Here is a 72,089-nt window from a genome sequence, read left to right as displayed (position 1 = left end):
TATAATATATTTTACATGGGTAAAAATACTTCCTTAAATCCTTGATAAAATAAATATAAATGTGGATGCGTGCCTTTTAGGCCATTCATTACGTCACCACTCATGATTGGCGTTTCCTCAGCTTCTTAATATTCATAATACTAAATTACCTCATAGAATCGTTTATATGATATCATGTCTAAAATCTAGTACCCGGATGAAGCTCTGTCAATAGCAGCTGATAGTTCAGCATGTTCCAGTAAATAGAATATTACAGGTTCATTATATTACAGAATTTTCCTCCTAAAACGAACATAAAGTCAGCTTGTGTCCATTTAGATATCTTACGGCGTTCGGTTTAGCACCCGTAAAGGTCCATAGAAACATAGGTGAGGTAACGAATTCGAATGTAAATGTAAATATATGCTGAATCACAGTACAGCGATAGATTAATTAGTCAATCACGAGGTGTATACTTTGATCCTTTTTTTTATCGAAAAAAAATACAATTTACGTTTACAATCACACGTCACTGGCATGGTCGTCATTGTCTCTCATTCTGATCTCTTAACCCAATTCTTGTGTCTGTACATGTGTCGTTCTCTTACCCTTCTGTCTGTCGCTCCCATATTGTTACCTGCCTCTCCTCTGCTCTCGTTTTGCATGTGTGTAATTATCTCGACATTCATATGTACAGCGGCTGTTTACCAAGACCCTGCCGTCTATTTCGTTCTCATAGGTGTGACTGGCAAGACAATGGATACTGTTTCTTTGTGGACATGTACTGTAATAATGCAATTTGCTGTTTTGATATTCAAGGTCCCTTATTAGGTATGCATGGCACATTGTATTCATATAGGACGCTACCTATTGTGATGTTATTCTTGTGAGAATTATAATGGAGGTAGAATCAGAGCCATAAGGTGCCCCCTTCTTTGTTAATATGCAAACAAAAGATGCACATTTCGAGACAATGTTAACTCTCTTTTAATATGTGGCCCTGTGGCTCTCGGTTGTGACTGTAGATTTAATCGGGTCATTGAACTAAGAATCGTGCAAACTCAAATCCTTATGTTCTACTATGAATGGCTACGATACTTATATGTATGTTACGTCCAAGGCTACAATAAGACACTAGTGTAGGGTTTGATCTCTGTACGACCATGGAAGTATAACCCACGGGTTATACTTCCATGGTACGACCATGCAGGTTGGTAATGCGACGTCATTACGTAACCTTCCCGAAATGAAGCAAGAATAATCAAAACATATTTTCAAAAAAAAAAGACATATGGAGTTTTGCTTTAAAAAGCTACCTTGGATCGCAAAGCCGAGGGCTTGCATAGGGATTGTGAACAGAGGCACCGTCCTTCGCCGTTTTTTGTTCGGTATATCCTTCCCACTTTCCTGAAGTATCACCACATGTCCATGGTCACACGTATTCAAATCAGAATAACTTGCCAACTTGTATTATTTATACCAGCTGATATGTTAACTGGTCAATTATAACAATTCTAGACTGAGCAAGAAAACGAGAGTACTGTCTACAATAGCTTACCTGAGTAGTTTCAGTATATCAACGATGAATGTAGGCCCAGCTTGCAGACACGAATGTTAAGTGTGAACCTGTAACAGCAATGCTTAATGTAGGCCCTGTGCACTATATCTGGCTATATGCCATATGTTTACATATACTTACCAATAAGATATGCCTCCTATAAGTACAGGTTGTTCAGACCCCGGGGACAAAGATCGAGTTGTTTATCAATTTGATATTTGGACTTTGAAAGCTATTTTTAGTAAAGTACAAAACACTGATGATGTTGAAATGATGACATACATTCAATGGAGAGAATACACCTACGTTCTTTTCTGATAACGTCACGTACGCGTCCTAATATGTTTGGGGGCATAATTGTGTAGTGTTTGTGTATGTATGTATGTATGTATGTATGTATGTATGTATGTATGTATGTATGTATGTATGTATGTATGCAAGTATGTATGTATGCGTGTATATATAAATATGTATATATATATATATATATATATATATATATATATATATATATATATATATATATATATATGAGTGTGTGTGTGTGAGTATGTGCGTGCGTGCGTGCGTGTGTGTGTGTGCGTGTGTGTGTGTGGTCTTTTTCGGGCCCATCACGCATGGATAATTGAATTATATAGGTCGACGATTTAAATATGTGAACTCTGGTATGTGTGTATGGGTGAGGGGGTTGGTGGTTTGATAAGTAAGTAAGCATGTATGTATGTATGTATGTATGTATGTATGTATGTATGTATTTATTTATTTGCGTTTTCATGTGTGCGCGCACGCACGTGTGTACATGTGTTTGTGTTTGTACGTGCATTGAATTGCAATGAACCTAGTCGCTATACCCGTATTTCGTGATCATACAATTTGCTGTCACGCTATCTAAAGGAACGTATATGACTTTATCTCCTATATTCCATTCTCAAATAATTGCGTCGATACTAATCATGTCTCACTACTGATATACATGTTTCAACTTTTATTTGTTTCTTTCAACGGAGCTCAGCTTGTGCTTGAAACGTTAAAGTCTCTGCCTGCAGGAATAATTGACTTGCTGCAGTTGACCTCAATTCAGACCCTACAGAAATGGCGTTTTCAAGTCAATATTGTTGGACCCGAGTCAATCAGTGCTATAGTAGTGAAGGTACACTCGAAACAGAAGAGCAAGAAGGAAATTAAATTTTTCTCAAGCAAATGTTACCATGGAAACAAGGTTTTAAGCATTTGCTGTCATGACAACTTCTCTCTAGCTAATTAGCTCTTCAATTCGACACAGCACATAAATTGAATGATCTGACCTCGGCTCCACTGCCTGTTTCAAGATTTCTAGACAATTATACAGTCTAATAACTCAGTTTAAATGGATTCAAAACAATACAGTTTCAAGACATTTATACAGACGAGTTTATGATTTTCAAAACGCCGCTCAAATAAAAAATTAATAAGTTAAGAATGCCTATACACATCAAAATAACAATAACAATAGGAAAACTACTATCAGTATCATTATCGAAATAGAGATGTCTTATTTATACCACATGCTTTGTAAAATACTGGATCAGATATTGATTTTTTAAACTACCTGTTCACTTTCGCACGAGGCGTTATAAATGTTTTCATTTACAATTTGCAATTAAGCATGCTCAAATACAAAAACCTGTAGGATTCATTGTGATTTTATACTATGGTCTAATCAGGGGTGATAAGAGGATACCACTGCTGCTATGATATACATATATTACTATTATTTATGGCAACAAATATATTTGACAAATTAAACTTTGTCATATTTTCTTTTGAATAGTAAATGTTATTTTGGGGTTCGCCATCTTGTTTACAAGGAAGCCAACCTACCGAGGTCGTAGTGGCACATCATTTGGCCGCCATATTTGATTCTAAAATGGCTAGAATTTGCATTGTGACATGACGTGATCTCTTTTTTGTGTGAAAAATTGTAAGATAGCGCCTTCTTTTTGGAGTATCTTAACTATGAATTAGGTCGAGATTTGATGAAAAAAGGTAACAGGAAAATTTTACCAACTACATTTCTAAGGCATGCATATGATATATGCACCGCTCAAGATATTCAAGAACGCTATAGCAGATTGTTCCTATATTATTTGGCAATACCGATAAGAAACTCCAAAATGCCAATCTAACCACCCTTTCAGTTCGTCTGTCATCATTTTCTTGACATGCCATGGCTTAACTTGGGATGTTATCGCTCTTCCAACGTATGCTATCTTGCCATCATTGATGATGAAAACGCGATCGGGAAGACTGTTGTAGGCGATTGTGAAGTCGTTGTTCATGTTATCGACGACCAGTCGGACTTTTGACTCATCACGAGGGTCAGTGGTGAAAGTATTGAAATTATCCACTTCCATCAGTGCCCTGGTTGAACAAAAAAAGAGTGAAATATATGAGTTCGACATATATATTCAGCAAAGTAAACAGTTCAGACATACTTTTGCATGATGACATTTCACACATCAGCCAACCCTTTTTTTCAGGAGTAGACGTATTTCACTGTCTGCTGTAAACTCAGTAAAAAATCCGACTCAAGATTGTGATTTTAACGATTCCAAGTTCTACCATGACAACACGATCTTCGCGCCAAGTTACTTATGTCACGTGCGAGATAATTGAATTGTTCGAACAGAGAGTGTGGGATTTATAGCCTTGCCATATATACTACACTACCATTGTGACAATGCACGTCGACGTGCTAATATGGGGACAATCTAAACCACGTTCTATATCCAAATCACTTTCTTTATCCTTTGTTCTGCATATGCTATGTTCTACTTTCTATGTTTTGCGTTGTATGTTATGTCCTTGTCATTGTTTCTGAAGAGTTGAAAATATGATGAGAATCAAAACGTCAGTACTTTGCCCACCTTTCCCTAAATTATTCATGTCTTGGCATATAATTATTTACCCTTCAGCCATAAAATAGCCACGAGATATTAGAAGTTGTCGCTTCTCGTCTTCGAAGCTTGTAGCTACAACTTCATGCAAGTTCTCCATGACAGTCGCATTTCCCTTGGCTGAACGAAGAACAATACATGGATCAACATTAACCAGACATATGTCTAAACGTTCCCAACATCTCTCACCTTGCCGAATCTGCTCTCTCCTCAGTACTTGTGTGTTGATTCATGAAACTATAATGTGTGCCTAAACTCCAACTGTCAGCCGGGTGAGCTTCTTTTTGATAGACCATTAGGAAATCGGCTTTGTCTTTATAGTCTTTGAACAATTTGAATAACGAGCCACTGTGAACAATGGCCTGTATGACGTAAGAAATAATACAAAGCAAACTGTCAATGTTATCACTTCTTATTTTGCCATGTCATTCTGATTTCCCCCCAGAAATAGTTAAGTAACCGGAAGTGGTTTAATCAGAAAAACCGGAAGGAGTAGTGACGTAACAGGAAGTGGGGACATACCTTATTTGTGGACTCTCAATGACAACTTCGAAAGCACAACTACCCTATTGCTGAATCAAAATTTAGTACGAGGACCAGAGTGGGCAGTCGTAAATTTCAGAAAACAATCTTATATGTGAAGCAAAAGTTTACTGACTATTTGGTACACTAATTTACCAATACAGATTCTTTTTCATTGGCAGTGATTGACTATGATTTGTGATGAGTCTAGACAGTGCAGGTTATGAACTGGCAAACATAGGGCGGGAAATTCTCAGAATGAAATGAATACATTAGTGGTAATTTGAACTAAGTAACTAACAAATTATTCCCTTTTACAGTCAAAGAATGTACATGTGTATATCAATGATACTTTGGCGAGCCATGATAAGCCATAGACAGTGGAGAAGAAATCAACACTTACTCTGAACGGTGGTCAGGATAAAGACGAACCAACAATCACTAGGGGGCGCTCTTTATGCAAATGAAGTTCGGACAGAGCGATTTCCTGATTTGAATCAATGGTCATTAACTTGACGTCTGGCATTGGCTCACCGACTTCAACACCTCTATGGATATCTGATTGAATGTAAGATTTCCAATATTTCATGACCTGATGAGAAGATAAATTTATCAATATTAATAAAGACTACAGTCTAAAAGGGAATTCGTATTTACATGAAGGAGTCGTTATTGTGAGGTTGTTGCTGCAATTCTGTATGCTTAGGGACCGGTCAGTTTCTCCAGTCTGGGGGGGGGGGGGCGATGGATTCTTAATTCGGGCCGACAAAAAGTCACTGACCACCCCTATCTGTAAAACCAAAAACAGGCTGCCCCCCCCCCATCACTTAATTCTAAAACATGATGAACCCCCCCCCCCCCCCATGTATAATATTCACATGACAGGTATTTTTTTATCATGACTCATCAGTGTGGACTGCTTGACTGTCTTGCATCTACTTTATAAGGTCCCGGGTTAGCACTATCATAATTATAATTATTGACTGACTACACAGGGTGAATATATTCCAAAAGGAGTTTAATAACATCTTGACAGTGAAAGATGTGGGAAAGCTTGTGCAGGGAATATGTATATCTCTTATGGGGAGGGGGGTTCTAGGGGGTCTCCCCTATAAGCCCTGGAGGTTCTTTACTCTTAAAGCCAATATTGAAGCTATTCAGACCCTTTCAAGCAATAACTCCGGATCCATCCATGCTTTACAAGACAGCACCATCAAGTATCAGAAACTATTCTTTATAACTTACATAGGGTTAAAATATGTTCTTAAAAAGTTAAATGGCACCATTATATACATGTTGTAAAGGTCAGCACATCTAATGGTAGTGTCATTGGTACGAGAGATTTGGAGTTTATGGCAATTTTAGACTACCTTGGCAATAATTTCACATCATTAAAATACAATATCATCTCAAATTAGAATAGGGTGAAAATATTTAAGAAAAGTTTAATACCATTATGACAGTAAAAAGGTTGTTGGTGCATCTGATTGTTGGTTGAAAGTATGAGTGACCTCCGGGGTGAGGGAGTCCTTGGGGTTTTCCCCCTGGCATATTTGCAGTTTTTTGTTTCTGCAATGTTTAGGTTATTTATAGCCTTTGAGTTAATATTTCCAAGCTTCTAATAGCTTACGTAAATGTAAGTTTTAAATGAGTTTCCCATGTCACATAAAAATGGGCCCGTAAAATTGGTATAGGGGCATCACCGGTATGTTAGAGAACGTTAGGTGGTCATACTTAGTGTATAATAAAAACTGGAATCTGATGAGATGTGGTGATTTGTAGTGTCAATAACATATGGTGTCCAAACTAGAAAGTGTATTAATCCCTTCTGACAAGTTCATAGTGACGAGTAGAACAATTTAGATTAACTTCTTTTATAAACTATTTATGAAGATTACCATTTCGAAACCTTCAAGTGATTCACTTTTGCCCCAAAGTGCAATATAAGTGAAGCACTGAGTGTGAAACAGCCAAGCATTTACATGACATGTTCTGTAACTAGTGTGGTAGCTAGGTAATACATGTATATGTATATGTATAGTTATGTTTGAACTAATAAGTAATACTAAAGAATCCATGTAAGAAACAGGGATAAGAACACATATTTACATGTACCACATTTGAGACAAGGCTATAAGAAAAATGATTTTTTTCTTCCATCACAATCCAAAACACAATGACCCCCCCCCCTATCCACAATTTTGAAAACAGCATGACCCCCCTACTGCCAATTTCGAAAACAGGGTGACCCCGCAACAAATCCACCCCCAGGCCGAAGAAACTGACCGGTCCCTTAGATGACCCAGAAAATTCACGTTAACCAATTCTACACTGCAGAACCTCTCCAAAATAGATTTGTGGAACTTGTCAAATCTGGTTTAGGCGAGGCTATGTGTAAACGATATAGTGAAATAAAGTTAACATGTCTAGACCTCTTCAAACAATAGCACAAGCCTTGATATTGCTAGGACATGGTTAAAGAGGTATACGGTTCTTATTACTATGAGTACAGCAAGTCTCTGCATAGGTAGCCTGATTTGCTAATTTTCATAGCTTTATTTTAGGGAGATCGCGCGAGGAAAGGCTGGTGAAAATGACTTTAAGAGGTCCCCAAGCATAGAGCAATGCAATGTTGCCAAGAGTTTTTTTTCTTTAGAAGAGAATGTGTATAGCGACCCAGTTTGTGTGCAAAGATACAGATAAAATCTGAGATGATAGACAAATAGAGTCAATAAACCGTGACTGAACTTTATTTATCAAGATCTCGTTGGACAAAGTTCAACAAGGACAGCATATGTCATATTTTGCACCGGTTGTTATATTCGCATGTAATGTAATGTATGTATGTATGTATGTATGTATGTATGTATGTATGTATGTATGTATGTATGTATGTATGATAATTTTGTTCAATACGAATGTGTGATTTCTAATGTGTTAAAAGGTCTGATGTTTGGTTGTTGTTGTTTATGTTGTTGACCTTGCAAATCTCTTCGACATCCATTTTCAACTATGATCTCAATAAAGCCATTTTACCAAGAAAACAAATGAAAATCATACAATCCAAGCAAACCGCAACGTTTCACGAACTATACAATCTCGCTCATAAACGCCACCATCAACATATCAAATATAATTCGTGTCTTTAACAGTTACACCAGACCCCCCCCCCCCCTTCAGTATTTTTCTATCGTATGATATGGTCGCCAATGGCAAAATGAAAAAAAAAATCCGATATCAAAAACTCCTGACCTCCTCGTCATCTGAGTATAATTCCGTAATAACATTCTTCGAAGAGAAGCCTTTAGCTAGAAGTAACCTCCAAATACTAATTCCATGCTCCTGAAGTGTTGATTTAAAAATTCCCATGTGTATTTTGGCTGTATTGGTGACCAACATGGCGGCGTTTTCTTCACTTGGCATCAAATCGCTGTCGTATTGTTTCATGAGGTCTTCGTCTAAAAACCGTTCATTCAAACGTTTCCCGATACGAATAACCAAATCTCGGTCTTTGAAGGCCTCCATAATTGTATCTAATGCAAGGGGTCAGTGAAATTACGAGAATGGACGATTTCAATCCTGCTAGCTTAACGATTTTAATAGTGACGTAAAGCTATCATTTGATCGTGACGTATCCAGTATCTGGCAACATCTCGAACTTTGGACTTACATTTAATATCTAATCTCTTTTTTGTGTGGTATGTAATGTTTTTTGGTGTATGGTAACAGGGCCCAGGTGGAAATCAGCTTCTGTTGTTTCCTGGTTACCCTGTGCTTAAATAAATTTTACTACTACTACGTATACTACTACTACTACTACTACTACTACCTACTACTACTACTACTACTACTACTACTACTACTACTACTGGTTTGGTAGTATGTAGTCCCAAGAGCTTTCGCATTTAGATCGCCTGACTGATTAATAATCACTAGCACTCACTCTCATTTTACATAAGAGAACACGGTTGTGTTTTATGAATTTATTTTATTGACGTCACGGTAAAGAATGGAAAGGCCATTAAGTAAGTCTGTTTGTATTGTATTGTATTGTATTGTATTGTATTGTATTGTATTGTATTGTATTGCATTGTATTGTTTATGTTGTATTGTGTTGTATTGTATTGTTACGTAGTGCACTGTATATTGTGTTGTGTTTTGTTTGAATTTTAAACGTAAGGGAGCCTTCAGTAATTACGAGGGGGTGGGGGTGGGGAAAGGTCATGTTTAAGAGCATTTTACGTTGAGTCATTTTATGACCTACCTGGATTGTACTTGTTACCATACAGTGAGAAGATAAACTTCTTGTAAAATGCACTCTGCACTATTTCAAACAAAGTCTACAATTCTGAGAGAAACAACACACATCCCTTCAAACTGAGAGTAGTATATAAACTGATGGAATCCCACACATTTCCCTATACACCATAAAAGCCCGTTTGTGCCATCTACAAAAGCAAAGAAATAAAAAATATCTCGTGCGCTCACGATAATAAGTTGTGCACTCGAGATAACATCTCTGTTATGTCGTGCGCACGACTTGTTATCTCGAGTGTGAAGGTAAATTCCCCCTTAGTCAATTCTCGTATTGATTTTAATACCTGGAATATCCCTTGATAAGCATCGATACGTCTATAATTATATCCACATCATACGATAACAATATAAAGGGAGGCACAGGATTGGCGGCAAAGGCGAAGGTGCCCGTTTTATGAACACCACTGGGACTTTGTTGGCAAGAATATGGCCACACGTAACGAAGTTGCCACCAAACCTATGTGTCACTGCTGACTACAAGGTAGCTGTAATTGTAGCGTTTGTTGTGTTTTTAAGTTTTCATTTGTTTTGTGCTGCTTTCGTTTTGTTCTGTCCTTTGAATATTCAAAATTACGCTTTAATATACATTGATACATAAACGTAGTCTCGGTTCCCCAGACTTGCCGTTGAGGGCTCCGCCACCCACAGGGTTGGTACCCTCAATGGTAAGAGTCTGGATAGCCGAGACTAATATAAGTTGCGGCAAAGGTCAGTGAATGTTGGTGCAAAATATTAGGTCAGATGACGGGTGGATTTCCATCATTGGATGTTAATCTACCATTTATACTCACTTCTTTTGTATGCAATGTAACAAATAGGTTTTGATTTCTACTTGTCTACTACACACTCTTAGTCTATGACACATTGTAAATGCGTATACTCCATGTGAGCAGTAATTCAAATTGATAATTAATGACTGCCACGAGAGATATCAGTTAAACGCTTTGGAGTATTTATCATAGACGTTTATAAAGATATAAAAGATATAAAACCTACAAAATATTCATCTCTCGATGAGGCAAAGCAGACACGGTACAAACGGCGAGAAAACATCACTTCCCCAGAGAAGACAGGGTAACTAAGAAAGACAACCCATACACACCCTCTTCAGCTAGAGATACGATATTAGGTGTAGGATTGCTTTATTGATCAAAACAACAATAATGTCAAATATAATTGTTGTTGCTGTTGATAAAAATAACTAACAAGACAAAAGTGAACATAATGTCTAGAATACAACACGATACTAACAATAGAATACATTACAGTATAGTGCAGTGAAGTACAGTGCAGTGCAGTATAGTGCAACACAGTATAGTACAGTACACTGCGATACAGTAAAATAGGACGCACTCTTGTGATATGGCAAAAGCAGACCAATTTTCTACATGGTGACACGTTAAGTCTTGTTCATTTTATTTAGATAAAATGTAACAAGATATTCTAGCCATTCAGTCTTGCTAAAGTGTAGCATGTGCAGTTTGTTATTGATTTCTGGCATGGTTGTATTAAAGTGACAGAGATTGAAGGAATAGATAGTCAAAGAGTTCGGGAGGGCTATGAGCCAATAAAGGAAGGGGAGTAGCCCCGAGTTTATGGCACATAACCCTACCGAACGAGTTGTCTATCTTACTTATACTACAGCTCAAACGGATCTTTTGCAAAATTTTGTGTAATTTGTTGCATGCAAATTGAGTGCTGAGCGTAATATGTCTAACCCATAAGAAAGAGTGTGTTATGGCTCTATATAACCAACCGAAATCAAGGCCTCTGGTTGGCCAAGTCGGTCTAGCCGTAGTATATGTGCTGAGCGTAGGTCACACCGCTTAGAAAGAGTGGGTTATGACTCCATATAACCAACCGAAATCAAGGCCTCTGATTGGCCAAGTCGGTCTAGCCGTAGCATAATTACCTGCAACACGCTGTAAAACACATACACCATACTGGACGTTACATACAACAATAATTATAACTTTATTTACACTTTTAAAGGTAATACGAGGTGAAAGTTCTACATATATTTTCAAATCCAAATTTACAACCAAAATGTCTTCGTCGTTCAAAGACATGGATAGGTACAAAGACTAAATATCAAGGACCTACACGTAAGTATCTGTCTAAGGTTATAACATAGCAACATCTACTGACAACATTAAATGTAATATTAACTAACCCACTACAACACAGGACGTCTTAGTCAGAACTAGACTGGAGGCGTCGTGAAGTTTCGCCCTCAACGGCCTCCTGTGTTAAGGGGTTGCCAGATGTTTGAGGGCGCCCCGTCACGGCGTACCTTACAGACTAAGTCAGATCTGACTTCAAATCTTTTTTTCCTCGTAATACTGGTGTAGGCATTTCCAAAGTGTCTTGATCAGTGAATTACAATGTATCTTTTTAAAGTGAGGGTGAGAACTTTTGAATGTCTTCTCTATTTACATTCGTCATGTAGACGAAAATGATAAATGTCTTGCGACAAACATGGCCGCGCAAGTCAGTTTGCTCGGCATTTGTGCCAGGTCTGGTTGAAAAAAAATGAGTTGTTGTTGCAAGGGATTTGACTGTATACGGTATAGGAGTGAACTCTCCTGACAATAATCGCTTAGGATTTAATAGAATATTGGACTATAAAAGTTATGGAATATAGATGTTTTTATTCTCGATTTTGTAATGTTGTTTAAAACTCCTTAAAATATTGGAATGGTAAGATGAATGTGTCATTCCATAATTAAGAGCGGATGAACTACTTGTATATAGGATATCGTAGGTATAGATATATAGAGAGTTTTATAATAGTAAAATAGAAATTTATATTGGACTCTATCAGACTCAAGTAGTGGCGATAAAGTTTCATTTTTTGGAATCTACTATGAAGCGACTCCGTCTAGCTTTCGTTCAAACCACTCTGATGACGTCATTAGCAGAATTAATGGTGTTAACCATCTCACTCGACTCGGAGCCATCTCGGGAACACAGAACACCCCCTCGACCGTGACTGTGGTTGTCTGAGAACTGTTCGCTGTCTGATAACTCTACTAAGGGGTCACTTGACCATATGCCTTAACATGGTTACTTTGATGACATCTGAGTGATTTGATGAAGGCCACTTAGTTTCTTCAAAAAAGGATTCCAAAAATGTAACTATCTCTACGGGATATTTTTTATATATGTTTATATTTCTATTGACTGTCTTTTAGTTCTGTTGTCAAAACAAGATATGAAAGTTGTAAGACAAAATACTGCTGTAATAGGACTCGTCCTTGAATTAGTGCTATCGGTGGCTCATCAATCACCAATCAGTGATTGATCGTTTTGAATGGAAATCGTAAATATGTGAGATAGAGAATTATTCCAGTTTTCATCGAAAGTACATTACATAACAAACAAAAATATGCCATCATTAATCTGTAACAGAATCTTTTTTAAAATTCGAATTTTTTTTTTAAACTCCAGAGACAGAACACAGATGGATGTTGTGTTTGTTTGATTGATTGATTGATTGATTGATTGATTGATTGATTGATTGATTGACTGACTGACTGACTGACTGATTCTTTGACTGACTGACTGACTGACTGACTGATTGATTGACTGACTGACTGACTGACTGAATGACTGATTCTTTGACTGACTGACTGACTGACTGATTGATTGACCGACTGACTGACTGACTGACTGACTGACTGACTGTCAAACAAGTAGGCAGACAGACAAGACTAAAGGCGAACAGTCAGACAGCTACAAGGATAGATATTTATAGACGACACAAAAATACACTTGACTTTTTAAATCTTCGTTTCAAAATATAGTAATTACTTTTTTTCATGGCGTGTAAAATGCCACAGGGCGAAGAGAATCTAAATGAAGTGAGGAAACCATTCCAATATGAGTGAATAAATTTGGAACAGTCACATACTGCTGTAACGATGAGATTCTGGCAAAGTCATTTAAAGCAAAGTCGACTGGATACTTGGGGTCAAAGTTCGTTTCAATCAGGTACTTAATTATGTCAGGGATAACAGCGGAAGGATACAACACTGCAGCTGTGCAACAATTCGACCCCGGACGGATTTCGTAAAACCATTTCGACATTCCGCGCAGTAAGAGGAAATACTGACGACTAATCAACAACAACAATATCAAAAAATAAACAAAACTTGTTATAAAAACATAGTATGCGGAAAAAATATAGTACTTTTGGTTTTGGCAATGAAAAAGACAGTAAACAAATGTCACTATGGTTGCTGCTATAAGTGACATAGATACACCTTCAAGGAAAAAACTCCAGTCTGCATCAAAACTGGCAAGATAAAGAGGAAAGTTTAATTTGATGTATGCCCATTTTCCATCAGCCATAACAATGTCGTCCCGAACTACACGCTTCTCGAGTTTATTTTCCAATAAATCATGTAATATTTCGTAATATCCCTCGTTTGGTATGGCATCATCCTGGACAATCATAACATACTTTGATTTATACGTCATTGCATGATTCAAACAAAACGCATAATCGTCTTTTTCTTTCGTTAACTTTGTACGGTCATCTTTGACGTTGGTGGCGCTGTCGTCTATCATTGGGAAATACTTTGATAATTCCAAAGCCTCTGAATGCTTACTTGGGTCGGGATTCACATTACATATAAATAGTTTGTTGATATGTTCTGGCTTGTGTAGCTGTATGCTCCTGTCGATATCAGCCAATACTTGAGTTAGGTATTTTTGACTGGAGTCAACTTTGTGATGTTTTGTCCTATCCAGTGTGATGACGCCAAAAACGATGTGTATATTTTCTTCGACGTCAGCGTTATTACGTAGTGTTCTTTCAGGATTGAGAGTTTGAAAATAGGTCTCAGCTTCGACTATCCTTTCCTCATTCCATTGGATAGCTGCTTCAAAGTCTCTGTCCCAATCTGCCTTGAAATAAAAGGAGTAAGGTAGACTCCTACAACACAGTGGTAGTACAATAAAGAATGTCACGACAAAAATGACGAGTGTGATAATGATATACTGCCATGATCGGAAAGTCAATGCTCGCCATAGTCTCGTAGTACAGTCTATGCATAAACTGTAGATATATCGATTCTTTGAACGTGAAGTGTGAATTCCATTTGTAAGTTTATACTTGCCATTTGATACAATAGAGTTATATTGCTTCATCACACTGCAGGTATGTATTGACGTACCGATGATCTCTGTAAGATAAACGGAATATATATAAAAGATGTGCATTTTATGAATACTACCTCCAATGACACTAACATATTTTGTCTGTCTGTCTGTCTGTCTGTCTGTCTGTCTGTATGTCTGTCTGTATGTCTGTCTGTCTCCCTGCCTGTCTGCCTGCCGGTCTGCCTGCCTGTCTGTCTGTCTGTCTGTCTGTCTGTCTGTCTGCCTGTCTGCTTGTCTGTTCGTCTACTGCCTGCCTGCTTGACAGACAGACAGACAGACAGACATGTGCCTCCAAAAAAGTATATCTGAAGTCATCCGGAGAAATGAAATTGCATTGCACGGTGTCTAAAGTAAACAATACAAGAAAAGTACATCTCGGTATACACGTAGATAAATGAAACAAATTACAATAGTAAATGAGCACAGTCCATTGACATGTCGTGTTAGTTCATATATGTTTATGTTTTGAGACGTCATGAGTAGTTCACACTCCATTGTCTCCTAACGACACTGAGACAAGGAACTATGCTGAGAACAAACAAAACAAGCAAACAAACAAACAAACAAACAAACAAACAAACAAACAAAAATAAACACATGGGTAGATAAATATAGAGACAGAAAGACGACAAACGGACACATAAATATATCAGATAAACCAGAGACTGATACCTAGATAGATAAAAATAAACACACGCACGCAAACAAACTATACATGAGTAAATAAAATGCCCAAAACTGTGTGTGTGTTTATATATGGAATTTTCGCATTTTGATTTGGAACTCCATAGAACTGTACCGTTAGCCGTCTGATGATTGCAACAGAGTGAAACACTGTGTAACGGCTCCTATGTATCTTACTTGATACCGTGTTATTTCGCTCTAAATACATATGTATTGAGCACTGTTAACTCCAGCATATAGATTTTACATATACTCGCTCGCCAACTATAGAAGTAAACCCCCCGTAAGGAATAGTTTAGTCCGACCACCTTGTTAAGCAATATATACATACAAACATTAAGTGACCTTGACAAAACCAATTTAGTTGTCTGAAGATCGCTTCGAGCGTGAAACTCTGAGTAACGACTTATTGCAACCTTATTCTTTTGAATTAAGTATATATATATATATATATATATATATATATATATATATATAGGAAGTCAGTGGTAAGATTTGTCCGTAGTACAGTGCTCGATACGTCTGCACGCAGAGCGGAGTATATGTTGAGGGTAGAAGAAAATCAAGTCGGGTTTTTCGTCTCTACAAGCCTGTTTCGTGAGTAAATCACTCGTCAGGACATCAACATCTCCTGACGAGTGATTTACTCACGTAACAGGCTTGTAGAGACGATTTACATAAATTAATCATAGGTTATTGACCCGAATGAACTACACTCACACACATCACTGACTAGTTAGCTAGCTAGCTGAAGTGTGGATGTTTCAGGGATAACAGCGTTTTGTAATAACCTTTTTCGGGCCTCATCTTTAAGCTTGACATTTTCCTGTTTTACGAGTAATAAACCAAAAAAATAATATATATACATGTATATACATATATACTCATTGCTTGCTAACACGGTGCCATCTGTTGCCCATCCAATTCAATAACATTCAGACAGACTGAACAACAAATGATTTCAATTTCAGCAGATAGGGGTCTGCGTGTCCTGTAGGTACAAAGGATTGGCGAGTAATTTCAAATAACAGCTGCCATACGTATTACCTATTATTGGCGGAGAAAATAACCATGTACATGAAAGAGTTCGCTTTTTACGAATTCCACTTCATGTTATTCACTGTGCTACCTTTATGTTTCGTATGCTATTTACATGTACTACTATCGCTATACATATACGTATATGACTGGACACATCAGCCATTGTGGGCGCGTCTAATCTCCATTTCCCCAACGCAGGCTGATAAGTCCGGACCGATGACGTCATTACAGTCTAATATACATACTACAATGAAAGCTATCATCTAAACAGAACAGAAGGTCGCATGACACAACAGTCTTCAACATTGTCACATTCTACTATCTCAGTCAAAACAATGAACTGATAATATTACTACATTTCACCAACTGTGAAATACTCCTTTACTAAGAGGTCGACACCATATCACCATGTACAGTGTAACAATTTGTTGAGATACATGTTATCCGAATCGTATGTGTCATGTAAAAAATGTAACAATACCAAATCCCTCCAGACTTAATGTAACAATTTTGAGATTAAGTGTACAATGAAAGTCAGACTGTTACCAAACCAGCCAATGAAATGATAGTCAGACTGTTACCAAACCAGCCAATGAAATGCAGTAAATTTAAGATTTTTGCCAAGCCAGACAACAACATTTTGCAGTGCACACGTACGATTGTTGTTTAGACAGCTAGACAGCACTCTGTTTCAGCTGACATGGTTTCCATAAGTTGAGTGCAAGGCGTTTGATCACTATACCTTTATGTAAACATGATGGTCCGTGTACTACGTAATACCCCATCTTTATATTATTATTTTTATTTTATAAATATCATTCTATTTTCAACATTTTTACGTCATTTCCTTGATAGTATTTGATACTAAGTTACCAATACGTATTATTTTCAATTACTCCAAACCAAAATGAAATTAAAACGAGATTATTTTTCCAAAAGTGAATAATTTTGACTAAAATTATGGCGGGAAATATCTAGGTCACAGTTCAGTCGATGCTCATAGAGTATCCACTCCAGCGTTAACTGAGGTCAGTTACACACGGTTCGTCATTTATACGTCGTGTTGTTTGTAAGTGGCAGTGATCGTTAGTATGTGATCAAAATTAACAATGTTAAGTGACAATGAAAAAAAAAACCATTGATAGTTTTTGAATTGTAAGATAACAAATTGAAAACATATATTATTCACAGGTCACTATCACCTTGTCTCGAGTTCAATGTTATGCATCCTGTCACTAATGAATCAACGAAATGACCTACACAACTCGTGGCATAGCTTGGTAGAAATGAATAGACAGTAGATAAGACATAAGTTATGTAGCTGTTGCTGTTGCTTTCGTGGTCTATGTTGCCCTTGTTGGTTGTACATGTTGTTGTTGTTAGTGGTAGTGGTGGTGGTGGTGGTGGTGGTGGTGGTGGTGTACAAACAATTATTACGAGAAAGCAGACGTTGAGATATCCGAAACCGAGAAGTATCGAGTGAAACCCGATCTAATGCCTGGTGGCCTCCAGCTGGTGAGCTTAGCAGGGATGCTGAATGCATGTTGTCTGCCTCTAACTGAACCATGATTCAAATATATGTACAGTCTGTCTACGTCCCAGAATCTGTGTTTACGTTCTGCCCCTGATAATATTCTACAGTATTATCAGCGCTATCATACCCACAGATCCACCGACGTAGACAGGCTAACACAATGCAGCATCCCACCCTCTCCATCCCCGCACACATGTAACGTATACATATGAGAAGTGAAAGTGGACCTACAAATCATTTCATTGTTTTCATTTCAATAAGAGTATGTATATGGCGAAACCAAAGCGATTGTATTGAACCGGATCGGAGTTTGAATGACTACGACAATCACTGAATATGAAAGTCGATAGGGACTTTTGTGATGAGGATCAGTTCTTAATTATATTTGAATAACATAAATCTAAACTTTGTGTCATTTATAGGTGTTTATGTTCCGCTGTAGTATGGATTTGTAACTGTGTTTTACAGCTTACCTCGCACAATGAACATACCAACGCATCTAGACGGGTAGTGTTTCTTAGATTGATTCCTTGTCGACAGGTTAAATATAACGTTTTGACTTGACTATATCTCCCCTACTTCTATGGAAAGAACACCAATTGTCTTATTAGTGTAGAGCGTATATTGATGCATTTGTTGTAGCAGGATTCGTAAAACAACAATCTATGCAATAATACGCGTTCCTGTGCCAACATATACGTTACTGAGCAACGACTATTGCAATAAAATGATAGTAATTCGCCATGAATTCATAAAGAAGGCGTTATAAAAATTGTTATAGTCATGCATAGCCTATACAAAAGCTGGCATTTGTTCTGCCAAGGTGGAATTTATAGCATCACTGGTTTGTTTTGTTTATATACACTATACGGCCATTTTTTAGCCTTGGGCGGCTAGAATGATGTCGGATCACAGGGGCACGCATTGTTGCTGAGATGAGATGATGATCACACGAATCCTGCTGCTACAAATGTATCAGTTTTACTCTACACTATAAGATTAACTATATATTATAAATCAGAACGTAATTGCCATGAACCTTATCAGTTCAGTTGTGCTAAAAAACAACAACAATGTAATACTGTGTGGCCATATGCTTGACAGGCAATACGTCATTGAGTCTGTGGCCCTGAGTTTGACTTTTGCAGAACAAAGGCCGAATGAAGAGAGTACCCTGTGCCCTCGATTGCACCTTTCCGGTGCAAATTTAAGCGAGCTATGCCTTTGTAGTCAGGGCGCCAAGGCTGAAATCTTGTCTGTTGTGTTTAGTAGATTTCTTCCCTTGCAGTAATAAGTCGTTTCTCAGATATGTTTGACTCTTTATTTACCCATACCGGGTGATTAATTTCAAGTTTACAACGATATCTGATAGGATTTGAGATGTACCTTCCTCAGCGGTGATATGCCAGTACTAAACATTTTCATATTCTTGCATGAATCATAATAAGTATGTATATATATGTTTGGGGAGACGGAGATTATGATTATAGCACTTCTGGAGCCTGAGATATGACGTTTTTTAACGTTTAGCGTCCTTCAAAATTATGTCACCGTTACCATGGAAACTGCCTCCTGTGGGTTTGCGCAAGAGAGTCCAGTGGGGCAACATCAGTTTTCTGAAGATCCAGATATTACTCTAACCAAATATGATGTAAAAAATTGCACTTCAAACCGTGTAAGGTAACTTGACTTTGTCGTCCTGACTAAACAAGAGTCTAACAGCTAGGGAACCGTGAGGTACAAGTGAAATCAGTTGGCTTATAACACAGATAATCGTCTAGTTCGACGGAAATCTTACGAACATTACTATCAAATCAGAGTGACGAGAGTTTGAATTAGGAGTCACGATTTGTACGTGTCTCGTACAAGTTAATAATATGACACATTTGGTAACCCTTCGTTATTGATCTGACCTTATGTGAGTGAGACCTCGCCATTGTCTTCCACTGTTACACATTACATAGCTCGAAACGTAGCACAGTCAAACGTATGACAAAAAATATATTGAAATACTGAACCTACCAATGAAGAAGGAAATATGTCGTCTACTTCATCGCCCGGACCCGGGCTTCATAGATACTTGTTGGTGTAGAACCTAAATGTAGTATCGCGCGTTGTGCACTGCAGTGTATCAACATATGAAGACATGTCTTTCCTCTTTATGTTGATGGATTCACTGACCTATCACCGACTGCTCCACTGTCGGTTTCATATCACGTGATCGTTGGAGGCGGAATGGAATGTGGCAGCTATCGGCATGGCACCAGCCACGTTGCTAGCTTGTGTGTACAACATATTCCTTGTGTTCATCATATAATAGGCCTAACGCTCATCTAGAAACGAAAGCTCTGATATTTCAAGGATAACCACTTTCGATATAATATACAATTTTTCCTATGTTTCACATTCCTATCATATCCTTTATCAGTAAAGGAGCTGGCGCACAGGCACTTGTTTACCCAAGATATGTATCAGAATATTTCTATCAGAATACAATAAAATATCCATAATATCGATAATATTGACGTGTTTAGCCAATTCTTTATGAAAGGGATAAAATAAATGTTTCTATGATCGTTATTAAACTATAACACACAAACATCCATTATACTACGCCTAGGCCAATCAGAGGCCTTGATTTCGGTTGGTTAAAATGGAGCCATGACCCACTCTTTCTTAGGGTGTGTGACCTATATTACGCTCAGCACTCAATTTGTATGCAACAAATTACACAAAATTTTGAAAAAAGATCCGTTTGAGCCAATCACGCCGTAGTATAAGTAAGATAGACAACTCGTTCGGCAGGGTTATGTGCCAAAAACTCGGGCTACTCCCCCTCGTTTATTGACACATAACCCTCCCGAACGAGTTGACTATATATTACTTAGGGTGACCTTTTTCGTTTCTCATCTCCAGTGGAATAGTCAGGCGGGGCGGGCGGGCGAAATAAAAAAAAAAGGGGGGGGGGGCAAGGAAAAAAATCTGTATTTTTTCAGTTCTATTCTCTGTCCTTTCTGTCCTGCCAGTCTCTCTACAACTTGTTTTCTCTTCTCTTTATTGAATTCCTTGTTACAGGTCTCTTTCCTTCATTGTAGCAAGATTGACAAGTCCGTAGAACAACTTTGTAAGAAGATGAATACTTATCATCCTGATGGGTGTATATCTGTAGCAATGAACTATTGTATGATTTTATCAGGAGTACTAATACATTCGTCCTATTAATCAAAGTGGCATTGACACCGCTAGCAATTTTTTCAAGTTATCCGGATCCAATTTGAAATTTAGTATGTAACTTTTTGAAACACTTGCGTGATTGTCATCAGTGTGCTAGAGGAATTTTCATTTTTATAAATCATTACTTCTATGAAAGATTTTTCTTCAGTGTGAACTTGACACCAGAAAACATGTAAACATTTGTAGAACTCAGTATTACTACTTCTTTGGGATTTACTACTGTATAAAAGTAATAATGTAAACATCGGTAACATGCCATGCAAGTCTTGGTTGACCTTGCAGTACAGTATACATTACGCGTCGTCTGTAACTTGTAAGTGTAGTGTTACTATATAAATGTTAGCAATAGGCAATAGCACTGAAGACGTTGTTGCATAGCGTCGACACCGACAAATTTACATTCAAACATTCCAATGCTGAAACTATTTAAATGATCAACTATCACTTCTCCTTTTGAGTCATTTTGTACAATTTTTGTAAAATCTATGACACAATTGAAGCTTGTAAGTTGTAACAAACATTGTGAGCCTTTGCTACGTGAAACTGTGATAATTTCATTTATTGCACATGCGCAATGAACAAAGAGCGTCTTCCAAGGTCATGCATGTCATGGGTCATGATGCCTAAAACCTGTGTTTATGACACAATTGAAGCTTCATCGTGCGCCTATGCTACGTGGGGCTGTGATAATTTCATTTATTGCACATGCGCAAAAACTGGTCAAAAAATTGTTTTTGTGAGGAATGCAATATGCCTTTTACCAATTTTAAGCATAATTTTGAAAATGATAGAAATATTCTGAGCTATTACCGCGCGACGGCATTAATTTCGAGCCCTGTCCCTCAAACCTCAACGAATTCAGCCATGAAAAACACATGCTGCTCCGACGCATAGGGGAGGGGTGGGTGGGTGGGTGGGTGGGGGGGGGGGGGGTAGACGCCATGAGGAACGCTTGATGTTCGTTCGAAGTTCGAACCTTAACAATCTTGCTGTGTTGAACTCTGAGGTCGGTCGCACATTCATTTGTTTCCCGAGTTATGTCTCAGAATATTTCTCTATCAGAATACAGTGAAATGTCAATAATATCGTTGATATTGACGTATTTAGCCAACTATATATGAAAGGGGTAAAATTACACTTGTTTCTGTGATCGCGGAGGTTCACTCACCGCGAAAGAAGACTTTCTTGTTACATTTGTATTTGTTGCGAAATACTGAGCAGACAATGTGTATGTGAGTGCACGTGCGTGTATGTATACAAGTAATATTGCTATGGTGCATACTGTATATATGTATCTCCCTAGGGCCATCTGAGTACACATACACAAACCCGAGGAAAAAGTACTGGATTCAATACCATAAAGTTTATATTTTCTTGACATAGATCTAGAGAGAGGTAGTAATTTTTCGTACGAGTAATCTGTTTATCCAACCACCATACAAACAAAGTAACAGTGTACATGTACATTGTTTGTATTCGTACTACACTACTACAAAACAGAGGTGGGGGGGGGGGGTGTATCGACAACACTGAAGCAATATATATCCAGAGCTATATCCTTGGTAGCCACTTGTACTTAAGCTTGTCAACAAGATTTACTCTGTCACGGCGGAGTTTGTGAATTCATCTTCCGACCGCAAGGGGGCGGGCTTCAATATAAATTATCTTCCCGCTCGAGGATTGTGAACGGGCGAACCATTCATTGACAAGACAGTAAAGATGGTGTGGACTGTTTCAACCAAAGTATGGAATTAAAACTATATGATTGCTCTGTAGTCATGACAACGTTGCAACGCGCACGTGTCTACATCACATATACATATACATTATTCTCCGTCATTCGCCAGGGATATGCTCGATCGTTTACTAAGGGGTTGTTGTCACTTGGCATCTTTGCCTCCAATCTGATTAAAATCTGACGTGGTGAATACAGCTCGATTTCATTACTTGCCTCAATCAATTTACCTCGTTTTTCCCTGCGGTTTTTTTTGTGTGTTTTTTTCGGCGATCACACCCGGAACAAACAACACGAAAGAAACGACAATAAACGAAGGAAATTGAGGTAAATAAAGAAATCGAGCCGTATTCACTACATTAAAAAAATTAATCAAATTGCTTATGACTCGTAATGACAAATGTCATTCATAAGAATCGATCTCGGGTATATTCCTCAACTGAACTAGGAAAAGTATTTGGGGTGGGGATTGTCTAATCGACTACATTGGACACAAAAAATCAAAATACTAAAATACTAAAAGATCGCATATTCACCAGTATATTTACTATTTAAAATTCCATATGGGGACATATATACCATACTGTTAACGTTGCCCAAGGCGCACGAATGATATCCATATGTTCTGCGGTACGTACGAGTGCATTGCACGTACATACTCGATACTGTGATTTGAAAGGCTTTATGTTCTGAGTCAAAAAGCAACTGATTTTCGTCGAGAAAAATTTAAATTCAAACTTATTTTTCTTACCTGGATAATTTCCTTACTGTATTCCGCTGTATTTAATTGTATAACCGTCTTCTATATTATTCAAAAATGATCAATAATTTCGCCGCTTTCGCTAACTCGTTCGATTCCGTAATCAAACACTCTGGGTGCGTTTAGGCGCGCTGTTCCTGACGCAAGAACACGACCCTCGTCTGCACTGGGCACACACAGGAATAAGATAGCGGAAAATGAAGGTGTGGAATCCAAAATGTGAGATTTTTGGACAAAGTTCTCTAAATCACGATTCAAGGATAAGTTGATTACAAAGACGTTCAAGTTTTACTTAGCGTACCTTGACCTGCGTTTTGATTTTTTTTGACGGACATGCCCTCTACAAGTAGATACAAAGTATCGCTATGAAAATGTCCTCTTTGTTTTGTTTGTACATTGTATCGATCTCAGACTGATGGCAAAAGTCAACACCATAAAATATAAAAAAATATGTAATAGATAGTCAACGAGTTCGGGAGGGGTATTTGCCAATAAACGAAGGGGCGAAGCCCCGAGTTTTTAGCACATAACCCTACCGAACGAGTTGTCTATCTTACTTATACTACGGCGTGATTGGCTCAAACGGATCTTTTTTCAAAATTTTGTGTAATTTGTTGCATACAAATTGAGTGCTGAGCATAATATAGGTCACACCCCTCAGAAAGAGTGGGTCATGGGTCTATATAACCAACTGAAAGCAAGGCCTCTGATTGGCTAAGTCGGTCTAGCCGCTAGCCGTAGTATATATTTCGATGATATGAATCCAAGACCTACAGATATTTACTTGACATGATGCATGTGATGTGGCCTTCAAATAATGTTCTATCCGCGTCTCACTTTTATTTGACGTTTGGGCTACGACTGTTGAATCCTCACTTTAACTCGAACCCTCGGCAGCAGCTATTATTACGTCAAGAACAGTTCACGCGTATACGAAGACCGCGTGCTCGCCGGACCCCCCGGCCCCCGGCCCCAGGACGCAATCTCGTGCCCAAATCACAAAGATATTTAAGAAGAGCTGGTATTTGCTATGATGATAATGAGAAGAAAAGTTTAAATTACACAAGAAGTGTGGAATTTCGTTGATATTTGTCACCACTTTCTCACTTACAGCTTTCCGGCCATGAAATAATATACAATGCACAAGAAAATGTCGTTCAACTTGAAATGTATGACCATGACTTGGCAAATAGTAAGAACTGAAAGACTGCACCACGCGCGCTCCGTAGATACCAAAATCCAAAATGCAATGGATTAACACATATACAGCTATTACTACAGCTCTTTGACCATCTATCAATATATTCATCGTGGTGGTGGTGGTGGTGGTGGTGGTGGTGGTGGTGGTGGTGGTGGTGGTGGTGGTGGTGGTGGTGGTGGTAGTATTGGTCGTAATTATATAATAAACTCGTAGCGCCGACTCGATCATATATTCGATATTAATTCAGATCAGAAGAAAACATCGCCTCAACCATTATGGAACCTATCTAGCAAGGGACTATATGTAAGGCTATATTTTATAATAGATATACATTTTAATCAATCAGGGAAAAAAGGTTTGCTTTCTCGTTTGAAACACTTCAGATAATAAATTTATACCGCCATATAAACCTCACACGTAGTGAAAACGTGTAGGATACTGAATGACATCATTTATCTTCCGGTTGTTGGGGCCTCGACGGAAAAAACAAACGATTGTATAGTTTGGACGCTAGGAGCGCTGTTTAAAAACTAAAAAGCTGTAAGGTTGTACTTTTCTTTTTCGTGCCATATAATATTAGAGTTTGACGTGTGGTGACTAAGTGATTATGTGTGTAGTCGCTGCATTAATTGTTTTTCGTTTTTGGATGGCATAGATAATAATAAAATTCACTTATTCAGGGTAGCTTAATACGTGTTACAGTACTGAAGTAAATGAAACACTTCTTTCCATTGAGTCCCTCAAATAGACAGCTGAAGGCCAGAACTCGCAAAGACTAGATGGGAGCACTCCATTATGTCGGAACTGAGTGAAATTAACGTTGGTTTGTCGGTCTGTGGCCTGATTCTGATTCTCCGTTAGCCCATCAGTATTTCAAGCTGATGGTCCTTATGACAGATTGAAATTGAACAGAAATTAAAAAAAAAACAATAAAATAAAAAAAAACAAATAAAAAAAACTAAAAAAAACCAAAAAAACATTTAAATATTTACAGTTTTCATATTTTACCAAATCCCATTGGTTAATTAATATATTGTTTTTCAAGAGAAAAACTTAAACATTATATTGTTATGTTTCATTCAGTACATATCAACATGAGCCAATACCTATGTGAACACATTAACCTTTATAAACTACATTGTATATCGTGAAATATCTAGAAGTACACTGATTAACTTTATAACCAGTATATTGGAGCCGCGCCCTCACCAGCCTACTGTTTCCAATGGTTACCTATATATATAATCCTGGAATTATCCGGCAAAATTCTCTGGTTTCCGTGATAACACCATCTATTTCGTAAAAGGAACCTGTCACTAAAGTGATTTGAAATTAGTTACACATTCAGAACGAATTTTACACACTCGGGTCACATTTGAGTAGGTTTGTTTTCTTATATAAAAACAATTGACACAGTAGCAGTCACTCTCAAAATTCACAGTACAAAATTCGTGTTTATGTCCGCTTTTATACTGTTGCCTGTACGTGCACTATAAATTGCTTCGTCAAGACTACAACAAGTCTGATAAAGCTTGACAAGGAATCCAGTTGAAAGATAGATCTATTAATTTATTGATAACCAGGAATTTATATAAATAAAAACTGACATCTATTTATTTAAATAGCAATGCAAATATTACATGAATGTTATGTTGTGACACATACTTGTATTACTAGGAGTGTTAACGTAAGAAGGCGGTGTCATCGTGAAATTAATATAATTTAATGTGGTAGTGTCTTTCTTACTGTTCTGACTGAGTACTATACTAAATTCCACTTCTACAGAAAGCCCTCATTTTGAAAACACTATAATATTAACGCGATGTAACAAATAAAACAAACATTGTAACATAGTAGTGATTTGTCTGTCACTAATTACAATGATTTCAATCAGAAATATGTAGACCGATTTAAACTAAGATTGAAAAGAAATCATTACATATAGACAGTGTTACATGTTTATATGTTGAAATGCTTCAGACAAACTTCAAAACTGTGTTACTTTGCCTATTACAAGACGGCAATTATTACTTTAATTATACATATTCTTGTCGAAGTAAAATGAATGTCTCTTAATAAAATACATGTTAAAACAATCTGATTGGATAGTAAAATATGCTAGCAAAGGCATAGTAGGATGGATGGTCCTACGTCATAACTTCAAACTCATGGTTTAGCCTTATATGCAGTTGCAAAATAAAGCATTTAACGACTGGTGTTAGTCCAGTCAACCTAGTGAAAATATTGGCCGAATCTTGAATTAGTTGCAACATAAATAATTGTTAGTGCATTTTAACAATATACATCAAAAGTCTAGAAACAATCAAAGTGGTAGAACATGGTGTAAAATGAGTTTTCAATAATTAGCAGAATTAGTAGAAATTGAATTTTCATGCAATACTGTTGTTGCAAACACAACCGCCGGTAACATATCTACGATAATTCTGAGGATGCGCAATCAATCTAGTACGATCCTGAGATCGTGAAACGTCTTCCATTTAATATGAACATGCTCAATTGTTTTTGCACAAACTGGTGTAATTAACATAAATACAATAATGTTTCAAACACACATTCACGCAATATGTGTACCAGTATGTATTAAGAGATATGGCAATTTCGCAACAGTTTATCAGCTTATAGGAAATTTGATGTGACATGTCCGAACATTATCATTAAAAGTTTAGTGTAACACCTCTAAACAAAAAGTATACATGCATATAGAATATATATACTAAATAACCCTCCATACTCAAATGTGCATTAGTCATTTCTGATTTGATCCAACTAGGAAACCATTCCTATGTCACATAGCTATGGCCAGTGGGTTATAATAATAATAATAATAATAATAATAATAATAATAATAATAATAATAACAATAATAATAATGTTGTATCGCTTTCCAACGCCGGGCTTAAAGCGCTTTACAATTATCACCACTGGTTCGGATCAGAACGGCACAACGGCTCTTTTTTAGTCCTCGTCAACTTCACATTGCAACCTACATCCTACCAGCTCCCCAATTATACAGCTGGGTTGACTGAGGCATAGTTGTGGTTCAAATCTTGCCCAAGGACTTTAGCCACTCAGACTCAGAACAAACAGCAGGCAGCGACAAGGCTCGAACCTGTAACCTGTAGATTCTAAACCGGTCACGCTAAAAAATTCATTACTTTAAAGTTTGTCACATTGCTCCCTGCCTGTATCTTTCCATATGTTGTCTTCGGACTCCTTACTTTCCAAGTGTTCACTTTGCTCCCTGCCTGTATCTTTCCATATGTTGTCTTCGGACTCCTTACTTTCCAAGTGTTCACTTTGCTCCCTGCCTGTATCTTTCCATATGTTGTCTTCGGACTCCTTACTTTCCAAGTGTTCACTTTGCTCCCTGCCTGTATCTTTCCATATGTTGTCTTCGGACTCCTTACTTTCCAAGTGTTCACATTGCTCACTGCCTGTATCGTTCTCATGGTTGGACTCACATTCCTTACTTTGTAGGTGTTCATATTGCTTCCTGCCTGAACCTTTCTCTCTGTTTACTTCAGGTTCCTTTCTTCCCATGTTTTCTGAATCCTCGGTGTACGTATCATTTCCTTCGATAGCCCCAGATTGTGAGTTTTGTAAGTCGTCAGACATTTTCATATGTGTACTACTCGCTTCGATGACTCCAGGTTTCTCATTTTCCGCATCTTCGGGTTGTTTCTTGTCGATGGCCTCCGTGTTCTTGTTTTGCAGGTTTTGTGATTTATTTACAGTTGCATCTTTTTCTTTACTGGGTTTTGACTCTTTACTTTTTGTATTACTTGAATCATTCTTCGATGGTCTTTTCTTTGGGTATTCACACATCAAGAATGCACCATAACACGTTTTCTAAGAAAAGCAAATTTGTCAATAGTATAATCCATGATCACTGAATGAGGATGGCCTTCTTAACATGTTAGAGTAAACGTATATGTAATGTCAGACCCATATTTAATCTAAGAGACCATGTGTGGTTCACAATGTATTAACTAGTATATAAGCAGGCAGGAGCAACACAAACTTCTTAAACAAAGGTGTTACAAATATATCAATAACCATAGAAGGAAATAGTTGTTCTGTTATGCAATTATGTTCGAAATTATATTGATTTTGGCAATAGCTTGAAAGAAGATTTCTGTACATATAGGCCAACTGAACTGTATGAACTTCTAAATTGTAAGTATTAGATTAACTGGAACGGAAGAGAGTATCGGTTTTGTTCACACCCTCATGGTTTTAATTTGCGACACATAAACTTGATTGCATTTGAAAGATATGCCCTATGGAGACAATGCTGACTCGAGTAATTTATCATGATCATCAATAACAGTCGATGACTTAAATGTTTGTCTGGATTAAACATCTGAACAAAAGCAGTATCTGGACAGCAATTACAATAGCAATAGCAACAACAACAACAACAACAACAACAACAACAACACAAACATCATTATTATCAACATCAGAAATGAAATTACTTATACAATAGAATATTTCTGATACAGTATTGCAATTTAACTAAAATGCCAAACAAAACATACGTCAGTCGTATCAATCATGACATCCTCGTTTTTTATGTTTCCATGACAACAGTTGGATTTATGAAGTGATGTTAGAGCTGTATGTAGATCATCTGTTACTCTTCGACTGTCTTCTTCCAGAAATGCATCCCATTCGATGAATGCACTTAGTTGAGTCATCGATATCTCATTAAAATTTTGAAAGACTGGTTTCCAACAAAGTCTAGATGTTTTCGTCATATACACCTGCTCCCTTTTGAATTGTTTCTCTAATACTTTTGAACAACAATGGTATTGATTAGGAAAACGCCAGGAATGATGGTATTTTCATAATATTATTTCACTCGATTGAAACATCAAGAAAACATCAAATTGGAACTCTTCTTCACCTTCATTGTTCTACTCTTGCCTTATGAAGTCGTGCAGACCTATTTATGATTATTTATCTGTAAGTTATAAGCTCTTGGGAGTTTTTGAGTATTCAGAGAACAGCTCATAAATATTCTTGTATGCTAAGTCCCATGATACAACAGTGTAACACTACAAGAATAATGCAGGTGGAATAGAACTAACATTTTCTGTTTGGAAATACCAAGAAATGTATGTGATACGAAATCATGAAATTATTCTGAATCTCAATGTTTATGAAAAATACCTTTATTTGTGGAGTTTCCCTTTAAGACCTAATGAATTGTCATTTGAAAAGAACTTATTTTATAGAAAGTAATTCATGAAGCTTCATTGTGTATGCTGAGCTCTGTGGGTGGCTCTATAGTGTCTTGATGTGTTATGTTTTAATACAATATTATTTTGCCAATTTGTGCAGCTAACAAGGATTTCGTTGTATCTGGCAAGGAATTGTTGCTGTGACATGAGCAATCTTTAATAAAGATTGTGTCCACTCAATTGTATCATAAATGAAAAGCAGTGTGTACGAAGCAACGTATTAAAATGAAAAAGAAGGGAAGAGGCACAAATGTTAAACACCTCAACTCTTTGAATACCTAACTATCTATCCTTCTTGTGTACAAATATATCGCGTTTTGGTACTCGAGAGGAGAAACAAAATAGCATGTTTTCTGTCAATTTACGTCATGAAATAAAATTGCGATATGAGGACAAAGAAAAATATCTAACTCTTGATTATTATTTTGGGTTCATATCGAGACTTCAGTGATATAACTAACACATTAGTAGTACTAACAGTAGTTTTTACAAAACATTCCATGTAATAAAGTTTCCATACCTCCTTCTTCTCTCTTTCTTAACATCGCTTGTGTCTTCTTCACTATTCCCTTGATGTCTATAAATTTATATTTTTCGGTTGAAAAGTGAAAGAGAAAAGGATGAGCCAATGAACTTAGTGGTAGAACAGTAACTGCTATCCATGCATACACGACGCCTGACAATTTGATTCCGGCAATACCCATGAAGGTTACAGAGACAATGGGTAACCAAACTAGAAGATCTGCACCAATTATACACAACACCATGACTATCATCTTCTTCTGAACACGAGAACGCCTGTTTTCACTAGCTTTTTTGCTACTCTTGTTCTTACTAACCAATATGATAATATAGCATGTCGATATTATTATAAGGTACAGTACTTCGAGCATGGTAAACATCACAAACGAGTACTCCCAGCCAGGAGGTTTGTCATGCCGAAGTTTGAATGGCAAACAAACAGAATTATCGCCATAGAAGTGTTCTCCAAAATAGTTGATGGGACAGACGGGTAGTATGGCTAATATCAAATGAATGGTTATGCCGACTGCTATAATTGAACCAGCCCGCTTGCGACTCACACGGATCATCTTCAACGGATTAGCAAGAACTACGCACCTTATTACGGTCATGACAGTCAATACATAGAGTGATATCTGACTTGACATACTGGCTAAAATTCCCACAAATTTGCAGAAAATACTACTACGCCATATTATATCATGAAGTAAATAGTCGTCTCTGTAGAATCCGTCAACACTGCCAATGATTATCAAATATACACATTTTAGAAGATCAGTTATTGTAATAATTAGTATCATCATTGTGTCAACTGATTTGAGCTCAGGTCGCTGTTCCTTCTTGAGTCGCCATGCTAAACAATGTAGGTTTAGTAAAAAAGACAATGTACCAATCAACCAAGTGGAGACACGTACTGCAGTGTTTGGTAGTAAATCATTACAAGAACGAAATACGTTGGCTTCAGGCAAGCATTCTCGAATCCCATCTTCTGGAGTACCAGCAATACAGCAAAGGGCATACACATCAGAATATCTTGAAGAAGAAAACTAACCTTTAGGATTTATCGACTCACATCAACACTCTAAAAGTTGTGTTTGCATTTGGTTTCATTTATTACAGCTAAAACTAATTAATTAATTCAGCGTCTCAATAAAAATATTTGCAATACTTTCACCTTTTCGCGAGAATTATGTTATTTGCGTCATGTACACTATATCAACTTTATATTCCAGATGAAGGTACCTTTAGATATGTAAAATCGTACGTCGAATACATTATTTTTACTGGCCTTATTAAACCCAGGCGGGGGGGGGGGGGGAAGCTGATATCGGAAAAGTACCCTTTGATATTTGTTTGATGAATATATCATGAAACAAATATAGTTTTATCTCTTGAGGTAATTATAAATGAACGAATTCTAGATAAATAGCTAGAATAATTTAGATGTAGAAGTAGAAAATACTAGTAGCTTTTCCTTTCCATATCTTGTCAGTGCTCAACTTTCAATCATTGTAATTTTCTGTTTCCTATCAAAATTATGACAAGGATCAAGGTCAGAGTTGTGGTGAAACTGAAAATTACGGTTACGTTCACAAAGCGTAAATTCTGTGTTAATGGTGTGTGAAAAACTTATGTGTATATAACACTCGTTATTATTATTTGATATCAACATAAACTCATTAACTAAGTTCTTGCTGATAACGACACATGAGTTAAATACTAGGAATCAAACAACTTACAGTATTTGTAGATTGGTTAAATCTGAAAACAGATCTCTCTCGAAATAAATAATTTGATTGTTTCGAAGATCACTGCAAAATAAAATCATATTTAAATATATTATTCTGTATGTACCAGAGATTAATTGCATTAGTGCGCGTGCTTACTAGTGATAGTTGCACTACAGTGCAACCTCGAAAACATAATGCATAGGCCAAATAAAAAAGTAGTTTGGTTCCGGTTACCCGACCCCACCTTGTTTTTCACATAGTTTTTTAGGCAACATCTGTATACAAATTATATGCAAATGATACCGCTAGCGTTCTTTGTACTTGAAAACGTGATTACACAGTGTCATTTTTACGGAATTTTCAATTTCGGATAAATATATGTACCAATAACAGAACCCCAAGCTTTGTGAGTGACAATGTAGATTACATTGTTAATATAAGATTTACACATGTTATAAGGCACAAGCAGTTTTCGATCTGTCGTGGTAGACAATGTGATCAGCATGACAAATTCCATAGCTACAGCTTACCACCAGATGGTAGAATGGTGATAGTCATTACTTAGGCAAAATTATAATTTAAAAAATCTTGTTTCCATTAACATGGCTTCAGAAAATAGTGTAGGTAGATCGAAGTTAAACTATAAGGTTATTCTATAAACGTGTGTGAAATTGTTTAAATCATAAGACAAGATACTCGTTGGTCACAGTACTTTTGTGACAGTTTGATGAGATTTAGTAGAAGTGAAGGAAGACAATTACACGTGAAGTAGACCAACACAATATGCAGATTTTACTAAATATTTTTCACTTATATTTTTAAAACGAGATTATATGTCCCTGGAATGTATTTCTTTAAACAGATTTAAACTGAATGCCTTCCATAAGGGTATTATTGAGCCTTTTGTTCCTACACATAATAATTGCTGGAATCCAACAATCTTTGTTATAGTAGGCTTATTAGTACATGCTATATTCCTGAATTGGCAAAAAGGTGTGCCAAACTATAAGACATCTGAAAGTACTTTTTGATATCAATCTATGTATGTACATGTAGTGGAACAGGTGTAATGGCTTTTGAAATCAAATTATTCAAATATACAAGGATACACATATATCCGACATGCATACAGACATACGTACATTTACCCATGCATACCGAACAAATGTATGGATTGCTTATTGGTATGATTTGAACATAACGAAATTTAGCGCTGTATCTGTGATTTTTAAAGTATCAGTAAAAGTTAGTTGTCGAAAAAGTTATTCAAATGTCCGCAACTTATTCTCAATACAGGAAAGCTTGACTCGACTTTGAACACTCCGATTTTCGCGTTCATCTACATAACCGGGATATGTACACTCGATTCCACGGCAACTAATAAACAAAATTCAAACCGGATATTGCAATAGTACGCATCAGAAAGTTTACATGCTTTATGGTAAGCATGATACCGCTCTATACTTTGATTCTCGTTTATGGCAATATGCCCTTTATGTAACACTCAGTTCAAGAATTTCGCGATGCAAGCGACAATGGGGTGAATTCTCATGGCTCTCAAGTTCGTTTGGTTTCTCAAAATATAAAATTCAGATCTTGACAGAAACGTATGGATATATATTTCAATATACATACCGTTCAATACAAGCAACCCGAATGCTTTGAACGGTCTTAGAACAAAGCCAATCAATGTCGAACAATTGGGGAAAATTGACCTAATTAAACCACTTAGTACACTGCCCAACATTGCAACACAGTAACAACATTTAGTTTTGTCATTTGCATTGTTGTGATAATATGTTCTTTTTTACCAATAAATGCATGCATTCTGGCAGCAAATACTCACCCTTACTATCGAATGATTTATATTAAAACAAAAAGAGAAGATTTTCAATTTTGATCGAAGAAAAGTTAGTATGGATGCAAGAATTTTCGGTAGAAAGCTGGTGATTTCACCCGGAAGTTGAAGCTGACCTGGTTTGACCCGAAGATCCTCCCCATGCATGCTTTCAGAAACCCAAATGCGTGAGTATCAAACAAAGTAAAAACAAGATTTTAAATTTTGAAATAGTGAAGAGATCGTTTGATTGCCTGCAGATACGATTTTATGGCCAACTACAACATGTATGTGAGCTTTTATAGAAGTTTATAGTAGGATTTTTAATAAAGGCCAACAAAAGAGAAGGAATTGTTACTGGTCACTGCGCATCACTGAAATATCTTTCCCTGTATTCTTCCAGCCAATGCAGTCTGCGGATCCATGGGAAAACATAAAATAGCTCTACCTATGTTAATTGCTACTTCAGTAAAAAGAACTGAAGAACTAATCATGAACAATTAAAAAAAAAATTCGCATCGAATTTGGACAACATTTCCTGACCAGAAACAATGCTTTTCTTTTTTGTGGCCACTGCATCTAATTACCGAAATATGCCAATAACTGACAGCTACATCAATAATATTTTCAGGACCGATGAACTTAGGTATTGCAAATGTATGTACCAAATTACAGTGAATTTGAAGCGTGCATTCCTGATATATAGCCTCATTACCGAAAACCACTAATTACACAAATTGCTCATTAGTGTTCATGGAATGTTTACCAAAACTAATCAGTTCTTGCCATTACCCTACGGAATACATCTTCAAAATTTCGTTTCAATTGAGCCAGCAGTTTTGGCGGAAACGATGACACAGACAGACAGACAGACAGACACACAGACACACACACACACACCCAGAATTTTCACCCACTAATACATATCCTCCTTATGGAAGGAAAAAGGAAAATAAATGAGCAAAGATACTTTGGCAAGAATGTTAATAGATGTAAATTTCCATTGTCCTTAAAGGGAGCCTTCAGTATTTAGAAGGGGGGGGGGTGCGGGGGAAATCACACAAGGTCTGTTAAGAAAAACATGACCCTCCCCCATTCTCCATTTGTAAAAAGTGACCCTCCCCTTTTTCCCATTTTGTAAAACATGACCCTCTCCATGATAACTGCATATACTGAACGTTAATAAATATTCCCATTATATGTATACAGACAAATTAAATGATTTTAAATGATTAGAAAGCAATATCTGTACATATAAAGTGATAAACAGTAAAAAAAATGGCTAGTGACCTGTCTCTTATAATCATACACAATCTAGTTAGTATCTAAAACGTGCTTTCCATGTTGTGCATACTCTGTCTGATCTGGTCACATGTAAAAGTTCCCTGATATCATTGTCATCATCATCATCATCATCATCATCATCATCATCATCATCATCATCATCATCATCATATTTTAACAACAATATTCACGGACAATGAGTGATAAGGTGAGATGGTACACTCAACAAAAAGCATCGTTTTATTAAACAGTGAACTTACAATATATGTATTTCTATTTTTGTATTTTGGCATGTAAAGTACTCGTACAAAAGCATGTTGTGCTCATCTCACCTTTACATCTCAAAACACACAACTGACAATAATTGAATCTTCAATTTAGTCACAAAACTACGAATTGTAAAATGTTACCCTCCCCAAATATTGTAATGCAAAATATGACCCTCCCCAAGAACAGGTTTGTAAAGGTGACACATCCCCTGATTCCTCCGGCCCTCCTCCTTATAAATACTGAAGGCTCCCTTACCTTTTTGAATATACAGATATGTTTAGGGTTGGAGACATAACATAGGGTTGGCTGGGTTACGTCATTGCTTTTACATTAATTTTGCCTTTAGACAGTTATAGCTATGACAATTGTCATTCTGATGAGGTTCGTTGAACAAGACAGATTGTATGTGCTATGCTACATAACTTTGCACTCATTATGCATTATAACATGGATCATTTAATCTACGAAGCTGATGAATATTTTGGACATTCTGATATAAATAGCAAACATATTTTTAAAACTGGGTCAACTTACAATGCTGTCAAACCTTGTTCACATTTTCCAACATGTGCTTATGTGATACATTACACTGTAATTTATCTAAAGGTTGTTGTATATAACATTTGAAGATTATCATATATAACGGATTATTAATTCATAATGTATTTTTCTTCCTACTCCCGCTTTTATGCTACACCAAAAGTCTATTTTACCCACCTTTACCCAACGTTTACCCTACCTGTGACCCACCAAACCACCATCTCTGTCCATAGGTAGTACGAGATGCAGTACCACTTTTGATTGTCTACAGCCCCAGGGGAGAGATGGCCATGGGTACTTTAAGTTGGAAAGTCGTCCCATACTCACCATACTTACACATTCTCTGCTCAAGCTTTACTTCAGGTGGAAAGACATGGTTAAATATGATAGTGTTAAAAACAAAATATACTCACAGGAAAAGTAATCTTTTCAGTCCAGACAAGCTCTCACGTGTCAGTTTATTCAGCCTGTTTTCTGATAGGATTCTTGAAATAATAAGAAGAGCCTTACAATTCAAAAGTGTTTCACCATTAGAATTAAAATAAGGAATACTTAACAGCATAACATCATATACCATTTTTAAAATGAATGCCTTACATAACTGTAAAGTCTTAAACCTTTTGTTCCTATACGCAATTATTGTTGGAATGCAACATAACATACGTGATTAACTATATGTGTGGTATGTACCAAGATATAGCCTGATCACTGAAAATCGTTAATTATGCAAATGACTCTTTAACATTAAAAGCTACATCACCAAGCTTCTCGCAACATGTATGAGTAGTTATTTGTTTGAAGTATGTAGCCAATTATGTTGAAGTATGCATTCTTAAGACATAGCCTAATTACTGAAAGTCATTAATCATGCAAATCAGTCATTAAAACTAAGTTACATCAGTAAGCTTTATGATACATGTACATCCTGGTATCATGAATGTATGTACTAGCTTATATAGGTTTCAGGTTTTCATAACTTGTCCATTATTATGTTTGAGGTACGTACCAACTTATATTTAATTTGAAGAGTTCATTCTTAAGAAATAGCCTAATTACCGAAGACTATTTATTATGCAAATTGATCATTAACATCCATTAATATAGTATGTGTACCAAAGTTCATTTGAATTGAGCCAGCCGTTTTTGGGAAAACAAAGACACAGACAGGCACGCACACACTTTTCATCCCTAATATATAACTTTCCGTACGGAATGTAATAAATGGTATGTACATCTGTACTTACAAATACAGCAGATTTCTAAGGCCATTGAATAGATTCACTGGTAAGTTGTGGATTGAATTATCCGACACGTCACTGACGTCAAAAAGATAGCAGTAGTGAAGCAAAGACGTGGAATAAAAAAAACGTTATATACACATTTTAGTCATTTACAATATTGCGATTTCAGTTTCATTTAATATCGTTATGATTTATTAATTCATTATGTATTTATGTCAGCCTGAGTGCCTGCCGGCCGGCCGGCTACCCTGCCTGCCAATCTGCATCCGTGTATGTATGTATGTATGTATGTATGTATGTATGTATGTATGTATGTATGCATGTATGCATGCATGCATGCATGCGTGGGTGGATGTATGTATGTATGTATGTATGTATGTATGTATGTATGTATGTATGCATGCATGCGCGTGTGCATGCATGTGTATGCATCTGTATGTATGTTTGTATATATAATGCAATATGTATGTACACACAGCAACGTGTGGTAGTGTGCATGTCTCAGTCGTTTCATATTTATGCATGGACAGAGAGACGTATTTGTATCTATCTGTCTGTCTGTCTGTCTGTCTCTGTCTCTGTCTGTCTCTCTGTCTGTCTCTGTCTCTGTCTGTCTCTGTCTGTCTCTCTCTCTCTCTCTCTCTCTCTCTCTCTCTCTCTCTCTCTCTCTCTCTCTCTCTCTCTCTCTCTCTCTCTCTCTCTCTCTCTCTCTCTCAATTTACTAACCGATATGTGTAAATCTGACGACCGTAAAGTTACAATCTACTTACAGATATCCCAAAAATGTAAGATGATTCAGTGTGAAATTAAAGGCTTCCATCACAAAATACCGTCGGTTAAACGATCTGAAAATATAACACATCAAGTATGTACTATATTAACAATTGTGACACATTTAATGGACAATTGAGATACATTTAACATTATATGAAAACAGCATTTTCATAGTTGTTAATATTATTTACACTTACAGGCTTCTCACTTCAGGACTCAAGTCATACAAGCCATTCAATGACGTATTGAGACATTTGGCTTCAAGGTTGCTGCACCGACAACCAGCTGGGCACACCACGTCTTTTGAAATTAAATGTAAAAGTTAGAAATATTTGTATATCATCTCTCGGTATTTCGAAAGAGGTCAATATCATGTCTGCCGTATTTTCCAAGTCGATGCATGAGGAGGAATATAGATACTGGCCTAAGGAATCACGAGTCCGACATGACATCATATGATGTGACTAACAAATGCCAGGAGGGTATTTTACATATATAGACCCACTCAGGTTGAAATTTGGAATTCATTCATAAGTCAAAATGTTTTCAAAATCTAGGGTGAGCGTGTATTAATTTTATGAAGTCAAGGTGTTATAGCACTCGACTGTTCATTCGAGCTTTATATGCACTCGGCGCCTAGCGCCCTCACTATATCTGAGTACTACTACATTACACCTTGACATTATATCAGTACAATCACACATTTGATGTCCAGATAAGAATATATTAAGTGTCATATTGACCTACAGCAATCCGACAGAAATAGTGCATTGGAGATAGTCCCCCAGAGGATAAAGAGATAAATCAAAGTGTTATTGTAAACGACCTCTTGGCAATTGTGAGATTATTGCAGTTTAGTTAAGATATGGGAAAGAATGGCCGGACAGGATATCAGTAGCGACATTTTTAAATTTGATTTTAGTCCTCCATTTTATCTATTATCATGTTGCTTTTGAAACTAATAATGCATAAAACTAATAAAAAAGTGCACTTACCACAGTAGAGCTCATCATCGCCATGGACACAATGGCGAATACCATCACATACATATTGCAAGCTAACACATAATTTGTTATCTCTGCATTTGTATGACCCAATAGGGCATTTCAAATCAGCTAATATGAAAACAGGAAACATAATAAAGAAGTTTAAAACCAGATTTAAACTGAATGCCTCCCGTAAGGGAATCACTAATTATGCAAATAACTCATGAAACTAAAAAAAAAATGGTAACAGGCTTTATTTTTGGACAAGCGTGCTTTCTTAGGTTAATGTATGTGCCAAATTATACGGAATTTGAAGAGTGCATGATATTGCTTAATTACTGAATATCGTTCATTATTCAAAATACTCATTAAAGGTAAAAGTTGTAGGAACAAACTTCTCAGGACATGTGCGTATTATTATGGTTGATATATGTACCATATTATGCGAAATTTGAAGCTTGCATTTTTAAGATACAACCTATTAATAATTATGCAATTTTTTTCATTAAAACTGACTGTAAGCTATATATCAAATATTTTATAGGACCTATCCACTTTGTTATGGTTAATGTATGAAGTAAATTATATTGACATTGAAGTATGCAGTCTTAAGATATAGCCTAATTACCGAAAATAATTAATTATGCAAATTATTCATTAAATCTTCAAACGAAATTAACAACTTATATAGGAGATATGCACTCTGTTATGTTTAACGTATGTAATCAATTGTATTGAAATTGAAGTATACATTTATAGCCTAATTACCGAAAATCATTAATTATGCAAATTATCAGGTCTAGCCATTACCCTAAAGATTATATATTACAAATTTCATTACAATTGAGCCAGCCGATTTTTAGAAAATGATGACACAGACACACACACACGGACAGCCAGACAGACACACACACACACACAGAGACAGACATTCCCCTGTTAATACCTCCCATACCCTTACGGGAGGTAAACACACTGAATTAGGATTACACAAATTGTTTGATATAATATTAGTAATTATGTTTTGTATGTATAAATGTATATATTCTATGGATAGTAAATTATTTAAATACTTTAGATACACCCATTCATTATTTGGCACTATACTATTCAAAAAAGATACATTCTGTTCATGCTTTCATTCTTGTATGTTGATCAGAATGTATGTGTATTGACCAACAATAACCATATAGAATTCCACGTATGTTACAGAATAATGAGCAATGTGGTGTCAGTTATCAAAGGGCTTTCACAAATTAATTAATCCTAAAAAAAAAACGAGTCAGCGCAAACATTTACTTTCTGGTACTAAAGCCTTGGAAACAAGATTTTTTAGCTAAACAGATACTGAACAGATTAAAATATTAATCACTCGCACATTTAAAGATTGCTCATCTGTTAGGCAGATCTTGAACTTTATTCTTAATCTTTGTATTATGATATTTTGACAGAAAGAAATATTTATTTGAGATCAAACAGCTCATGAATATCAATTGTCTCGTGTCAAAAATAAATTGTAAATTGAACCAAACGTCTACATTTTTGTAGAAACAAAATCAGATACCATAGGAAGTTGTTGCATCGTTCGCAAAGGAACTAAAAATCAAGCGGATCATTGATCATTTAGATAGATTTTAAGCATCTTCTTTAACGCTAATTTATAGTCTGCAATGGCCTGATTGTAGGCAGAATTGTACATTTGTTTCCTAGGGTGTTTCTCTTCGTTCTTTTTTTTTAAAGTTTTCATTGTCTTGCCTTATTCCCTCGTTTGCTGTTGTCGTTTATATTTCTTTGGGAAATTGTAATAAATATATATATTTTCAAAGTACATATATGATAACAAATATGGATATCACTTAGCATTAAAGACAATTAAAATTACAACAACAACAACAACAACAACAACAACAACAACAACAACAACAACAACGACAGCAACTACTACAAAGTGAAATAATCTCACTACAAGTTTGTTGGTCCTCGTCTTCCTTATCTGGACAGTCTACCTTACCATTGCATACTCTATGCAGTGGGATACAATAACTTCCCGGGCATCTGTATGTATAGTCCGGGCATATGAATTCATCTAGGAATGATAAAATACACATGATGTTATGTAAAAATACCTGTAATGCCCAATTTTATTTCACCTTATAACTGGTGTACATACAAATTTTTCCTTCCGTAGGGAAGGATATATATTAGGGTGAAAATTCTCTCCGTGTGTATGTCTGTGTCTCTGTCTGTCTGTCCGTGTCTGTATCACCATTTTCTTTAAAAAGGCCAGCTCAATTCAAACGAAATTTAGTAAATATGTTCCATAGGGTAATGGCAAGAACTGACTAAGTTTTGGTAAACATTCCATGAATATTAATGAGCACTTAATTAATGGTTTTCAGTAATTTAAGTATGCACTCTTCACATTCATTACACTCATTTGTGATACCAAAGCGCATCTGTCCTGAAAATATTACTGATTTAGCTTTTATTTTGAATAAGTTATTGGCATATTTTCCACATATTGGATGTGGAAGCCGCACTGAAGAAAGTTGTTGTTTCTGGTCATGTTGCCTAAAGTGATGTGACGACGCGAATATTTTTGTTTTAATTGTTCTTTAGTTCTGCAGTTGTCCTCCCTGAAGTAGCCATTAATGTAGGGAGAGTGATTTTGTGTTTTCCCTTGAACCCACAGTCTGCATTGGCTGGACAAATACGAGAATAAAGAAGATCAAAGTGGGGTATTTAAGTGATGCACACTCACCAGAAACGATTTTTCCATGGCATTAAAAAACTCCTACCGTGAGATCTATGCTACAACTTTCTATAAAAGCATTGCCTTATTACATGTTGTGGTTGGTTGTAAGATCGCATCTACAGACACTCATGATGGAGATTTCGCCTGCATAAGTTCAAACAATCTCTTCACTATTTTAAAATTAAAAAATCTTGTTTTTACTTCAGTCGATACTCCAGTGTCCGAGCAGCCTAATAAAAATTACCGTTGAAAATGTGCCACTACAGCTGAATTCATAAAGATCGACATTCAGCAGGTGACATTCTAAATTTAAAGATTTATAAATAGTGAAATTTCATATTTACCAGTATTTTACCAGCAATTTTGATGGTCGCACTTGCAAGTAATTTATACATCGCAGTGTAGACAAAGTATCCTGACTGAATACTCTGACTCCAATGTAAGAAAACTAATTTCATAGCTTTGTTGCTGTGCATTGCTATGTCGGCAAGCTTTCCTGTGCTGGGACAATCACAGATGTAGAGCTAAACTTGCATAAATCATGAAATTGCAAGACTATGCTTACGAAAGGCAATCAGTTTAAATCTGGCATTATTTATTTTATCACAGCGTACAGGAGGAACATAGCGAACATTCACACACGTATTCCACTACTGTATATTCAGTAAAGTTGACACTATGAAAATTTAGCGTAATTTATTCACAGTTTATATTTAGTAGTTATCAGCTAGATCACTAACTGTACACATAACATGTGGATTGCTCAACCACACACTGCTCCCTTGTGTAAACATTTGACATCTGGCTTATGGTATGGTCGTCCTACTCCCCATAAGCTAGGCGGTGGGTGTTTACAGCAGGAATAGAGGTTTGCCAGGGCAATCGACACCTTGTGTGTATTCCCGGTGCAGATATAAACTCATTGGCAATAATTAAAACATAAACAGTGGAGTATTATCTTTATTGAAAATACAGGTAGTCAAAAACACCACAGTATTTTCTTTTTTTTCGGTTGAAATATGTTACCATTGTCACAGTATGCAGAGTTCTACAATAACGTTATTTTTTAAAGTCTATTTTGTGTGGGATCCTCGACATGTGTGTCCATTTTTGAATCTTTATCAATATCACAAATGTAGCTATACGCCTGTGATGTTATGTTTGAAAAAAACAAGTAAGTAAACATATAAAGAAATCAAACAAATGTTTGCACACACCACAATCACGTAAATGTGAACCATCTCGACATCCAAATCTATAACCAAACTGATCGAAATCATACAAACACCAGTACTTCGAAGCAATACAAATACCACTCTGGCATTTTCTTTCGGTTACTAGACAGGGGTTGTCGTTATCTGAAAGACAAGTATATATTTGTGTTATGAACACGTTGTCATTGTACTCTTTCGATTAAGTTACAATGCATTGAGATTAGTAAATATTTATATAATTTAAGGAAGCGATATATTATACAGGAACAATAAACTATTTCTATGACAACAGTAGGAGTAAGATTCATACCACAACCAACTTCGTCTTCAGACACTCCATAATCACAATATACACAGTCTGTAATTCCATCACATCGCAGAGATGGTGCTAGGCATGTGTCATCAAGACATTTGATAGCATTACAAATATCTACATAAAGAAACAATTCAGGAGAAAATTGATACTTTATTTGGGATGATATCAGGAATTTAATCCATTTAGTCTTTAGAAGATTGAAAAGCAAAGTGATATACTTGGGAACCAGCTTTAAACTGAATGCCTTCCGTAAGGTATTCTTTAGATATTCGTTCGTGCACACAACATGTGTTTAAACGTAACAGAACATATGGAATTAGCAAATGAAGTGTTTGTACTACAGTTATTGAATTTCAAGAGTGCAATATTAAGATAAAGCCTAATACTGGAAAAATCATCAATTATGAAAATGACACCTTAAGGAGGCCTGCTTGTTTTATGTAAACCGTAGATTCCAAACAAAACTGTGCCTGTGTATAGAATACATAGCAATTAATTCATATCTGACAAGAAAAAAAAGTGGCCACTCTATTCCCCAAAAACCAGAAATCGCCAAAAAAATAGTAAATGCATATATTCTGAAATCCATGCATATGATTATAAAAAAACAAAACATTTTTTCTCATTTTTTCACCCTATTTTGTTGCGTAAACCTAATGGATTTAATAATGTTGTCGAAAATACTGTTTCTAGTTCTTATGAGTGTATATAGATGCAATTGTCGTTCACAATTTTGTGTCTATAGAGTATTGGACACTATATACTAAATTAACCATATATTCTTATCTATGCTTTCTGCAAAGGGTCCTGCTAGCTTTATGCATTCAATAAATAGATAAAAAGCATATGGTCACCATATTACTATTCACCCCACAAAGAGAGATGTCCTTATTTTAGATTTTTAAAAAGTTTTCTTATGCACATACGGATTGTACATGTCGTGATTGACTTTTGACAATATTAGGTGGTCATAGTACACTTGTTTTATCCTGTCAGATTTTGTTAACAAACTTTCATCCCAATCATCCTAAAATAAGTAGAATAATGACAACATAACATGACAGACTTATTCATTGCAAAGAATGAAAAAGATTGTTTAATATGTTCATCGACCTTCACAATTTGCAAAGGGCTTTCATTTGCTATTCGTTTTCCATTCTAGGGGCAAATGATTTAACCTACTAACTTAAAATCAATAATTATGCAAATGAGTCATTAAAACAAAAAGCTACATTACCAAATTTTACATGGCATATCGACTTAGTTAACATCAATTTATGTTGTGTTTGCAGGTTGTATTCTTAAGATACAGCCTAATTACTGCAAATTAATACTTATGCGAATTAATCATTAACAGGCATGGTATATTTAACAAAACCGAATCAGTTAAAAATAATTTCCCTAAATTTACTTTAAATTGAGCCGGCTTTTTTTAAAGAAAAGAACAACACAGACAAACAAACAAACAAACAAACAAACAGTCAGACACACACACACACACACCCACATTCCCCCCCCCCTAAACTATAACCAACCCTTACAGAGGGTAAAAATTGAAAGAAGAATGAACTTACCAATATCGGTACAATTGACTTCATCAGTACCATCTAAACAGTCAATGGTTAAATCACAATGTTTATTTCCATCAATGCATTGCCCACTAGAACAAGAAAACTGATTGGTTCCATGGCATACAGAGGTATCTAAGGGTTTAAACATATTCCAAGGGCACATTTTGTAAAATTAACATGTTATGTCTATTCCAAAATTGTGTAAATTACTTTTATAATATGGACTCCTTCAGCTGATGTTGACATGGACTATATTATCTACACCAACAGCGGTATTAATAAATATCAATGTGTATTTTCAACAGCATGGCAAGTTACATATTATATCATACCCATATATTGATGGTGCAAATCGAGAGATATTATTGGTCAAGACAACAACACACACATCTAAAATAGTGATAATGCACAATTAGGGCGACTCTAAGTGCCACTATATGAGAATAGTATACTCATGTTTGGATCGATGTCGTCTCCATCCATCATGGCCGCCAAATCCATACCGTCGATCTCCTGCACAACAAAAAGTCTTTGAAGCCAAACATTAATAGTTGGGGTAAATGAAGATTTCCAAAGCCCTAGAATTGCCTGACGTTTCCTCAAAATTACCACCTTAGAGCAGCTCAGCATAACTGCATAAGCCTACACCTTTGTTCTTGGCCCTATCTAAAACTCAGACACGGAGGCAGATCAGGGGGCAGATCATGTACGTAAGGCCGTCACAAAACGAGTCTACGTTCAACCCATTTCCAAATGATGTTACTACTGTACAGACTATGCAAACTTCATATATACGTTGTACATTATTAAACTGTTCATTGTTCATTGTTCATTGTTTAATGATAAATTTAGTGAAGTTGTCCTTGATGTCATATCATGAAATCGTCGCCGTAGTAGATGGAATGACAACTAAAATGAAAATTACCTCAACTTCATTCCGAAGTGTAGATTGTTTTACCGTTTTCTTTAATAGATTACTTTGCAAATTGCAATATACTGGTATGATATAATAGCAATAAACCACCCCCTGCCTATGGTATACCCCGAGGATTGGCCAGTTAACGACACATACGCATGAGTGTCAGTCAACGCGTATATAGTGCGTATACGGAGTCAAATGGTCAAAAACAAAGAGTATACCCTACCCAGGGGATGGTTTATTGCTGAATTGTTATATAAATGTCGATTTCTCAAATATGTGTAAAACTAACCACAGTCATTTTCATCAGATCCATCAAGGCAGTCTTTGTGAAAATCACAGTACTTAGTAAATGGTATGCGTCCACTACCATAGCACGTAAACCAATCAGCTGAGGAATTACCTTAAAGAAGGTCATAATCCGTAATGATACATAATACAATTTATTATTTTTCTTAACCCTTCCAACCCATTTGTTTGCAATGTACACTGGTGAACCTACAGAAATCACACTGTTCTTCAATATCAAAAAAGCATCAAATGATTTATAAATATTTTCATAACATGTAAGTATCTGGACATAAAAACTTGTTTTTATTAATATTATATAACTAGATTACATTTGTATGGAATTCAGAAAATGAAAGTATCATATTACTGGGCTGCTTGCGTCCAAACTGCCTAGGTTTGAGCAGGTATAACCGTATATTTTTTTAGATTCAACACATTACAATGATCCAACTACAATGATTACTAAAGTATTCAGAATGGCCACCAATATCTTTAAGGTATACATTGTTAACATTTACTTTATTTGTAATTGTGAAATTGTATCATTCTCGTGGGAGGAAATTGATTTTTTCGCCAATTATTGTAGTCATTTTCAAATGCACTTAGCAGACTTACACTTACCACACACTGGCCGTATACTAGTATCATAGCAAGTTGACGTGCCATCACATATATCACTTTGGTGAATACATTCCCGGCTCGCACATTGGAACATATATTCAGGACATGTGATGTTATCTTTCAGGATGAATATCACACAATAGATAATAATGAACCCATTTTGTTTGAATAAAGGGTCAAATTACATTACAAGTAATAATATAAGGTAATACCTTTTATATTATCTGAACAGTAAAATTGTGTTGCTTTATGGCTCCTGATTTCAAGCATATAATTAATGCAGCAAAGGTTACAGCATCATTAAAGAAAATCGATTGTCTTTTAAACAATGTAGAAATCATAAACGCCTCGATTAAAATAATATAGGACGTCAACACTAATGTTGTTCATCATTCCGTACAATTCAGGAACTTGTTGCCTTATTAACGCCGTATGGAGACATCAAGAAAGGCAAGAGAAACGCCAGTTGGGCAGCATCGCCATAAAATATGATTCTGCTAGAGTGACCGTTATTGATATTGACCTAACGTTGTTTCTATGTTGTTCCATGACACATTTTTCAACATGACATGACACACAATAAGTTACTATAAGGAATATAAACTACCTGATGGTAATATTCCTGTTGAGATGTTTAAATATGGTGACTCTCTTGTATCTGAACCTGTAAAATTACATTTAGATATTTGTTAAGTATTATGTTCAAGAATAATCATTTTTACTTCAATGTACTGAACAAAGATAAATGCACCTAATTTTATCCAAACTAAAGTGAATTGCAACAGTTAAGTTTTTAAAATGTTCAAACAAGAAATAATAAAGTTTAAATGCTTTAAATTTCCCAAAACAAGAAAACAAGAAAACTGTTGATGAACAAATATATACTTACGATTCATTAGATTAACTTTACAGATGTAGATGCTGATTGTATAAGATTTTATCAAAGTATCATTTAATGTTACTCTAATCCTTATTACACTATTAATAACCATGATAGATAATACAGATTTACACCTGTCCTGTTCTATATGAGACAGGTGCAGCGTTAGTGAAGTTATGTGATAATACCAATTATCTTGTATCAATGTATGTTAGGCTTTTGACGTAGGCGTTATGTATTCAAGGGTACACATGCTTCTCATAAAAAAATGATAAGTGATCATTCTTCACTGAAATGAATTACCTATGATTACTGCTATAACTCTAAAAATACGTAAGAATTATTGTTAATACTTACTTATGTTAGAGTTATGAATAGCTTCTTGTTTGCAAAGAAACAGAGAGGACAGATTTGCATCACATAGAATGTCATACCAGTGGTTATGTGAATGTAAATTTTCAATGTACATGGCAGTACAATCTTGATGAATACTTCCATCTGGCTGTGATCTAAATTAAGGTAAATTTTATCAATTGGTATAATTTTATATATACACCCATATACATGTTTAAATGGTCATGTTTTAATTCCGAATCAATGCATTATGAGGTACGTACTCCTCCAAGTAAACATTCGTTTTGAATAAATTTGTACGTATTTAAATATTAATACTTTATCAGACAAGAGTTTCATAAGTGACCTCTTGGCGCGTAACACGCGTTCAATGTCATTTGTTATAAAGATAATCGTCATCATCCAACCCCTATATCTACAGATGATGTAAACGCTTTAACTTCAAATACAGAGAGACATGTGTATATGTTTTTAACTGTAAACGCATGAAATAGAGGCATGTGTAGTTCAATTTGTGGGCGACAGTTAAATTGGTTGGTTGTTCCTGAGAAGAGAACATTCCAATAAAGATTACAATCTAATATTAATACTATATGGTACACTTAGTATCTATGAACATATGATTTTGGCAAACATTTTTTCGTTGGCTATTCAAACTGGAGAAAGATAACCAGCTAAGAATAATTCTGTAATATATTAACACAAATAAAACACCGGGTTTTACTGAAAAAGCAGGAAGACAAGTCTTATCCACGAATCAAAAGTCAGAGAAAATGAATAAAAACCACGTTACAACATAGTAATATAAAAGGAAGTTTTTAAATCTACCATACCCTGTTATACTCCAATCAGAATACAAAAATGGTTTCCCATCTGTCCAACTGTATTTCCCTTCCTTATCCACATCTGTTAAACCTATACGGAAAATAACGCGTTGCAGTTTACTGTTCCAGCCACACAGAAACCAGGCAATTCATGTTACGCTTCAAGAGAGCAAGATGGGAATTTCTTGCTACGTATAGCCTGGGTGAAATAAACCATCTAAAGACACTATAACTGGGTGCAGACACATTATACATAATATAGCAAGTAACTATATTCATTCAATCGTGCATAATTATGTGGGCCGTCGCAGGCAGAAAGGGCCCTTATGTCGATTTTTGCTACATTTTAAGTTAAAAGTTAGACGCGTTCAAACATTGTATCACTTTTCGTTACCCGTGAGTTCGAAAGTGCGAATGACCTTGATGACTCTCGGCATGATGTTTGATCGTTTTGGGTTAATATTTCTTTCTTCTCGAAAAAATGTTGCTCATTTTCGATGAAAATGAATAAAAATAAATAAATTGATAAAGGTTTTAGCATTTCTACGATATTTTTCCGACTCCAAACGAAGTTCGATGCTGCACATTCCCGCCAGATCTCACACGTGACCACTAACTTCCGAAATCAAACTCAACATTTCAAAGCGTAAGCAAACCTCTTCTTAGAAATCCCAATTTGTCGTGAAATAGACCCGGAACTACGCGCGTTACTTGAAAATCGACAGGATGACATCGCCGAAACATTTAGCCCACCGCAATCGACATCCAATTCGCAGATTTCCCAAGATGAAAATACCACTAGTACTAGTAATATTATTGTTCAACGCGATTCAGCCGAAGCAGAAGGTAATTCCGAAGACGAAGACCACCAACTCAACCCAGAAGAAATAGCAAGATTATTTTCAATATCAGACGACTTATCAGCAGACGAAGGGCCCCGGGATGATTTAGCCAAGAGTGCAGTAGAGTTAGCGATGAAAGACGGATGTGGATGTAAGAATGAGTGTTTTACCAGTTTGAGTGTCGACCGAGTATGGGAATACCGTTTAAACGTAGCAGAGTTTCCAAGGGACCAGTTAGATGTACTTATATTATCAAAATTAGAACAGAGTGAAGTCTTAGGTGAAACTATTCGTGGAGGCAAGAGGGAGCGACAATACTTCAACTACACCTTTGTTGGACAATCTGTCTGTGAAAAAGCGTGGCGTTACATTCATAGTATAGGTGAGTATTTTTGTTTTCGTACTTTTATTAATTGTTGATTTTCCCTATGTCGACATGTCGTCGCTGCTTTTAAAATTCACCAATTGCAGTTTTAAATGAAAGTCTGAAAGCCAGGTGGAGGGTCTATGGCCTGACGTAGTAATAATAGATGTTCATACCTTAAACATCGATGTCAAATAAGCCCGAAGCATAGAAGAGGGGGAAATGACGACGCTGGAGTCGATATTTATTTGTGTCAGTTGCAATGAACGCCCGGTCGGTGAGGTGACCGACTTTATTTTAGCGGTACAGGTATCAAACTGGGATCATGGTGGTACTTTCATGCTGGATGTTGTAAACTGAACGGTTTATGTACAGGGGAGGGAAAATCATTATTGATGGCAGAAATGGGATGGTTACGTTTTTCAGAGAATACATTTGTAAACTTGTTCTTGGTAATCGAATGTAATCGATGAGTACAAAATATGCCATCGGTCAAATTGTGTAAATAACTTACTACTACCCATACAGCGTCAACACGTACCTGAAATTTGTATCTACAGTTTGCTTACTGGAAGTTTGATTTGATTGTGCTGAAACAATATGATGTAACGTTATAACTTATACAGTGCCACGTTATATTATACAGTGCCATTCAAGCTATTGTTATTGTATTGGTAATTCACTACAAATCGAATTTATACAATTGTATAATTACTTATGTAGTTTGAGTCATTCACCTAGTCCTATCACTTGTATACAATTGCCATGATTTTGTTGATTTTGTCAAAATTGTTTTTTGTTAAGGTCATTACAACTAGTCTTTGATATTCGTTAAACCTCTGTATTAAACCTATTACTAATAATAGTAATAAGTATCAGTATTTTAAGATATATTGTGACATTAGTTAATCTTTTCTTCATTGCTAATAGGAGAAAAAAGATTTAAGAATATAAAGAGTCATTACAAGATGTATGGTGTTGTCCCAAGAAATCATGGTCTGAAAGGCAAGAGACCAGTTAATGCATATTCATTTGAGGTAAGTCATTAGTTAGTATTGCTGAGTTTATCTATATATAACACTTGTTGCTAGGTAAAGCCATCCCATTTCTAATATTAAAGTATACTTTCTGTTCATCGAAAATACTCACCTTTATTATACTACTATTGGGTTACCCTTTTGCTTTTAGCCTAACTTCGCAAAATAAAGTCGTGACCCCTGACCCACCTGTGGCTATCCCATGATGCCCCTTTTCCCCCCAGTACTAAATTTTGCGAGCGAAAGAAGACGTACACTTTCTTCGCTCACGACAAATTAGCCTTTTCAAGCCTTGGTGGATTGTTATAGCTGACTTCTGTGGCACCCAGTCCCTGGAAACCCCAGCTGAGTCCTTTCTTTTATTCTTTTCATTCAATTGTGCTTGTTTTAAGCTTCGCTTTTCTTTATTTGTTCTGTTTGTATTGAGCGGTCGTCTGTTGTGTTCCGTTACACGACCGTTTCAATTTTTTCCGCTTTTCACTATTGTTTAAAGCGTATTTTTCAAACCATGCTTCCGAACCAAAAGAAGGGGTCTTGTGGACATGTTTTCCACATGGAGGACCTCCACAAATTTTGCCCTTCTTGTCGGAAGTGTTCCCGTACTTCACCATGCAAAACCGTATGCGGTCATTGGGTAGACGATCAATGGCAAGAATTCGATAAACCTATTGAATCGTCACGTAAACCTAAATCAAAGCAGAGTAAGCGGACCTCCGCTGCTCCGAGCACCGATTTAGATAAATTTTCAGGTAAGTCTTGTGTAAGTGTGGGTTCTCCCACGACAAAACGCCCTTCTGAGGGCGAGGTCTTAACCACAACGGGTTCTGAAGTACGGGTTTCTCGTGGACCTATGCAGGACTCGTCCGATAAGGGACGTCCTGATACGGGTATTGTTAGTGGAGAGTGTCCTGTTATTACAGACAGCCCCTCTTCCTACAAACCTGATTCTCGTTCTCCGTCTCCGACACCTCAATATAGCGGTCGGTTTCGAGAACCTCCCAGGCGAACTGACGTAAACCCTTCGAGCCGTCCACATACCGTTCAAGGGTCGTTCAGTGAACGACAAACCATGCCGTCGAATATGCTAGATCCTTCGCGTGGGGTAATACCGGAAGTCAAAAGACGCACTTCCCGCCCTACTGCTAGCGGATCACGTGATCAGTCACCTGATCCTAGGTCGATACCATGGCCTCCTACGGGGACGCTACCATATCCATTCAATGCTATGGGCTACCCACAAGGTGAAACTTCCACAGATTTGGATCCAAGACAAAATCCATTTCCTTGGACTGCCTTTGGCCAACCTACAGGGTTTTGGCCTCCACCTAATTATTGGTCACCTTATGGTTACCCCCCCACCATGGATACCCATCAGTCTAGGGGTCCCTGGGGAGGAGGGGATAGAGGAAGAGAGAGGTCACGGTCGCCTTATGACCGTTCCCAGTGCCACCGTCGTTCACGCAGTTCGCCGGAACGTGACGTAGGGGTACTTCGATTTCGCAGAGATCGCTCTCGTTCCCCACGCCGCTCGCACAGTCCACCGAGGCGCGGGGATCGTAGATCATCGACTTCACCGAGACGTTCTTCCAGACCACGCATTCCGGTAACGCGTGAAGAGTGTTCTCCCTCGTCTTCACCGACACGTTTCTGCCGCTTACAGGGCGAACGTTTCGGACCTCTATGGAGACGCGATCCCGATGAAATGTCCTTAACGGCCCCAGAGGATCGCGACCTTATTGGGGGCGCTGGCCATTCGGATGACGATCGGATTAGACCGCCGCCCTCTGAATCAGAGGGGAGAGCGCCCTCTCCGGAACGCTTTTCTGATATTCCATTTAGTCAATGCGTTGAATGGGTTTATCAACAGTTCCCAGATAAATGTACCCGTCCCACTGCAGCGAATTCGGTACAGTCTGAGACAAGCTTAGCGTTGGAGGGCCAACTCGACCAGACGGAGTATCAACCTGCTACACTCCCCCTCTCAGCTATGGTCACTTCAGTACAGGGTAAAGTGTCCTCAGAGGTTTGTGGCAAGGGTCCAGGTCAGCCGCCAATGCGAATGAATAGGTACCCTTGGTTCCGCTATCCAGGGAAACCTTATCGTACCCACGCAACCGATCAACGTGTCAACTTTCCAGAGCTGGACACTGATGCTGATGCTGTTGACCAAGATCGTGATGGCTTTAAGAATACTACCATTGATAATAAGCACTTATCACGGTTAGGAGAAGGATACGCATTATCCCTTCGGATATTCTCCTCTATCGATTGGTTCCTTGCTACTACGGTGTCAGAGATGAGGTCCGCCCATCCTGACTCACAGAAGATATTTCGTCTGATGCAGGAAGTTAATAAAGCACTTAGCCACGTGACTGAGCAGACGACTAGATCACGTGCTGCCTTGTTACTCCTTCAGCGAGATGCTTTTCTTCGTCGTAACTCAATTGTGTTGCCAACAGAATTAAGACAGGAAGTTCGTGCAGCACCGATTGATGCACCTTCTCTATTTGCTGGCACTTTAACTTCTATAGCTAACCGTGCCAGCGAAGCAAAGCAGCGGGAGCGTTTGATTTTTGACACTCCCCGTTCGAAACCGCGTACAAACTTCAAACAGTCCCCAGTCAGTAGTAAGTCCCCTGTGACAAACATCTCGCGAGGTTCACAGAGGGGACGAGGACGGGGTAGACAGACTTCCCGAGGCCGTGGTAGAGGCAAGCCTCAGTGGTCTGTGACGAACAAAGACAGCAAACCCGGACCACCCTCAGGGAGGGGTTCAGGTGGTTTCGCGCAACATTCCTGACGGTGCTCCCGTCTTTACCGCCCCTACTACACCCTCTCAATCAAGCGTAGGGCCAGTAGGGGGAAGGCTCCTGTCATTCGCCAAAGAATGGCAGCTGATTACCGACGATTCCTTGGTTCTTTCAATAGTAAGAGAGGGTTATCGCCTAGAGTTCGAACGTCACCCACCACTTACAATGTCTCCCTTTGTCACAGTGCTTCCAGACAACAAGCAAAAAAGAGAAGCTCTGTTAGAAGCAATTCAGACCTTAGTCAAAAAAGGGGTAGTCAGACAGGTGAACGCTACCAATGCAGGTCCAGGGTTTTACAACCACCTGTTTTTGGTGCCAAAAAAATCGGGGGGGTGGCGCCCGATTCTGAACCTAACAGCACTGAATCAATTCATGACCGTGTCCAAGTTCAAGATGGAGACCACGCGATCCATTCTCGCCGCTGTTCAGCCAGGGGAATGGATGGCGTCAATCGATCTAAAGGACGCATATTTTCATGTACCGATTCACGATTCATGCCATCGGTTTCTTCGTTTTGCGGTGGACGAGCAGATTTTCGAATATGTTGCTCTTCCCTTCGGCCTTGCGACGGCCCCCAGAATCTTCACTCGTATCATTTTAGCCCCCGTGGCATGGCTACATCAAAGGGGCATTCTGCTTCACCCTTATCTCGACGATTGGCTTCTTCGCAGCATGACTCAAGAAGCCTTAGTTCTTCGGGTTCAAGAGACCCTATCCGTCCTAGTTCGTTTGGGTTTTCTCCCCAATTACGAAAAGTCGCAACTAGTCCCCACACAAGACATGAACTTTGTGGGGATGCATTTTCTAACATACCGAGGTATTGTCTGCCCCCCTCAGGACAGGGTAGACAAGCTAGCGAGTGCCATTCATACGATCCTTCCCAGGCATGCCACTCAGGCAAGGGTAATACTGTCCATCCTAGGGTTGATGAATTCCCTTATAGATCTCACCCCATGGGCACGTTTGCGTATGCGCCCCATCCAATTATACCTATTGGCATTCTGGCGCCCATCATTACACCCCCTCTCTTTCAAGGTTCCTATTCGTCCGTCTCTCCGCTTGCACCTGCTTTGGTGGGTGGACGAGAACAATTTGCTAGAAGGGAGGTCCCTAGTGTATCAAAAGGCGAACCTGTCCCTTTTCACCGATGCTTCGAAAGAGGGATGGGGAGCCCACTGCGACTCCCAGGTGGCCTCAGGTCAGTGGGGGGGAGTAACAAGTCAGAGACACATCAACTGGTTAGAACTCAAGGCAGTCTTTCTAGCCCTAGTGCAATTCGAGACTCTGGTGTCGGCTCGCCACGTACTGCTCCACTCCGACAATACGACAGTGGTAGCATATGTAAACAAAATGGGGGGCACAAAGTCACCAGACCTCTGTTATCTGCTCTGGGACATGATGTTTTGGTGCAAAGAGAGGGACATAACCCTAAGAGCACGACATCTCCCCGGCAGACTGAACGGAATCGCCGACGCTCTCTCTCGGCAGAAGAAGGTTCGGCCAACAGAATGGGAGATCCCCCAGGAGGTAGCAAATCAGGTCTTCGCTCACTGGGGAACCCCCCTGCTGGATCTCTTTGCAACTTACCACAACACAAAACTGCCAATGTTCGTAGCTCCAACTCCGGACACAAGGGCAGTAGCGACGGATGCGCTGTCAATCTCATGGGAGGGAATATTAGCGTATGCTTACCCTCCAATAGTGATTCTTCCTCTGGTCCTTCGCAAGGTACAGGAGGAGGATGTAGTCCTTATTCTGATAGCACCGCTATGGCCAAATCGGTCTTGGTTCCCTTGGCTTCTGTCTCTTCTAGTAGATTGCCCAATTCGACTCCCACAGAGGACAGACCTTCTCTCTCAGGGTCGGAGCATTGTTCACCCCAGCCCAGAGATTTTTCGTCTTCACGCATTCAAACTATCGAGAAATCCCTCGTTCAGAAAGGATTTTCTACTGACTCTGCCGCGGTTATCGCAAGACCGCAGCGGGCAAGTACTCTCAGCACTTACAACAGCAAATGGGAACGATTTTGTGATTGGTGTCAGCGAAGGCAGATTGATCCAATCCATATCACTACCAGAGACTTTGCAGACTTCTTGTTAGATCTCTTTAATGTTAAGAAATTTGCTGTAAAAACTATAATGGTATACCGCGCAGCAATTGCATCTACCATTAAGAGTACAGGAGGAAAAGACTTTGGTCAAGATAAAGTCTTATCTAGCATGATTAGGCATTTCCATATCAAGCGTCCTCCTAAACCTATTTCGATCCCTCAGTGGAATCTGGCATTAGTCCTGAGGGTACTGGAGAAAGCTCCCTTTGAACCTCTGCAATCAGTTTCATTGAGAGCAATGACACTCAAAACAGTCTTCCTCTTGGCCTTAGCGTCAGGCAGAAGACGCAGTGAGATCCATGCTTTGGATGTGAGCAAGGGGAGAATTACTTGGTCTGAATCACAAGTAATCCTCAGGCCTCACCCGTCCTTCTTAGCAAAGAACCAGGTACTGGGGTCCTTTTCTTCCCCCATTACCCTTCTTGCGCTCTCTAATTTGGTAGGTTCTGACAAACAAGAGAGATTACTTTGTCCGGTTCGAGCCATACGTTGGTATTTGCATCGTACCAACTCATTCAGAGGAGAGAGATCACGTCTCTTCATCCCTTATGACCCCGACAACAAGAGCGATTGTTCGGCAGCCATAATTTCTAAGTGGATTATTCAGACAGTCAGATGGGCATACCAGGAAGCATCTGATGATAGTTTAAGGTTATCCCGGGTCACAGCCCATGAAGTTAGAGCCATCTCAACTTCTTGGGCAGTACATGCAGGAATTCCAGTAGCAGAAGTACTCAAAGCTGCTACTTGGCGTTCTCCTAATTCTTTTATAAGCTACTATCTTAGAGATATGGCCCAGGATGCATCTGAATTGCAGTCTCTGGGTCCAGTCTGTGTCAGTCAGCACATTGTATAATTGGGATGTCAGGAACTCCCCCCTCCTAATTGGCTGACAAATTCTAACCCAATAGTAGTATAATAAAGGTGAGTATTTTCGATGAACAGAATTGAAGTTTCTACCGAAACTAATTTCTGTGAAGAGAAAATACTCACCTTTATGTGAATCCCTCCCACCACCCCACAGTTTCTGTTTCGTGTACTTTTCCGTATTTTTGTCTGTTAATATGACAAAATTTAGTACTGGAGGGAAAAGGGGCATCATGGGATAGCCACAGGTGGGTCAGGGGTCACGACTTTATTTTGCGAAGTTAGGCTAAAAGCAAAAGGGTAACCCAATAGTAGTATAATAAAGGTGAGTATTTTCTCTTCACAGAAATTAGTTTCGGTAGAAACTTCAATTATAAGTTTTGTCATCGTGTAAAACTAACCATCTCCCCTGGTTGTTTTGATGTGTCATTTTGTTCACGTTGAGAGGGAAATTTCAGTAAACCTGAAATTGTATTTTATAACATGACATACCGTATGTGTAAAGGTCAATCTGATACAATCATTTGGCTATTGCAAAACTATATATATATATCTCTCTCTCTCAAAAATATAACTAATGTATAACCATAGGGGTGCATAAACTTTTTAGATTGTTGTTTTCCTCACAGGCAAAATATAACAATGTTTTGACTTTCCCATACCTTTATGGAAAGAACACAAGGGGGTGTGTGCAAGCTGTTATTTGAAAATACAGTATTTAGTTTCAACGTATTGGTTTGGTAAAGTTGTAGGTAAAATCTAAGTGTCAAAACAATATATTTGAAAGCATTAACTTCAAAAGGTGACAATGTACTATGTGCACCGTACCATTGGTGAGTGTGTCATTGTTTTTTTATCCTGTTCTTTAATTCTCACTCTGAAATACTAATATATTGTATTTATTCTTCTGAGTATTCCAGGTAATACAAGATGTAGTTCAGTTTTTAATCAGATATGGCGAAGAAAATGGTTTACCAATGCCGGCAGCACCACGTGGAAGGGATGGGAGGGCCCCTGTATACTTACCTTCAAGCGAGTCTAAGATGGATGTGTACAACAAGTATGTTGAAGCGTGTAGAGACTGTGAACCTATTAGAGAATGTGTTGGTGAGACTTTATTCAGAAACATTTGGCAATCATGTGTCCCCCATATACAGAAGATGGAACCATGTACTGATGTATGCGCGAAGTGTGAACAATATAGAAATAGTATTAGGTTTGCTGTTACTGAAGATGATAAATTAGGAGCAAGTTTAGCATTTTCTGAGCATATTTTGAAGGCCCAGAAAGAGAGAGAATTTTTGAATATTTGTATAAAAAATGCACAAGTTAAGTGATAGAGAGGTTTTGTAACCTGTAAGTCCATGTTCACAAGATTTATTTTCTGTCCACTACACTTTTGATTTTGCCCAGAGTTTTATGTTACCTCATCAGTCTAGACAGGTCAGTCAGCTTTATTTTTTGAATCCACTACGTGTTAATTGCTTTGGAATATGTAATGATGGTTTGAAATCACAGATGAATTATTTATTTGATGAGTCCCAAACAATAGGAATAGATAATGGAAAATGTCATGGAGCCAATAATGTAGTAAGTATGTTAGATGACTATTTTGATCACCATGGTTTAGGAGAAAGGGTTTGTCACTGTCATGCTGATAACTGTGGGGGTCAGAATAAGAATAAAACTGTTGTTCATTATTTCTGTTATCGCACTAGTATAGGTTTGCATGATGAAATTAATTACCATTTTCTAGAGCCAGGCCATACTAAGTGTATATGTGATGCATGTTTTGGAAAGATACGCCAACTTTATCGTAGAAGTGATGTAGATACAGTCAGTCAGTTGAGTAATGTAGTCAGTAAAAGTGCTAAGATTAATAGTGTCAAGTGTTATATGTGTCAGGACACAGTACCAACTTTTCAGTGGTATGAATGGGATAGGTTTCTAAATAGATATATGACACCACTGAAGGGGATTAGACAGTACCATCACTTCAGGTTTACAAAGGAAGATCCTGGTTATGTGTATGTCAGGAAGACAGTGACAGACAGTGAGGAGAGGATCTGTCTTGTCAGGAGAGGCATTACATGGCCACCATCTCCAGATTGTAAACCTGAAGTGATGGCAGCAGGTGGGTTGAGTCTAGCTAGACTGAGAGAGTTGCTAAAGCAAATAGTTCCATATGTAAGAGAGCCATACAGACAAGTATTCTGCCCCGAGGAGTAAAATGTTATAGTCAAAAACAGTGTCAAAAAGGAAGTATAACTTGAGTACCATATGATTTATCAGTACAGTATTGGAAGCAAAGGACAAGAAAATTATGTCAGTATGTCTTTCTTACATTACAATTTGCATAAGGTATGTTCTCAAAGTGTCACATTTCATTAAAAAAAACTACTTTCAATCCAAAGATCACATTTGATATAATTTGTAGACAGATGGTCCAATGCAAGACATTCACATATATTGTGATATCAGGTCATCATAGTATAAGGTACATGTGGTTCTCATGTCTCGGAAATGAAGTATACTCTGTATTACAATCATAGCATTTATAAACATTCAATATATATTGTCACTTTCAATCCATATAGCCATTTAGTTCATTTACAATTGAAAAGTGAGGAACAATATTAGTAGGATATCTAATTTTGATGTTCAATATTTATACGACAGGGTTACTTTTATTGTCATCATCATTTGACCATTCCCCCTCCACCTATTCTCATATGTTGACTGCAATACACAAATACATAGCCATAAGATGAATTTCACATTTCAATGGTAGATTTATTTTGTTTGAGACAGTTCATGAAATTTAAGATTCCTTGTACATATGAATTTTTTTAAAACATGATACAATGTACATGTACACACGAAAGTAATGTTTAGAATGTATTAATAAGGTTTCCTTTACATGTTTGAACTCAGGTGCGCTGTATATGGTTGCCATGGCAACAATTTAATTGCCATGGAGACATATGAGTGTTGTGATTTAATATATTTTTTTCAAGTGTATACATTTTGCAGTTTTCTTTAGTAATTATTCAATAAACTAATTGTTTGGTATTCCTACAAATGTATGTGTGCTAGTGAATCTTTCCCCCCCCCCCCATAAAATAATGGAATGATCCAAAAACAAAAACAACAATTATCAGCCCACATACTTCTCATTGTAAATAAAATAATCCATAAGAATGATTCCAACTTGTAGCATTATCATCAGTTGACACTCCTATACATTCACTATACAGTGTGCTTACACAAGGCAATAGCAAAAGCTTTGTCAAAATACTAAGGTCAGAGGTCACATCTTTGGATGGGCCAAAATGGTAGTTTTAGGGCGTTTTCAGCGGAATCCTTTCAAACACTGAAATTTAGCCATATAAACTATCTAAAAATGAAAAAAAGTCAAAATCGAAAATTTTCGACATAAGGGCCCTTTCTGCCTGCGACGGCCCATGTAGTTAATTATTTTGGTTTATGTGCGGTTGTACTAAAGAGAGAGAGAGAGAGAGAGAGAGAGAGAGAGAGAGAGAGAGAGAGAGAGAGAGAGAGAGAGAGAGAGAGAGAGAGAGAGAGAGAGAGAGAGAGAGAGAGAGAGAGTGTGTGTGTGTGTGTGGGGGGGGGGGAGGGGGAGAGAGTGAGAGAGAGAGAGACATAGAGATAGAAAGACAGTGCACATGAACCTGCAACATGATATAAAAAAAATCATGTGCACATTTTCCAATTGCTAAAAGTAAAACACTCACCAATATAAATCCAACTAGTGATATAGTCTAATGCCAGTTCGTGCAGGAACTGGGCCTCATATTCTGAAGAAATACTTGTGAGAGATCCGTTGCTTTCCTTACACTTAGTCTCACCCTCCATCCATGTTAGCAGAGATGATGCATTGAACAAACGGTAGCAATGACCCATGTGCAACATCCACTGCGGTAAACATGTGAAATCTATTCAAACCGAGAACGTTACCATACATGTGTTTTCAAGAAAATGTGTATGTATTTAATGAATTGAAACTATTTGAATACTTATACTAAATACTTTTGTCACATGAACATTTTTAAAAACAAAGTTTGATATGATTTAAACTAAATGCGTTTGTCCTAAGCCAAGTGCAGGCTTACTAACACAATATGTTATCTGATACGGTACTCTAAATCCATCTTCTATAAAAAAAAAAATATCCCATCTAAACAATGTAAATATACATTGGCCTCGCCCTTCTTTGTTTTCTGTGTACAGTGCCTACGAATTTACTTTTACTTTTCTCCAGACTGTACTCAATACCCTTCTGTCTGTACTATTCAGCAGATATTGGACATTACAAATCGCCCTAAAATTTCGAGACTTTGGTTATCAGAGTAATACTTATCTTTAAGATATAGACAAAAGAAAGTTACTGTAACAACATTATGATACAACAGTAATCAATAATTAAATTTACATTGATTTAATTGTACTCCCCGTGTGCTCATCTCTTGAAGCTAGTTCCAGGTACTTGCAGTCTACACTATTTGATCACATATTGATCAACAGAGGGACTGCTATCGAAAATGTTTGTAATCATGTACATCAACCAACAACCATTATAGTTGGTATATCTCTTGGTAAACCGAAACCTTGATTACTAGAGTCGTATTATTACTTACTCATAAAATCTTGGTTGTTTGTTTTTCGCTTCACCTGGTGATAATTGTAGATGGCAATAAACCCCAGACTGTAGTCATTGATATCATTTGAAGTAAAGCTGATGAACATTTCATTAAAATCAGATAATATGGTTACTGGTGGAGGCCTGTGATTACAATACCGTCTTCTTCGTCCATGACTTACTACATTGCCACTGTAAACCTGTATATTCTCGGTTAGACAGTTACTAATGGTTCTTCCTACATCGAACTCTTGGAAGGTAACAGTAATGTATGAATGTGCATCAGCCAGTAATTGCCATGAACAACGCATCATTTCTGGATAAGGTATCGGGTAGTCCCTTGTCGAAATGATACCGGATGTATAATTTGTGCATAACATTCCACTGATGCACACTCTCGAGATGTCTTGACAGTTTGTAACATCTGTAACAAAGAATACCATATCATCATCATCATCATCATCATCATCATCATCATCATCACGTCCTCATTTGCTTTACTTATTGTATTTTTTTATATATTTGTTTGACCTTGCCAAACGTCTAGTATTCTACCCACTCCTCCTTCAATGAAACAAAGTACTCACCATCTTGTCTGGGCGATCGTGAAGTTTAATGGTGTATCATGTGTAACTGTTGAGGGAGCACCATACAAGGGAGATTGGACTAATTGTTAGTTAAAGAGTAAATGTAAACATGGACAATTTAGCAAAGCTCTGGAGAAATTTTGATGGAGATTACCAGCTAGCCTGTTAGCAAGCTATTATTTAGTCACGTTGATTTGGATTTGTGATGTTCTGTGTGACGTAGGTGATGTTCTGACTAAGCCTGCAATATCTAAAAGAATCAAATGCAAGTACGTACTTACCATTAGTTAGCCGTATTAAGTATTCGATGAAAATTGTATCGAAATGTTGTAGATTGAGAATCCAAGGACATGGTGTTATAACCATGCACCAAATACTACCATATATTAGGCATTTGCAGTCATCTTTGAACCATTTTAGACACTCATATAAACAAAGCTCTTTGGTGAGCGCAGTGAATACCTCCGGTTGTTTTACTTCAGGATTCATTTTAAAAGATCGGTATGTTTGATAGAAATCAGGTATTTGGATATCTAGTGATCCCACAGAGAAATAAAATAATTCAAATGAAGCACACAATGCAAATAAAGTCACTAAACTTTGAACATTATGGGGTTTACTATTCTTGCTATGATGATGCTCAATAAACTGGAAACCAAGAAACCGCTCAACTTTTACTTAAAGCATCTGTCGATGATTAGATTATTTAACCGCTATATCCACGACTGGATAACTACTGTAGCCATTGCATTCTGTAACAAAATCTTGTTGAAAAAACAATCGCAGTATACTGTATAGTTTATTGAAAGAACCAGTAAGAAATGAATTACACTATGTTTCACCCAGGTACGTAAAAAGACAACTACGTCTGCAGCTTATAATCTTCAAATACAAACAATTTCACTAGTGTCAGTTCAGTTTTATAAGCAAATAACTTGATATATTGCAGCCCTTTTCAGATAAACTCATTTGACCTATACTTATAGTGCCTTCAAACATCCATTAATGATTTCGTGTTACTATTTGGCAACATGTTTATAAAGTTTACTTATTAGTAGATACAAAAGCCTTTTAACTTGAACACGGACCATTTCACGCTCGATCGAAGCAGGACTTAGAGCCCCAACGATGTCAGTTACTTTCTATTTATCATATAATCCTAGTAATGCCGAATGTGACATTATTCAAGAAGAAGAAGAAGAAGAAGATTGCTACATCATTTATCACCTTTTATGTGTTTTTGGTAAAGTTTCTTACACGAAGTCCAACCTCAAAAAATTGTATTGTTTCCCGTGTATTTCTTGTATAGTTTTACTGCTTCTTGAATTAAACCAGTCTAATCTAAAGCACTTGGCGTTGGTTATTTGTAGGAGTGGTTGACAATTAACGGATACATAAAACAACTTGGACCCCGCGACAGATAACAATATTAATTTTAATAAATTAAATTATTTATTTCCTAAGAAAACTCCTTCCATAAAAAACACACATGGTGTAAAAATACATCTCAAGGAGCTTTACAACGCATTCATAAAACAAGCGTAAAAAGGGGTACAGTAAACATAACTGAAATCAAAATTTAAAAAAATGTGAGGAAAAATAATGAACAGCTCAATTTAAGACCGTCAAACATCAATTGCCCAACAATTATTGCTAAAATACGAGGACCTGCTTTGCACAATATGAACTTTCTAAAACCAGACGAGTCTTAAGACCATACTTAAATACCTTCCAGTTACTACGGAGTTCTTGCATTACAATCATGGAGCATTTAATAACGAAAGAGCTATCCCCATGAAGCACAGTATTTTCAATCGCCTGATGTAAACTGAGTGCACCGTTGGTAGTCGAACGTAGGATGTGGCCAGGAGCAGTTCGTTTAAGTAAACTGGCGCCATGTCATGTAAAACCATATACGTTAAGCACAATATTTCGAACTCCATGAACAGGAAGTCAATACAAAATAATTGTGCAGTACTGGTTGGATATGGTCTGATTTCGTATTTGTTGAAACAAGACGTGCTGCAGAATTTTGAATAACTTGTTATTTATGGACTTGGTCATTTGGAAGGTCGAAGAGTAATAAATGACCATTTTCATGGTGTGAGTGACAACAATCTCATGGCAACATTAATAATTTGACAGATAATGCATCACACATTAAACTGCTAAACGTATTGACGTTACTTGGCAAGGATGGATCATTCAGTTTACTTCAACAATATATTCTATATATTGCGCAAGGATTATCTTAAAAAATTACGACGGGATTTTCAAATACTAATACTGGTTTATTTTACTAGACAGCTAAATTTATTTTAAAAAAAAATGTTTTAATAAATATATCCAACGCTTATCTGCTTGTGGAGAAAGAATCGTAAATGGGGTATAATGTGAATCTCGCCACCAAGTAATGACCGAAAGTCACTGTGAAATGTGTGAGGAAAAGATGTTAGATCATTTATAAGTGATGCGTGAGTTCCCAAAATGTTTACGTTTGGATTTAATATGATGTTACCTTCGATGTTTTCTACCAATTCAGTCACTTTGATGAGAAGTGTGGATTTAACATCTGGATATTGTTCGTGAATTTCAATATGTAAATATGAGGCGACGACAGGTGGGTGTATTGTATGACGTCCAACAAACGAGATCTGAGAGAGAGAGAGAGAGAGAGAGAGAGAGAGAGAGAGAGAGAGAGAGAGAGAGAGAGAGAGAGAGAGAGAGAGAGAGAGAGAGAGAGAGAGAGAGAGAGAGAGAGAGAGAGAGAGAGAGAGAGAGAGAGAGGTGGGGGTGGGAAGAGAGAGAGATCATATGTTGTTGTCTTTCGTGGATATTGAAATGGTCAATAATTTTATTAATTTCTGCTAATCGCATCTGTCTATGGCAATTAATGTGAATTAATATATAAATTGAATAGACTATATGCAGAATACGCTATAACACCGAAATTTTATATAGACGACATGTTCATTTCCTTATCACTAATATACAGACGTTTATGAAGTGTGTAGCTTGCATTATTAGATAAAATCCAAAAATCATTAAATATGCAAATAACTAATTAGAATTAAAACTTACACCAACTAACTTAAATGGGAATGCTACTCTTGGAAATAAAGTTGCCTTCAAAATATCTGCGTTCTGGAGAGTCATGTCAGTACTTCAGACTACATAAATTTCGTGACAGTTTACCTGAAAGAAATAAGTTGTTGGGGCAGTAATATTCTGAGTTTGTTAATTGGCAAACTAGTGATGTGACATGAAATACTAACCTGACTCACCAAAACCAAAGGTTTATGAAACTAACTTTATTTCCTGGAGTGGCATTACCGTCTGATAAGGTACATGAGTTATGTTGTCACAAATGAATGTCTCTCTTGTATTAATTGATATTTAGGTTTATGATATTAAAAATGTTATATAATCTAGTACATACATTGATAATGGCACATATACATACATCGATGGCAAAGTGTGCGTTTCATATAATTATAATATGTTGGTGTTGGTTTTAATTTAAACGATTATGTGTACATGTTAGGGGTTCTGTCAGCCATAATCAAACCTTTGACACTTCGGATGCCTTAGAAACGACAATTTAAGTCAGCGGGAAACTATGAACCATTTATTTCATTAATAGTACCATACGAGGTCCAGACCTGTCTTTCAGTGATAAATGATGATTTGCGACATGAGAAGATTGTGGGATTGTTATCTTACCATTTAGAGACGTTGAAAATTAATTCAAATCCTGCCTAATAAGGCATCGATTTTTAAGACTATTTTGCTGAATTGAATAATTGCTAGTTTTGAGTTAATCGCGTAATGATAAACATAAACATAAAAAAGGTTGAACTTGATGAAAGGCCTTCGGTTTAAGATGTTCGCTCTCACTGCTGTAACCGTAGATCCAATGAATATCATCAATACTGAATTGATACTTAAACCACATTACACGTTGCGAGTTAAATAAGCATGTATATATACTGACCAAAGCTACAGTCAACGGAAACTCAAGAGGACGGGTTACAATCTTATAATCTTTCAGTAAAGTATATGAGTTTAAGAACAACCCTTCTACTGTACGGGACACCAGGTTGATTTTTTGACTTAATTTCTCGAGAAAAAATACATGGCTGTATGTCATAAGGTATACATTTTTGAGGTTATGTTGCTGGATTTAATAATTATTAGAAGTTGGAAGAGTAATGAAAACAAACAAACAAATAAAACGGGTTACCCTTAATGAATGGTATTCAGTTTACATCTGGACCACATGATTTATAACTGGGGTGAATCCTATATCAAGGATGTTGCACTTACCAGATGTTCGTCTTCACTGTTGTAACCGTAAATCCAATGAATACCATCGATACTGAATTGATACTTCAAAGTTACTAAATTACGTGTGGGAATTAACATAGTATATATATCGGCCACAGCTACAGTCGACGGAAACTTAAGAAGAAAGGTTAGAATCTTATGATCTTTCAGTAATTTAATTGCGTTTGTAAAGTAATGTTCCTCTGTATGGGGAATCAGGTGGATATTTTGACTTAGTTTCTCGAAATAAAATGGTGGTAAAGATTCACGAAAGGCAGCCCAACCTTGGATGTTAGCTAATACATCGATGTATGCCCTCGTCGAATGATGTCTCAGTTGTGATCCTGTAATCAATGAAGCGAATCAATAACATATTTCGAACAACTAACATCACTATGTAAAAAGAACACAACTATTGTAAATTTCTTATTCGATTGGTCAGAATTCATTAGCTTCCATTCGGTTAGCTATTAGAATAAGTGTATGTATGTATGTATGTATGTATGTATGTATGTATGTATGTATGTATTTTTGACAATGTTTAGGTCATTCATATATAACAGCCCGAAAACTATTTTCCACTTTCCGAAAAGTACACATTTTTAGATTATTTTCATAAGAAAGATTCATAAATGAGTGTACGGTATCAATTTTGACATTTTTCCATGACAATTTTCAAGATTTTGTTTACTGTAGTCAAACCCTTTCATATACTGCAAAGATTCCAGTGAAATAATGAAATCAACACACTGCAATGTATCTTTCAAAATATTTCCATCAAAATGTGTTAAAATTACATCTGAATTAAGATATTTATTAATTTTAGCAAATTTCCCTCATAATCAGTAAAATTGAACCTGTGTTAGTTGCAGGACTTGTCCTGAAGCTGAAAGGGGTGTGTCAGATGCAGGACTTGTCCTGAAGCTGAAAGGGGTGTGTCAGATGCAGGACTTGTCCTGAAGCTGAAAGGGGTGTGTCAGTTGCAGGAATTGTCCTGCAGCTGAAAGGGGTGTGTCAGATGCAGGAATTGTCCTGAAGCTGAAAGGGGTGTGTCAGTTGCAGGAATTGTCCTGCAGCTGAAAGGGGTGTGTCAGCTGCAGGAATTGTCCTGAAGCTGAAAGGGATGTGTCAGATGCAGGATTTGTCCTGAAGCTGAAAGTGGTGTGTCAGTTGCAGGATTGAATTGCCTAACAGTTTCTGAAATTGTTGCATAGTTGAACTGCTTATAAATGCTCTGCATGACACAAGGATCCAGTCAATAAACCACACTCTAGAATTGGTTCAGGATCGTGGATTTTATAAAGTAACCTATTATTTATTTGTTTTCTCTTTATTTAGTTGAGTGTTGGGGGGGGGGTGTCATATACAAGTGTTCTTGGCTTATACCATAGACAACACTGGTGCCTTTGTAGTGCTACCAATCCATCTTCATTACCTGAAAAAAGGAAAGAATATATCGAATTAATGTCCTGTTTGACATATACACTGCGAGAAATATTATATCAATGTGTATGTGACAGATATTATTTCAACAAATTAAACATTGTTAAATTTGTTCACGAGAAATTCTTTACACAATACATGTAGTCTTCCAAAGATTTTCACAATTATTTTAGTCGAATGAGTCATTCCTACTCAACAAGGCAAGTACAAGCAATGATTTATGTACTCCAAGAGCCACACACAAGTAGGGTCTGTTTCACATAAAGAATGCACCACAAAAATATGGAATAGACTACCATTGAATATCAGGAACATCCACGGCCCCGCCAGTCAGAGTTCAAATGAGAGTTTAAAAAAATATATATATTCGCTTAATACAAATTGGGCATATCTGTATGCTATGTCATAGTGTGTTAATTTGATGATCCAAGATTTAGTATGTCACATTTGACATATGGCAGTTATGCCGAGATAGTATTTATTGTCAATGTCAAATGTACTGTATTTATATCACTAGTTTAGTTGCAAAACACATATTTTCATTCCCCTTTCCCCTTAGTTATTGATATACATATTCATCTTGACTAGTAAATGTGTTTTGTTATGTTATGTACATGATATATATTTTTGGAATAAATAATTATTAAGTTAGGAGTCCAGATTTTGACTAATTGAAATTTGAGAAATAAATTCTAAACTATTTCACAAGGCTATCTTAACTTTTGATTAAAAATGATGTGTGGGATTTTTGTCTTTCAACAGTGAATTTGTGTCTTCATATGATAATATAAGATACATGTACTACTACAGTACTTAGTGCAGTTGGGAAAATGATGCTAAAATATATGTACAATGTATCTTGACAGAATGGTAATGACATGTAAATGAATGCATGATGTGCACCTTTTGAATGTAATGAATTTCCTTTGGTGTGAATGGTTTGTTTACCAATCCAAGCCATTGCATGGAACAGAATAGTAATGTATAATATTTCAGGCAGGCAAACACCGCGTCATAAAGCACCCACGTTTAATACAGAAGTATGATATTTATATCTATAAATGAGTAGTACTAATAACGTCAATACGAATGATAAATACAAACACCGTCAGATAGAACTAAGAACGACTGCAATACAAACAATGGAAGGATTGTCATGATGACTTTCTACTTTGCATAAAACATGTACGATTTCGCTGATAAAGTGATATGACGTTTATCCACAAACTCAATCATACAACAACTTAGTCCTGCTTGCATACGTCTATAAACAGGACAACTAAACTGTTTGGCATGTTACTTACCGTGCATTTCTCATGGACTCCTCGATCCAAACACACGGCCATCGCGTCGTTTTCCAAAACAGAGGTCACGTATATTACGTAATGCTCACCAGTACCAGCTGGGTTGCATGGTCTGGGGTTGCATATCCGAACAAAAGGAGTCTGGGTAATCAGGATTAGTTCATGTTATGCACAGGTCATATACGAGTAACTGAACATGATAACGCTACACACACTGTGACACATACACACATAAAAATGTTTCTTCCGTGCATGTTAAGACGCGTTTCATGCATTTTGATTCGATCTATTTCAAAGTAAGATTCTTCCACGCAAGCAGTTTTAAGTTATATGTCTTTGGGCAATGACTGCAGTCGACGAGCCCTTCACCCTTGATGCTTGTGTACCTTTGAGAAATGGACTTTACCATTAGGTCACGCAGGGGTTATGATATGAAAGTTAGCCTTTGTGTTTATCAGCACGGCCAAGCAGTTTTTGGTTCATGTTCTGACAATCGTGAAAGTTATGCGTCTTCAATGGAGTGATCATGTTTTATGAAACACACTGTGGTGGTATACCAGTATTCTCAAAAGCCTTGTGGAGAGAGTGAGAGCGATTTATAACGATGGAAAGAGTTTAACGGAGGCCGGCAAACAGTCGTTAGCATATCAACAATGACTGAACACTCAAAACAATCGTCGCTGATAAACGGCGAAGTGCAAGGTAAGCCACCTCATTTATGGTTACATGTGTGTTTTAGTTCCAGAAAATGTCGTTTGTACAATTGGAATCAATCAAAATGAACAATATCACCATTGCCATTGTACCATCTCAGATGTAAGCTATTGTTTAGGCTGCTTTCACAAAAACCTGTTGTGTGTGTGTGGGGGGGGGGGGGGGTCAGGAGATTTTTTGTAAAACCCTAATTTTTTTTCAATTACCCCCCTGCCATATTCCAAAATTTTTCAAGTACCCCCCCCCCCTCCCTGCCAAAGCCCCAAATATTTCAAGTACCCCCCCACCCGAATAATTTTTTTTTGGAATACTCTTCCTGTGCGTTAAAGTTCCATACCAAGTACAAAACTGTACATAATACACTTAATACCAACTTTGTCCATTATATATATAATCAATTTGTATATTATGTGTATATATATACACAAACAAAATGTTATGTTAACCAGTGCATTGCCATTCCAAAAAACAACATATACTTGTAAATGAATTACACTTTGAATAACTCTTGTAAAATGATCAGCAGACCAGCTGAGTCTTTGTTTTCTGTTCAATATTGTATTAGTACATTATACATGTACTAGTAGTGTTACAGTTGAATGTCATTTTAGTTGTATTTGCAAATATTGTGATGCACGTTATCTAAAGAGAGTTTTATACTGTATTGTTCCAGTTCAGTTTCCTAAATGTGTGCTAAAAGAAATCAAATTGGTCTAAATAACACTGAAAAAAACCTTAATAAAGTGCATTGCCATGTATCCCATTCTTGTTTGATGTAAATTATAAAAATATAATGTCAAAAGAAAATAAATGTATGACTCAAAAATGCCAGCCACATTTCATCTAACAGAATAGGAATCAAGTGATATATATTACCGGAAGTGGTAATGATAATTAAGATGGCCCTATTATCATAGTAATTGTATACTTAATGAACCTGGTAATACATTTACCTTGTAAGAGCCTGATTATTGGACTGGTTTTGACGTTAAATTACAAAGGTGAATGCAGGATTTTAAACAAAGTCTCAGAATGTGTTTATTTAAATTTTTGATTTCCAAGTGGTAGCTCTCCTTCCAGATCTTGTGTATACAAACATGTCATTGTCATCATCATCATCATCATCAGACCCAATTTCTCCTTCAACTTCATCAGAGTTGGAACTAGCTGTATCATCATTCTCACTGTCACTGTCATCAGATGACAAATCACTCTCACTTTCTTTAGATTGATAATAGTGGCATCTTACAGCCTCAACATTGTCTACTAAGTATTTTGTGCATTCCTGCCACAGCAGGAATTTCATAGTTGGAAAGGTACTTATCAAGTTCTTTCACTTTCAATTTGGAAATGTCACCGTTTCTGACAAGCGCATCCCAGTCATATTCATCAAATTTTTTTTCAGCATGTTGCTCCCTTTCTATCATTCTTTTTCTTTCCCTCATAGAGGCAAGTGTTCTCTGTTGTTCTAAATGAAGGATTGCTCCCTTTAATATATTTTTCTTGACACACAGTTTCTTGCTCAATTCGTCAAGTTTCTCAACATTTTTACTTGACACTAACCCTTTACTATACAGGTTCACTACCTCATTCCTGCCATATATCTTTAGGGTAACTTTATATTGAGAGTTATGTCAAAGTTTATTTATTTATCTTTATATTTACAAGTAATAGTATATTCATGCAAAGTTGAAAAGTATGTGCAAAAAACTTATTTTCCTTTTTCTCTGTTAACTCAGCTTGTGAGATATTGTCTTCTGTTTCACATGTGTTATTAAAAGTTTACGTTGAAAATTATAGTCATATCTATAGGATGAAAAAATACCTTGAACAGAAGTTTTTGATACTTGTCAAGTATGTTTTAGTGCAGGTGTACCTTTTACATTTTGATGGCAGGCTGAGATGAACCTTAAACAACTCTTTTTTTTTTAACTTCCAAGAGCTGCAAATGTAAAATGTTGTCTGTCATATTTGTCTGTCATTTAATACTAGTAAGAATTTACATGAAAAAGTTACATATCATTGTAATAACCACAAATCAAAACACCGTCATGTCACAAAGAATAATTTCAGTACAGCGTAAAGGTAATTTCACACATTAAATGAACCAAATTTCAGTAGATAGCAGTGTACATGAAAGACACTGGTATTTTCAGACAAAA

At 37.0% G+C, this 72,089-nt stretch overlaps 2 protein-coding genes across 2 annotated transcripts; one reads left to right on the top strand and one right to left on the bottom strand.

Annotated features, from left to right (window-relative positions):
* Positions 1-13,131: 13,131 nt before the first annotated feature.
* Positions 13,132-19,855, bottom strand: LOC144448639 (GPI-N-acetylgalactosamine transferase PGAP4-like). Its single transcript, XM_078138917.1, has 2 exons — positions 19,760-19,855; positions 13,132-14,501 (listed from the first exon to the last, which is right to left on the bottom strand). Exon 2 carries the CDS (start codon positions 14,464-14,466, stop codon positions 13,132-13,134), a length of 1,335 nt encoding a protein of 444 aa, XP_077995043.1. The 5' UTR covers positions 14,467-14,501; positions 19,760-19,855.
* A 26,805-nt stretch (positions 19,856-46,660) lies between these two features.
* Positions 46,661-59,923, top strand: LOC144448638 (uncharacterized). Its single transcript, XM_078138916.1, has 5 exons — positions 46,661-46,681; positions 47,213-47,270; positions 49,554-50,087; positions 51,000-51,106; positions 57,814-59,923. Exons 1-5 carry the CDS (start codon positions 46,661-46,663, stop codon positions 58,228-58,230), a joined length of 1,137 nt encoding a protein of 378 aa, XP_077995042.1. The 3' UTR covers positions 58,231-59,923.
* Positions 59,924-72,089: the final 12,166 nt, after the last annotated feature.

The sequence above is a fragment of the Glandiceps talaboti genome, chromosome 17 (assembly GCF_964340395.1).
Source record: "Glandiceps talaboti chromosome 17, keGlaTala1.1, whole genome shotgun sequence".
NCBI lineage: Eukaryota > Metazoa > Hemichordata > Enteropneusta > Spengelidae > Glandiceps > Glandiceps talaboti.
Note: the sequence above shows the minus strand (reverse complement) of the source record. Positions and strands in the feature narration are given on the sequence as shown.

Coding starts and splice junctions, on each gene's coding strand:
- LOC144448639 (XM_078138917.1), bottom strand. CDS start 14,466: ATGAAGCAATATAACTCTATTGTATCAAATGGCAAGTATAAACTTACA.
- LOC144448638 (XM_078138916.1), top strand. CDS start 46,661: ATGGCCACCAATATCTTTAAG. Junction 50,088..50,999: donor GCGTTACATTCATAGTATAG/GTGAGTATTTTT, acceptor CATTGCTAATAG/GAGAAAAAAGATTTAAGAAT. Junction 51,107..57,813: donor TTAATGCATATTCATTTGAG/GTAAGTCATTAG, acceptor TGAGTATTCCAG/GTAATACAAGATGTAGTTCA.